Source organism: Diadema antillarum, unplaced genomic scaffold (genome assembly GCF_040938485.1).
Source record: "Diadema antillarum isolate AM-2024a unplaced genomic scaffold, OU_Dant_1.0 seq00000248_RagTag, whole genome shotgun sequence".
In the NCBI taxonomy this organism is placed as follows: Eukaryota; Metazoa; Echinodermata; class Echinoidea; order Diadematoida; family Diadematidae; genus Diadema; species Diadema antillarum.
Window position 1 is genome coordinate 806,864 of NW_027271292.1, and position 72,089 is coordinate 878,952.

Below are 72,089 nucleotides of genomic sequence, written 5' to 3' on the forward strand. Positions count from 1 at the left end.
ATACATTTGCAAGCAAATTGAAGAACATTGTGAACATTGTTCCTGTGGAGAAGATTGAAAAAGCCAACTCCTAGGTATGGTGAGCAGCACTTAAAATCTCCTTCTGTGAGACAGATTACTGGCCACAAACACTAACACAGTATTCCATCATCTTTTCACAGGCTTTGACCACTTAAGTGAAACCAATAACATGAATTCTACATATGGCAACCTCAGTCACATGCTGCAGTAAAAATCATCTTTTGCTGAATGGGACAAATGTAGCAAATCAATGTTGATAGGTGAACCTTCACTCTTTTTTTTCCTGTCTTTGTTTTGCTCCTGAAGCACATATCTTTCCCGATTATTGAAGGAAAGGTCAAAACCTAGTCTGAGCTTATGGAGACTGTCCCTGATAAACGAGTTGTAATGGTAAGTTAACCTGTTGAGGACGAGTACCGAGTATAATCCGGCAAGCATCTGTGGGAAATGTGTGTTGTAGCAAAATCAAAACGTTTGCAATGGGATAAAATATATGTTTTCTCATCTTACATTTGTCTTTCTTGATCTTTCAGCTTGCAAGTTTGAGCAGCTATCCTTTATCAAAGAAGATACTAGCAATCCTTTAATCCTTTACAAAAAGCACTAAATCCCCAACAGCACAAAACACAATAAACACACAACCTATTAGAAACTCAATAAAAAGAAAAAAAAGCTCAGTAAGAAAAAGCTGTTTGGCAAAGAAATCAAAAGTGAGAGTGGTTTGGCAAAATTAAGTCCCTCGATAAACAACTTGGCACCATACGCATCCTGGCAGTTATTAACCTGTTGAGGACCGGCTGATTTTGCTTAACACATATTTCCCATAGATACCTGCCCAAGTATACTTGGGACTCGTCCTCAACAGGTTAATCATAGTTATTATAATTAAAGGCAAAAAAACAACAACAACAACAAATGCAGTATATGACTACACTGTATAAATCATTACAACCACTTTTTAGGTGTTACCTCATTGGTGTATTTAGTGTGTCAAAGATCAAGAATGCAGCAATATCTATGAGCACTCTGCAGAGGATTTTCACCTCAAGTGTTTGGCAGTAAGCCAGCTCCCATATCATGCTGTTCTAATCTGTGAAGAAATTGTAAAGAAACCTAGAACCAACTGTACAAGCCAAATGACAATAACACAGTTGTATAAGAAAGGTTCATTCTAAACAGTACATCATGTATTGGGTGGACAATAAGCAGCAACATACTCAGAGATTGAACATAGCTGTCTGCCAACTCAATTCAGAGGAACACTTTCAGAAAATCTTGAATATTAACAAATTTTCTTCTAGGTTTGAGGTGACATGATACATCCACATACTGTAAAACCAGAAATTTCTGCAAATTTTGTGAGGATCCAAGATTCGCACACAAAAAAAAAAATTAACAATAATAATAATAAATAAAAATAAAATGCATGTGAAAGTTCTTGTCTACATTATATGCACTGAATGCCAGTGGCAATTCATGAAAATTTCATGCCACAAATATTTTTGGTTTTACAGTAGTAATCATATTCCATTCAAGCTTTACTACGCTCACATGATGGTAGCTACTATTACTGAGAAAGAGGGCAGTTCAAGACTACATGATAGTCTCATTAACCCGTTGAGGACGAGTCCCGAGTATACTCGGGCAAGCCTCTATGGGAAATGTGTGTTGTAGCAAAATCAAATCGTCCTCAACAGGTTAAGAGACAAATTACAGACTGTTCAAGAGGACCAACCTACATGAAGTGTAGAGGGAAAAATCTGTGTTACTCTGGGGATGTACACCACTATGATGTATGTGCCAACATCTTCATAGTGAAAGTGGGCAATTTGACTAGCTGTGTTTAGTAACAATGAATCAGAATGGATGGAACAAGGAAGGAAGGATGTATAAACCAGAGTCATCTTAACTCTGCATCAGATGGGTGCAACTGCTACTTGACATAAGGAGATGGTTTTTGGAAAACAGCTTTCACTTTTGAAAAGTTCAACAAGTTATGAACACAGAAGATTTCCATATATAGCCACTAAAATTATCTTCGCTAGCAGATATGACTTCTGGTTAATTTTCAAAATGCATGGATAGTACTTGTTCAAAGAAGAAGCACTGAGGAGGATAGGGTGATGGGATAATGAGTTTCTGATCAGCTTGCTATAGAGGTAAGAGAGCTGTTGGAATCACTGAAACTCACACCACGAGAGTGATCACCAGTTGTTGTGTACGAACACTTGTGTGACCTTTCACAGCTTGCAGTTAATCATGACAGCTATTATGACAAATGTTTAGTGTATCTATGTAATTTGTTCTTGTACTACATCAATTACTTTTGAAACTGCATGACCATGACATGAAGGTCTACATGACACAGATCAGCATTTCTTGGTCAAGCAATGACTGCATTTTAGTACAGCTTCTTCTTTCTTCTCGAAATCCTAGGTGTTGAATACACTTTGCAGAGTTTGGGCAGGGTCTTTGTCAACTTTGCTATCACTTTCAAAATGAAAACTATTCAGAGCATAAATCCATTTATAGTCTTTGCTTTCATTGCATTGTACTGTACAATGAAAACACATACACTGAGGTGTACTTTTTATTGCCATCAACGTAAACTTTTCATGGACTATGAGTATTGGTATAAGTATTTTCCTAGTAGCAGTATTTCATGCACATAGGATGGGGACAGCTTTGAAATCTGCCACTGCATCATCCGAGTCCCTCATCGTGGATTCCTATTCAGATGTAATTATCTTTTCTTCGTTATATTTGTGCATCTAGTATGCTTACAATATTACTCAACATAATCCATTAAGCAGATAAATAAAGGGCACAGTGCTGTATGCTTTCATTTCATTGTGATTTTGTTACTTCAGCTTTATAGACTAATTCATCATTATCAGTCTCAAATGACTGCTTGCTTTTCCAAACTATCACATTCACACATTATTCTTGAAGCTGCAAACTTCTCCACTGCCCTACATGCATTGCCTAATGCTCCTATATCTCTCTTCTTGGAGAAAGGGAATCTGATATCCTCCTATATCATACCTCTACATGATTCAATACTTTAAACTGCAATCAAACAAAACAGGACGTCACAGAAGCTCTGTTGCTACTGACCATTGGGTGTCATTAGCAAGACTTAAAGGGGATGGCTAGTAACTGATCAGTGGGAATCAGTGGGAATGCTGGGGGATGATTGTTCCAATCCTTGGATTCATTTAAGAGTACATTATATATCTACTGTTGTGAGAAAATTATTTGCTTCAGAATGGTTTCATATTCAAGTAATGTGCAGTTAATCGTTAACGATCGCCCTGTCACTGTACAGGCATACTAACCTGGAAACATTAAACTACACATTACTTGAATACGAGACCATTCTGAAGCAAATAATTTTCACACAATAATAGATATATAATGTACTATCAAATGAATCCCACAAGGATTGGAACAATCATCCCCCAGCATTCCCACTGATTCCCACTGATCAGTTACTAGCCATCCCCTTTAATGTGAGATCTGTAAAATGGGCACTGTACACATCCCTTCCATGAGAAGTTTTTGGAAATCTAAAAAGAATCTTCCACCTGATTGCATTGATTATCAAACCCATTCTTATGGGAACCTGGCACACCAGGTTCCCAAAAATGTATAATGTAGACAAGACTGTCTGCATTCATGGCCTAAATTCATGGAAATTTGTGTTACGCTGCCGGAAAAATGGCTTTGATAGAAAGATTAAAGCTTCTTCTATCAACATCTGTTCTCTTTTTGTATGAAAACTGTGTGTATATTTGCCTAATTTTTCTTTTTTCCAACGAAGTGTGCACTTGTTTTACTAAAAACTTGTATGAAGATGTACATAGCGACAAAGGCTGAGCTCGGTAGATTTTGATTTTCGCTGTCCCCATTCAGGTGCCTCTCGAGTGTATAACAAAGGAGTTTAAGAGTCCATCAGCGCATGCTCTATTCATACCTCATGCCCGATTGATATTTTCATTGTTCGATGGCACATGTAGTTGACTGTGGAAAGGGGATACATGCAAGGCTTGACTGCTTTCGCACAGGTGGATTACCAACCTGTCCATTCTCTGACGACCTGCAAAAAGAATCTTGTTTTGGGACATTGAAGGCTCTCCAGGGATTGCAGAATGGGTTGAGGTCAATCATGATGGATGAATGGATGGATGTGTACCAATCCAAGCAGCACTTCACCTCCAGCTCAAGTTATATCAGTTTGGATGTTAGTCTAATTGGCTGACTTTCTTTCATGTTCATATTCATGAAAACATCACAAGGAGTCAATCGGATAAGAGAGCTTGTACAGCTTCCATAGGTTCCAACCCCCTCTGAACTCTACTTGACCGAAACCAGAGGTGTCACATAACACTCTCCATTCCCTTCCCTACCTTACTCGTCCCTTCCCATGCCCCCCCCCCCCCCCAAATCCTCTGGAACACATGTTATTGTTGCAACATATATCACACATTTGCACACTTGTCTTATCTTACACTCTCTCAGCATCATCTCTTCAAATAAGTCAAACTTCACAAGCAGACTCACTAATAATTTCCAATTCAGCTCCTAAGTTCACACATACTCAAGGTATTATTCTTGCTGCTACTCTGTGCAAAGGGTGATCTAAACATGGGATGCAGTGCCTCTATATAACTCCTCTTCCTAAATTCTCCCTTCTCTAACACTGTTGGCATGGCAACCAGCACATGACACATGAACTCTTCAACTTTCACCTGTCTCCATCCTTACATTTCAAATTTGACTGTATCAGGAGGTTGATCCTCACACCTCCAGTTCCTCATTTCCTCTTCCAAACATCTGATATCATAAGACGACAAATCCTATGACCTCCTACCAACATTCGTCATGAGTGTTACCACGGCAACCTTGCATCAGTAACTTTTCCATCCACTAGCTGTACCCGATGAAACTATTCACTGCGATTCGGTAGCAGTGTGAGATGCGGTGGCAGCCACACCGAGGTGCTTGTTGGTGAGGAAGTCACATGATTGCATGCTGGCTACTGATTGGTGGACATGGAGAGGCAAGATTTCATCAGGAAGCCTGTAGTGAAAAGTACAAACAAGAAAACAACAAGCACAGTGAAAAATATCCAATTCTGCTTTTAGTACAAATATTAGATAGAAGTACCTATGCATGTGTATATAAACACAGAATTTGGTGTCTTTATGAACATATGATGTAGCATGCTGTAACCTGGGGTACCATCCCACCCTGGGTTATGGCACTGTGTAGCGCCATCTTGTGTCCTTAAGATGTACAGTTGCACATTGCTATTATGGCAGCCAAATTTTAGCAATCAGCAATAATGACCCCAATACCAACTCAGTACTGTTATGGCAGGTTTAACATGTGAACAATAATATTTTTTTTTTATGAATAATAATTAAGGGATTAGGGAAACAGTTACATCAGCTCACCTGATTTGTGCAAGTAATGGTAGCTAATTTCTGATCCTTTCAAACAATATCATTAATTTTGATGGCAAAAAGAACTTGCTAAAGTTACAGAGTTTTGAGGGAATGAAAGGAAATACCGGTACATACATTTTAACTGCAGCATTACAGTATCAATTCAAAGGAACTGACACTTAGAATTCTATTTTTGATAATTAACAGAATTTTATTTCCTATTTATATTTGGAGACCCACGATCCATAATTACAAAGGAATCCACAGAGTTTTTTGTATATCAGGGCTACAAAATCTTCCTACATAAAGCAGCATAAATTGCTTTCACCCATTTTGGGGGTAAACAAGGGTACAGAGATAAAAAAAAGAGATAATCATAATCATAATTCAACAAAATGAAGATTTCTATTTGGTATCTCTGGGTACCAAAAATCTCATCACATCATGAAATGATTAACAATTCTCAAGTTACCTAATATAGTAAAGTATTAAAACTCATGAGTTTGATTAAAAATTACTCGGTGATATTTGAGACATATTTACTGTAGGGTGAACAATACAACACTACTATGAAACACACAGAGTTCTTTCAGAGAGTGATGTAGAGGGATTTTGTATGACGGATGAAACTGAAACTATCCATAAGAGGTATTCTAGTTGACATTCAACTCCACAGGTTTCAAGCTCAAGCCTTTTAGCAACTTTAAGTGAAGGCTTCATGCAAATTAAATCTCAAGTGAGCAGCAATTAGTGTCATGCAAAATGCAATTTGTCATCACGCCTTTACACATAAAAAGGCATATTGCATACATCAATGGATGTATCTACAGAGGGCCCAACCCAACAAATAGAACCAACATATTTCCTTGTCACAAGCAATATAGAGCAAATACATGGTCTTCATCTTGATGAATTAATAATCCAAGCTATGTGATGACAAATAATTATCCAGACACTGAATATGAATCATCTGTTCTTCTTTCACGTCTCCATGTGTGCCAAAAATTCAAAATATGAAATGAATGAAACTTGCTGTGTTTACACACTTAACTCAAACACACTTAACTCAAAAGTAGAGTTACGTGTGAAATAAAACCATTGTAAAGTCAGTGCATACAGGAAAAAAAAAACCTAAACAAAACTGAATAGCACATCTTCATTTAAATGTTTGAATAATTCCACTGCTGTCATCCCTACATCAGGACACAATGCTGATACTAAGTATTTAGATTCTTCACACTACCTGATCCCCTCCCCCCCAAAAAAATTATGAATACATGTATATCAAAATGAATGAATAAATAAAACTAGAGAAGCACTCTGATAGTGCAGACCTCCGCCAGGCATGCAGCTTATTTCCCCCACTGATCTTGTTCTTCCATAGAGATATCAGTGATTTCCATCCATACATACTGAAAGCATTGTGTGCTGAAAGTCGCCTGATTTCCCAATATAGAAGCCTTTGTTATGTCATAAACCCTCAGCTGCACGGTGCGCCTCGCCCTAGCAGAAACTAGAGCACGCACTTTAGTGCTTGCATGCAAACCTCAAATACGCACAGCCTGAACTCCCAAGTTCATTGACCCTACCTGCCACAATATAAAAAATCCTTCATAAATTCCCCCCAAATTCTTAGATCACTACCAAAATTTAATCATCTGTTACTTGTATCATTCTCAACCTTTCCTGTAAGTTTCATCCAAATCCGTTGACTACTTTTTGAGTTATTTTGCACACGGACAAACTAACTAACTAACAAACAAACGGTAACGAAAACATAACCTCCCCCCTTGGCGGAGGTAATAAAAAAAAAACAAAAAAACATATAAATACATATATCAATGTAAAGTGGGGACATATTGAATGTGCGAAGAGTGACTGCAATAATATGCATTCGATGAACAGCAGACCTGAATACAATGTCAACGAAGAACAGTACTAGCGTTTGTAAAGGGATTATGGACTGAACACCATGGACAGAAGTAATTAGTAAGAATGTGTGTGTACTCAGTAAGTACAGGACATCTACAAACAGCAGCCTCTCTAAGTGAGGGCAATTTTCACTCACTTATGATAGGCAGATAGATAGCTCAATTTTTTTTTCTCAAGCATTGTGTCCATGAAACATCAATTTTGACTGAAATATGTTTCCACCTAATTCATGTGTCCTGAGAATGGGACTGAACCTAGCACCAGGACTGAGCATAAATCCAGACCCAGTCAACATATCTGTCATATAGTGTATATAGTACTGCCATGGCAAGGTTTCTCTCTGCACTTCAGAGACCATGTGACAAGATAACAGGTAACTCTAACCTCCTTAGAGCTGTCAGCTCAAAATGTCATTAGCGATGGATAGAAGATAGATCAGCACTGGTTATGGGAGAGTTAGTCAAAGTAAGGATTCTTGAGTAGAGTTGTTTTTTATTGCAACTGATTGACAAATTGCCCTTAACTGAGATAAATGCTGATTATTCAGTGTTTATCTACATCAATAAAGTTTAAAGTCATTGTTTGTTTGTTTTGTTTTGTTTTGTTCTTTCTCTCTTCTGTTTTTAGTAAATATTCTTCATTTCTTGTATTTTGTTGAAATTTCTGAAGTGCTATGAGTCTATAAAGAAAAGGTGCTACGGTATATAAACATTAGTTATTATTATTATCAAACAACAATTTAGAGTTAATAGGAGCATTGATATATCATTTAGATCTGTTTAAAGATAGACTGAATTCATATAGATTAATTTTTACAGGGAATTCCAGACCAGTTAAAGGACAGTATGAACAAGCAGACTAAAATTACTTTTAAAGCCATCTTCACTTTGTCAAATCGCAATTTTACATTTCACACATTGCTGGTGGTGGTGCAAAAACAGCTGCATTGCAACTAAATTAAGACAGCGAAAGAAAAACCAGAGTCTATCCTCATGCAATCCATTGTTGGGGCCTTTAATGTAAACAGTTTCAGCAAGGCAAGCTTTCCACACTGGTTGGCAATGTTTACTTTCTATATTATGCACAATAGTGAACACTTCAGTCTGGCTGCAGAAGTGACACATGCCTCATCACAATAGCCAACACGTCTTCATTCTACGTCCACAGATAGTTTGGTTTCAAGGACAACATTTTACTTGAGTGAACTAGCTGCGGAAACAATCCTAATACAGCAACACAATATTTGGCAGGAGCAGCAGCAGCTCAAAGACACCAGCTTACACAAGACTGCTGACTAGATTATTCAACTGCAGATCACTAGATTACATGCAAGTCAGTATTGGGCAGCAATAGCTAACTCAGTTTTGAAGTGTGTGTTTCAATGTTGACATATGCCTTAATGACTGACAGTAGAAAAAGATTCAAACTGACAAACAAAACAGATTTGTGAGTGAGATAAAAACCTCATGTTGTAAAGCAGTCTCAAAATACTTTGTTAAGATTTGAAGCACATGCATAAGATGACATTTATTCTTTTAAAATGTCCAATCAGTAGTGAGTCAAATCATACACTGGGATTTAAATCTTGAGTAGGATGTAAAACCAGACACATTCTCGGCATGAAACTTCTGTGACTTGGAGCCAACAGCCCTTTTTGCAGTATGAAACTTTTGCAAATTTCCTACTATGGAGAAAAAAAAAATTATCATGAGTATACTGTATGTACTCCTATTACAGGGATTTGTTAGACTTTTGCACACATTTTATTTTCATAATTCTTGACTCCCCACGAAATAAATGAATGTTTCATGCATGTAAAAATTTCTAGTTTTATAGCTATTAATCTGGGATAGAAATGCATACCTGCAATCTTCACGACCCCCATAGCTTTTGGCCAAGGCACCTCTGACGACATCACTGAGAAACTGTCTGGTCGCCTGGGAGGAAAATAATGTGAGTCAAGACAATGACATCCTAGGAAATATCGAACTCATATCATGAACTTTGGTACTGTATGTGAAACAAGCATATTCTCTACATATTGAGTCCTTGAAAACACATAAGAGAAGAAAAAAGCCAATACAGGTTTCAAATTTTCTCTCACACTGGCTTCAGGCTACCTCAATAGTGGGTGACCTTTAGTGACCTTTATGAGGCATCATGGGAGGGATGAAAAGAGTGCACAATTACCTTAAATCTGTACAAGTGATCTGAAATCTGGATTGGTCTATGCTAAGTGGATGATGCAGACATGTGAAAAACATTACCTGAATGCCCCTAGACCTAACCACTTTCACAAAATATGGCTCAATACTAAAATAATTCTGTACAAAGTTCAGTTGGAAACGATATTCCATTCAGTATCAACAGGCTTCTAGAAAAGGTAATTATCCCTTTCAGCACAATGCAGCCTCCATTTTCTCATAGCACTGCTCTGTAATATTTCACTTTCTACCAATCACCTGACACCCATCTTACCTACATGTCGTCAGGTGAGAATGAGAAGGGTGTCAAGTTGCCACTAAACCAATAGTGTTCGAGACAACTTAACGCCTTTCTCATTCTCAACCAGCGATGTGCTCTCATTACAATGTATTCTTGCTACACTCCTGCCAATGCCATGCTGTTCAACCCCACTCCTGGGGATGTTTGGTTTCATAGGAGCTGGCAATCAAGAACCTAATAAAAACTTGTATTGTATGGACTGAAAGGATCTCCTCATTGTGATGTATAAGTAGCTCTTTTAACTCGTTGAGGACGGGCTGATTTTGCTACAACATGCATTTCCCATAAACACCTGCCTGAGTTATACTCAGGACTTGTCCTCAATGGGTTAATATCATCTCAAACAATTCCTTTGGAGAGTTGGAGATGCATTCAATGACCAGCTCCAGTCTTTAAAGACAGGCAGAGAGCCGCTTGAAATGCTGCCAACCCAAATGAAATAGTTTCATCATGCACTTGATTCCATGATTGTTGTAACAAGGAGATATCATATTAAGTACAAGAGAATGAAAGATGCTGAAAAGTGTCCACTTACTACAAATATCATCTCCTGTATGACAGGTGAAAAAGTGTCTTCACAAACTTGGACAGGATTCAAGTGTACACCAATCTGCAGAGAAGAGAAATAGTGTTCCAGTTCATATACAAAGTTATCATGAAATAAGTCACTAAACTTCTGCAATCTTATAGGTGGAGAGCCATGCGTCCATTTTCACTCGCTGCACGTTCGATATCAAGTCATCAGAGTGATCACTGGCGATACTACACTACAATCATGCTATCAAGCACTTATAACAAAAGAGTTTGGTCACTAAGCATGTGTTCGCACACATAGCAATGGCTAGTCATGCATCCAGTAGTCACATGTAGCAACAGTTTGTGCACTTAGCAAGAGATGGCTTGCCATCCATCCAGTAAATCTATTTTGCATCCAGTATCCCCATGTACAGTTCTATCTATGGCAAGCCCAAAGGAATTTCATGCAGTAAATTTGCCAAATGTTGGTAATTACTGTAAAAGTGGAAATTTTCGCGGTGTTGAAATTTTTCGCGCATTTCGCGCAACCAGAAACTAGCGCGAAAATAAAAGCACGCGAATATTACTGCTTGCCATATGCTCCTGTGCGTGATGTCTTGATTCCGCGGAATTAAAAACACGCGAAACTCTTCTTACCCGGCGAAGCGCAAAAAATTAGTAACGCGAAAATATCCACTTTTACAGTAGTGGACATATGATTAAAGGACAAGTCCACCTTCATATACATAAGTATTGAGAGAATGCAGCAATATTAGTAGAACACATCAGTAAAAGTTTGAGGAAAATTGAACAATCTGTTCAAAAGTTACAAATATTTTAAGTATCTGCGCAGTCACTGCGGGAAGAGAAGACTACTACAGTGTATGATGTCACATGCGTACAACTATATAAGAGAAATAAAAAGAGAATCTCACAAAACTTCACTTTTTGAATAAAGTGCACAGTTCTTCGACTTGCTACTGACGTATGTTAAGGGTAATATTATTCACCCTGCCTTCTGAAAGAGAGAAGTCGAGTGTTCTTTTGTTATGGGAGAAAAATGGAAATATGTTGAATTCTATTTATTCTTTCTTTATATCGTTGTACTCATGTGACATCACGAGCTATAGTAGTCTTTTCATCCAGCCGTGACTGAGCAGAAACTTTAAAAATTCATAACTTTTTAACGGATTGTCCGATTTTGCTCAAACTCTCACTGATGTGTTCTACTAATATTGCTGCATTCACTCAACCCACATGTCTATGAAGGTGAACTTGTCCTTTAAAACAATGGATTCTGGGAAAAACAAAAAACAAAAATGCCCACTGTTCTATAAAACAGGTAATGCATATGTGCATCAGCAGGAATAATGTGCATGCAGTGAGAACCAAGGAATCCAGTCCATAAACAATTCCATAGTTACCTTATGCATACAATTCCTACTGACCCACTCAGACCTGTGCACCATTTGTATGCAGATTAATTCCCCAAAGCTAAACATTTACGCGGAATATCAACCAGGCTTTTGTTGAGTTGCAGGATGTATAACACAGACACAATGGTTATGGATATAGCCAACACATCATCTCTAGGATGTATCACACTCAACAGACTTCACTGCATCTTACAGCTCCATGACAGTCAATATCTCACAGTCATATTGTGACAGATTGCAGAATTCGATGCTGAAAATCTGTTCAGAATAACTGTACTATACAGTACATGGAAATCAACCACAATGCCAAACAATGCAGTTCAAAATGAAATGATGAAATATCAATTAACAAATAATGAAAACCTCTTCTTTTTCATGACTTCATTTCCATACAATATCAGAGACACTGATAGCATGCAATACCACAGAGATAAGATACTTAAAAAAGAGAAGCATTAATCAAATGATTTTAAAGCTACCTACAACGTACATAGACATAAGAAAATTATGCAGGCTATAATGGTACTTTTTTGTTAATGTACGCGATCAAGATAAACTGGACTCAAAGCAATTTTCTTCCATCACTACACACAATACAATCACGGATGTAGTACGTCTTCCCTTATTATGCCATGAAATAAAAGAAATACTCAACTTATAAATTTTAACTTGTAAGACAATTTCATGGTCTGACAAATGGCTGCATTGATGAGACAAAGAAACAACAAGACACAAAGCACACTACGAACCTTTTGTGCAGCATCCTGGACATATCTGGCGCCCTCGCTTGGTGGCATGAAGCATTTCAGCTGGAGCTTTTCGTCTCCCTCTGTCTTGATCTTTAATCGTTTGGCAGGGTCCCCATAGCTGATGACATCGATTTCAATGTCACTGTCTGAGTCTTGACTTGAGCCGAGTTCACACTGACTCTCATACACACGCTGACTCAAATCTTCTGCAGTACAGAAAGTGGTCTGCTTCAAAATACCTGGATTAATGGATGTCAGAAACATTGGCTTGTTTTAGCCTTGTGCACTTTTCTGATTTTTAATTATTTGTTTCAGCCAAAAATGTAACGAAAACTTGAATATGGCTTGAGCATCAGCACTCTAGACTCAAAGTATTGGCACAAACAATTCACAAAAGAGGGGCTATTCACTACTAGCAAAATAAAGTACTTCACCTGTACGTTCTGTAAGATATCAAACAAGACTTTGTTCCAAAGACATACACTGAATCTAGAAGGGAATTCCTCTATTTGAATGACGGTAGATTAAAGTTCCATGTATTACTATCTTTGACTATTCAATCATCACATGTGCAATAGGTAACTGCTTCTTCAGCCACTGACCAATCATAAACACTGCTCTGCCGCATGTCTAGATGTTGAGCATCGTCTAATTCCCCATGTTTAATTTTTTGGCTCGCTGAAGCACACTCAAAGACTGGTAACAAGCTGATTGATGGCGCTAATGCATTTTGATAGCATGTGGCCAAATGAGTATTCCCTCTGCTTGCTTGCCTCAGCCAAGGACAGATCTAAAACCAAGAGAGAACAAACCTGATGGACTCAGCCATTCCCTGAGACAACCTGTTGCTTGGTCTGATCTTCCCAATCCTGGATTCCTACAGCCTTTTTGTCCACACAGAGAACAGGACACATTCACTTCCTTTTCTTTAACTCCTGTAAAACAGTGATGAGTGAAAACAGTGAGGATGACCAAGCTTCAAATTGATGTAGTATCTCATTAAGTCATGAATGCTGTCTTGGTGATGACCGCCAATCTGACATCAATGTATTGTACAAGTATATTTATTCATTTCTAGAAAAGAACTAGAAATGTCGCTATGGCGACTGGTATGCCTCCGCCATAATGCATGGTTCTCCGAATAGGTCTATAGCACAATGTCTTGACAATGTGTGATAACAGCTTCACATAACTGGCAAAAAAATTACAATGACAGGTTTGTCACAAATGCATTGAGTGTTCACTATCCTTGAACAAGGTTTATTTGGATGAATGGCTATACTGTCTAAGAGTGCAGGTATTTGAGGATTTGAGGATTTTTGTACCCAACTTTTGACCCTCTTATAAGTTTAAAGAAGAAGTGAGATTTAGCACTTTCACTTGACATTTGACATTTTGACATTTGACCTTTAGGCGAGAAACTTCCAAGAGAATCTGTATTGGGTAATATGCATACACTAAGTTTCAAGAAAAAATCCTGCAGGCATTGCATTTATAGATAAGAGAGAAATAATGACATTTTTATGAGTTGACCTTGACCTTTCACCCCCTGACCTTTTACCTTTCACCCCTTAATTTCCTACATGATCACTGCCAGTCAGTACATGCATAAATACTAAGTTCCATGAAGATACCTTGAAATATTTGTGAGATATGGAGAAAAACGTGAAATTTTAACATTTTCACTTGACCTTTGACCCTTGACCTTTGACCTCATGACCCAAAGCTCTCTCTGGGGAATCTTTATTTGGTAGTTCATGTATACACCAAGTTTCAAGAAAATACCTCCAGGCATTGCATAAATACAGGGGAAATAGTGAAATTTTGAGCATTTGACCTTGACCTTTTGACCTTTGACCTTGATCATGTGCGCCCAAAAGTTGATAGGCACAACTTCGCCCACTCATACATTTACATGCCAAGTTTCATTAGGATACCTCTAACAGTTTTTTAGATATGCTGTCCACAAAATAACATTACGGACGGAAGGACGGACGGAAGGACGGACGGACGGAAGGACGGACGGACGGACGGAAGGACGGACGGACGGACGGACAACCCGAAAACATAATGCCTCCGGCGACACTTCGTGGCGGAGGCATAAAAAAACAATTGCTGAAATCTGCTTGTCCAGAAGTAGCAAGCCAGTGGAGTAAAAAGGGGTCTGAGGCTTCTGTCCTCACAAATTTTTTGACGAAGGCAAAATTACAAAGATTCTGCTTTCTGTTTCACAAACAATCCCTCCATGCGATACAAAAATGATGACAAAACTCACCAGGTTCTTGTGGAGTGAAGCCATGCCTCCGACACCAGATCATTATCTTCTTCTTGCTCCACATGGGAACGTCACTCAGGCGTGCTACTTTGGCCTTCAGTCGCGCTACTTTGCCATGCATGAAGACTGCCCTCTGCCACTCCATTGCCCGCCGCTTTGGAAGCGGCCATGAGTGGTAGTGATCCAGGGATGTCGCACAGAAAGGAAGCTCATTTTGTACTGCAAGGACAAATTGTGTACTCATTAGCAACAGACATCCATATCGTGGGTATGATTTAATGAAGATGATATCTCAGGGACCCTTCAGGGTAGTAGAGGCATAAGAAATGGTTGAAACATTTCTGCAAACCACAAGCTTGAATTCCAGCATTGTGGGCAAATAATAACTCATACACAACCTACACAGAGGAAATTATACAACTTTGTATACGACTTGTCTTTAACAAATGTTTGTATGATTATGACATGTGTTTTGAAAAAGACTCAACAAGGGCAGGGCAATAATATCAACAATGCCCTCAAAAGCAGTCCAAATCATTCTGTATACTATTTGTTCGGCCACAGTGAGAGGGGGGTGGTCTCTTTTATGAGGCATGATAATTGTCTGATGATTGCCAAAAGGTATGAATGTAGCACATGGAAGGCTTGAAAGTACAGCCTACGTTATGTCAGGTAAGGTGAATGAAGATGAAGGTAAATGTCATCTTTACTGTTTAACCCGTTGCGGACGGGCTGATTTTGCTTTTCCCATAAACACTTACCCGAGTATACTTGCGCCTAGTCCTCAATGGGTTAAGTGATGAATACCAAGTCTATTTGACTATGTGTGAATGGAGGAATTTTTATATCTATGCCAAATAGAAATATCTATCCAGCAAATAAGAAAAAAATACCACAGCAAATAAAAAAAATTCGAACACTTACTTAGTATCAAGCTAAACATATTAAAATCTAATCATAAGCACATGATTAAATGCCAAAACTAATTCCCTCAATATCACTATGAAGCAAATTAATGTGGTTGCTTGGCAACACTTAACTAACCAGGGTGACCAGGGCTTCGGCCTGTCATAGCTACATGTATGTCAAAAATGTGTGAATCATCAAATGCAGGACATCAGTATGATAAGTGTGCAACATTCTACATATCATGCCATGAATTGATGTACCGTAAAACGGGGTGAAAAGGGACGGCGAGGTGAATAGGGACAAAACCGAGAAAAGTTTTTTGAATGTGCATGTTTCAAATTTGCAGCTCATTTTGTTGGGCTGTTGAAATTTTTGTTAAAGATTGATTTAACAATGGAATAGATTGCTCTTAAATGTTTGTATATCATTTTTAAACTCTGTAGTTGTTCTCTTAATCCAATTCATTGGATGGATTGAAAAAAAATGCCTCCAAACAGCTTTTTTTTGATCAAAATTAGTGTTGTCCCTGTTGACCCCAAATTTGGGGTCAAAAGGGACAGCATCATTTTATCAAAAAACATACTTTTCCCCAAAATATTTATTTTCTTTCACAATACCAAATTAAAGGTATTTTAGGTGGACATAAAATCCCCACATAAGATTGAGTCTCTGGGCTGCATGAAAAAAATACAATCATTAGAACTTTAAATTTGTCCCTATTCACCCCGTTTTACGGTAATGATAGAGGAAGAAACAACTAAATGTGTCCACAAACTCGCAACAAATCAGGCTAATATTTTGGTGCACAGATTACAACCAATTCACTGTAGTCATGTGTTGAAAAAGTAAGGCTAAGGTGGCAAATGATAGCATCTACAATCCTGCAGCATTACAGACCATAGCTGTCAAGTTTTTGGGACCATGATGTGAACAAATTCATGCACAATTACAGGATGTTTTTTCTTCGCAATGTGCTGACATTTTAAGTTGTGGATCAACTCAAATATCAACAATACTACGTAAACTGTGATGGTCTAGCTTAAATGGATCACTTTCACAGGAAGTCTTCTCACCTCTTGTGGAGTCAATCAGAGGAGCCTGCTCAGCTACATATTTCATCAACTGCTCAATGGATGTGACACCATAGAGATTGGTCTCCTCTTCAAAGTGCTCACCAAGGACCTTCATCCAGTCTTTGAGCTCCCGGCTCTCCCAACCATCCTGAGCTGGTCCTGCCTCAACCCTTCGTCCTCCAGTGGCCTCCAGGCCATCCTTCATCTCCTGGCTGGGAGACAGGATGGGTGCTGTTGCCAAGGCAGCGAGGATGGGCTCCGTGCCCGGCTCCTGCTTGATGCGAATCACCCGCACTCTGCGTTGGCTGGGCTGGGATGCATCCTGACACCCTGTGGATCCTTTGAGCTTGGCGTTGACAACTTTTATCACACACTTGTTAGACACGGCTGCTTTAGGTTTCATGGACAACTCGCTAACTGTGACATTCCCATCCTCAGTCCTGCTAGTCTTATTTCTCCTGTCAGCGACATTTGCTGTGACTACAGACTTGGGTATTACACAATGACCATTTACACTGCTTCCATTTTGAATCAACCCATCATCTACTTCCATGGATTCTGCCACAGGAATCTCCTCCTCCAATTCTTTCTTGATTTCTACATCACAATGGCTTGACACATCCTTCAAGGTTTTCAAACCCTTAAGAGCTGAGGTACTATCCTCCACCACTTGATGCACAGTGTCACTATCATCCATGGCCTCCTCATTGCTACATACTGCTCCTGTGCTGGCTTGCATAGATTCAACATTTTGCACATCCTCTTGGCATGATAACGATTTACTTGAGGTACATTCCTTCTTCTCAGTGCTCTCTTTCAGGAGCCCATTATCATTGCTAACTTGCTTGACATGATTCGGTTTATTCTCAGTGCCCGGTTCCTCATCTTTACCGACACTGGGTTTGGTCCTTTCTGTTACAGCCTCACTTAACAGGTCCAATTCTCCTGCATCTTTTACTTTGTCCTCTTTCACATTTTTTGCAGCACATGACTTCATTTTCTCACAAGTCTTTTCCAAGTCATTCATGGGAGGCACAATTTTAGTCACTGTTTTCACAGCAGGCTGCTCCCTTCTGACTTGGATTGTCTTCATTGAATTTGTAGAAGGAGAAGGTGCTGTAGGCTGGAGAACAACAGTTCTTGATGAGGACAGTTTTGTGGCTTGTGGCAAGAGAACAGAGTTTCCACCTTTAAGTGGCAAGGAGACTTTTTGCTGTGCTGGAATGATGTTAGACCCAGTTATCTGATTGATGGCAATTTTCTGTGCAACGGGGACTGTCTGAGTGGCAACAACGCTGGGAAGTCCAGAGAGAGTCTGTACAGTGTTGCTCTTTGAGTTGGCTGAGGAGCGCTGAACGAGGACCACTCCCCCGGCTGGAGTCCTAGCAAGTTGTCCCTTCATCTCTGGTATCAGCGAAACGCTTGATGATGGCGAAGATGTGGCTTGCTGGGTGGGCGCTCCTAGTGCAGGAACAAGCTTGGCCAGTGTTTGCCCTGCTGACCGTTGGATTTGAATGACCCCTCCTCCTGAGGCCAGCCGTTGAGTGGCAGGCTTGGGCGTAATGATTGTGGACGCCCCTGACTTCTGAGTGAGGGCAATGCGAGTCATCTGCTGAGCAGACCCGCTGCTCTGAGAGGACGAACGAGTTGGGGTGGGGACAGGTTGAATTTGGACGATGCTTCCCGGGGGCAAGGGAGGAACAATAGAGCCCTGAGGAAGGATTAGTACATTGCTTGGTGACAGGAAGGATCCCGAACCTGTGGAAATGAGAGAGATATACTCTAATCATGTGAATATGAAACTTGGCTTATACATATATGTCAATACTTACTTGTTAAAGTATATGGAAGAGCAACAACAGTTTTACAAGCTTTAGAAAGACATCATTGTGTATGGTTTTTTGAACTAGTCTTTGTTGAATACTTTCCCAAATTGCAATGTCATATATAGCTGAATGTATGTGAGAATCACTAAGACTTATTTTCAAATAAAGGTAAAACTTTCTTAAAAGAAGAATTTCAACAAATAATCACTGATCACAGACCTTGACTGGCCACTGCAGTTTCACATTGGTTCCTGAGACCAGGGTAAGTATGGATCTATAACTCATAACTATCAACAATCATAATGTAACAAAAGAAAGAAACAAGACATCCAATATTAGCTATCTATGGTGATTGCTATTGTCATGTCCCCTAGGAAACAGGCTCATTTTGCAAAGAAAAGATCTGTTTCTTGCTCATTATTTGAGGCAGTGAGGGTGCTCACTCACTGAAAATGATTACACCACGCACGACTGATTGAAGACAAGATGCAGAATTAAGCATCAATACCTTTTTATTGTAATACCTTGTGACCTGGTCATCAGCCCAGTGTTGCTGAGCAATGCGTCTCCCACTGATTTTTTTTTTTGTTTTTTTTGTTTGTTTTTTTGTTTGTTTGTTTTTTTGTTTTTTTTGTTTTTTTGTCAGCAGCACATACACAATAGCATAAAAAATATGGCATAAAATTGGGCTGGTTTGAGAAAAACCACAATCCTCTTGTAACCTAATTCAAATGTGACAAAAATCACCAGACACCACACGTACATTATTTTTATGTTCTCTGTCTTCATGATGTACCTTGAAAGCATACGTCAAAGATGCATGTCATAGGAGGAATAGTGTCCACTCCAAAAAGACCTGAAAATGCATGGTTTTAGCAGCATACTTCAAACTTTATGGTTTTCATATTTGCTTTCTTCCATTTCAGCAGTAAAAATGTAATATGACACATCATGTCAGCTAGGTGACAAATATGCCAGACAAGGGCTGAGCAGCTTAAATCATTGTTGTTTTGTTTTTGTTTTTGCTCTGGAAATGGACTGGTCAATCATTCTAATATCCAGACAATAAATTGTTTATTTGGCTAAGCATAAAAAGATCATGAGTACCCCTACTGCCTGTACATAGCAACACAAGGATACATCTCAGGTGTGGACGATACAGAGAAAATGTCAAATAGTTCCATGCACTAAAACAACTTATTACAAGGAAAATTAGTAAGTTGTCTGTATCAACAAATGAAGATTCTCCCAAGACTACAGGAACACTCTCACCTTGCTTGCTTGTGTTTGATGTCTTCCCTGCTCCTCGTCCACTCTTCCCACTTTGACCAGAGTTCTGTGAGAAGACCTGCTGAGGAATCAGGATCACTTTCCCCTGCAGGTTCTTGTCTGTTGACTTGGCTGTGACGTAGTATTGAGTGCCTGGTGGAGGGTTTGGAATCACTGGCATGACGTTTGCCTGCTGGCCAACCCTGGAGGCTGAGACACCAACAGCAGTCTGCTGTACCAGGGTGACCCCCGAAGGGCTCTTGCGCACCACAGGTGATGCCACCAAGGGTTGTTTGCTCAGCTGGGATATACTGACAGTGCTTGGCATCGCTGGAGTAGATGTACCGACCATCGCCTGAGGATGACTTGATGCGCTTGGTACAGAGATCTTCTGCAGTGAGATTGAAGGTGTGTTTGTGCCAGGAGGGGACGATGCTTGTGATGCCTTGATGATGGACTTTGAACCCGACATCACTTGATTAAGGGTTACCACCGTCTTCATTTCTGCCTTAGCGTGAGTTGGGGAGACGGCATCTGAGGGTAGCTCCTGGACGATCTGTCCGTCTTGTATCCGGATAAGGTTTCCTCCCTGTGATGAGATTGCAATGTCACCCACATTGATGGCACCAGTCTGTGTTGGTGACACAGTTTGCCCATCTGAGAGAAGAGTTCCTAGACTTGAGCTGCCTGAATTGACCAGAAGGGAAGGTGAGAAGCTGACGCTGTCCAGCCCTGTTGGACTGACCTGTGTTGTGGGTGGGTCCAGAGAGGGAGTCTTACTGTTGATGGGTGTAGAGATGGGCCCCAGTGGTGGCATGGTGCGAACAGGTTTCCCTTGGTTGAGCAAGGCAGGACCCGACTGAGCCTTCACTTTCAGGGACAGCTTGCCAAGGGACACTGCAGCTGATGGACCAAGATCTGGTTGTGTCAGACAAAGGAAAAACATGGACTTGACTATCTCTTGCAGCACATTACTTGAGATCTTAAAATACTTCAGTGCAGCATCAACTTGTATATTCAACAGGATGAATACCTAATACTGCCATGTCTGTGGAATACTTCATAAGAGTCAGCACTTCTCTGGTAAGTCACTGTACTCAGATTTCACTTCAAGACAAGCCAGCAAATGCCTAGAGGTGTTTTATCACATCTATTCACAAGAACAATCCATGTGATAGCTTGCACATATTAAGAAACATCAAATATAGGACTTCAACGAAGTAAATGTGGACAGGCTATGCTTCAGAGAAAAATTAGCAAACTGCCACCCTTCTATGGCATTAGTTTGTTCATTTAGAAAAAAAAAAAGATATACATATATATATGATTCCTACAAACAGATTTTATTGGGAAATTTTCAAACTGGACAGGACTTACCTCCTGCCTCTTCCTTGAAACTATCAAGACATCCATCCAGGGTAATGGACATTGGAGTGGCTCCACTGCTGCCTGGTAACGACTTCAGCAGCGGACTGGATGCTGCTGAACCCTGGGAAGGAGTTCGCGACCTTTCAGGAGTGCTGTCTGGGGTTTTCCCAAATGACTCAAGCAGCTGAGGACTAGGGCTTGTGATGCTCTGTCTGCGACTGTCATCATTCAGAGAGATGGTGTTACGGATGGGAGTTGGCACGCGAGATAGAGCTGGTCTCAGACCCTCCTTGTAGTTGACCTTGGTGACCGTTGGTGTTGAAGGTCGGGAAAGTGGATCACCCGTTTCACTGTAGAGGTAGCGATCTAGTTCTACATCCACAATCTGATAACAGACAAAAATCAGTATAAATTAGCAGACTAACTTGCCATCTTAATTAAAAGTCAGCTCTGTCTCTCTCACTTGTCTCAACACATCACTTTGGTAATCTTTCGGTGGATCAAAAGACGAATGAACTAACTATAATACAAACATAAGACTGAAAACTTGAAATACTACTCTGTCAATATATCAGATTTAGATATTGATTCATCCAGGTGATATGATAACAAGTAATTAAATCCATTCAACTGGACTTACCAGCGAAAATCATGGAGAAGACAATTTTAGGATTCGTTCTAGGCACTTCTTCTGTTCTGTCTGGCTGGTGAGCATTCTTTGATAATGAATGAATGGGCAATGCAACTGCCATCATTCATGGGTGAATGCTTGTCAGCCAGTCAGAGCTGAAGTGACTCAGACAAGTCACAACACTCTCAGTGATTTTCACAGGTTAGTCCAGTTGAACAGAGTGAATTCCATGTTATTATTCCTCTGTTGACTTACTGTTTCAGCTCCAAGAGTCTGCAATCCAGTGTAGGTTCTATCAAGCTGTAAACAAGAGAATAAAGGTAAGAATAATAATAGCTGTGAGCATCTGAACAATTAAGTAATTTACTAATAATTTCTCTGATATGTATGACTCTACACAAGAGCTGCTTGAAATGATCATACTCATTGAATCATTTAAAAATGATCCATAAAACACTTTAATTTGTCAAACTAATACGGTAACATCTGCATTTGTTGTTTATTGTGTACAATTCAAATCCACATCATCAGCATGAAAAATGTACACCCACATCTACAAAGGTCTGCAGACAACAAAAACAAAAACAAAAAAATAAAAACAAAACTGATGCTCAAGAAAAAAATCAAATTCATAATGCAAACTAGAGCAATCTTTTGCAATTACTATACCATAGAAAGCCCTTCATTTACACTTTGGTAAAGTCCATTGCCAACTAATCAAAGATTGACCTTCAACCCTTTCTCCACAGGGGAAATATTTTCCAATTCATTTCAATCCATTGCACCACGTAACCCTATTACTGGCCTTCCCTAGCTGACTGAATGGAATATATGGCAGGGAAATGACACTTTAGATTTATTTCAGTAATCTTTAACTCTGAATTTTGACCGTTATTTGAGGGAAGTGATTATTTGTTGATTTATTAATTGAATTTAATCCTTTTGCAATAGAGAGAAGCTTCTAATGAACGGAGCAAATAATGTAAGGAGTTAGCACATTTCAGTGGGATCAATGATAGAAATGAGGTAAAGTCAACAACTAGGCACAAATCAAAAGTTACCTTCAAGTGATGAATGATGTCAACCTTTTTATTGCGGATGTCCTTGAAGTGCAGTTGAATCCGGATGGGGAATTCCCCCCATCCTCTACGTGTCAGATGAAATGGTGGCTCTCTGCATAAGGTTTTAATCATAGTAAGAAGTCATGAATGACAAAACTGTCAATCTTACCTGAATCATTTCTAGATGAAACAAATATGTGGCCCAAACATACTAAAACAAATTTGCAAAGAGTTGAACACAGATTCACATGGTGGCTGGGAGAGTAGAACATTACACAACTTTTCCTTCTAAAAAACATCCTTACAATGAAAGTCATATAGTGGCTATCACACACAAAAAAACAAAAACTTCTTCAAAAAAAATCCCAACTCACTTGACTTCCAGCAGGTCATTGGGTCTGTAGCTTGGGTGGAGGAAGAACCAGACCTTCTCCACAAAGTGGTCAATCCTAGGTTCATCAGGAGGTCCTCGGACATACACCATCCACTTATGGGTGGATGGGTCACTATCCTCCCTGTGCCCTGGGGGAATATATCTGATGAACGTAGATGATAACATCAGCATACCTTGAACTGCCTTGTCAGCAGACATAAAAGATGTCAACACTAGATTACCCTTCACAAGTACAGTATATAACTGTAACCTTTGAAGACCTTCTTATTTTCATACAACACATATCTTAATAAAGCCTAGTAGGGCATGCTTGGTACAAGTCCCAAATAGCACAAGCAATCACTCACATAACAATTGTGGTGCCTCTTGCTTTTATACTCGCATAAAAGCACAAGACTTCAAGCAATAATTGCATAACCTTCATGAATTGTTGAGACAATGTTGTCTTATATGGCAGGGGTTATGGGAAAGATATCTGTAACAGCAGTTTGACTCATCAACTCACAATTCCACAAAAATATGTTGAGAAATGTGATAACTTCACACAGTTTGAAGGCAATGGACAATTTTGCACTTATGATTTTATATGAAAGGGTTTCTCTTGAAAACAAGACATTCAAAATTTACGGATCCAACGCCTTGCTTGAATCTTCTTCAGAGGTGATACACAGTTGTATTTACATATCGTCGCTGGGGCGACAAGACCTCGTATCTACATAATGTCAAATGTTCAGGAGAGCAAAACAACATGGCAGCCAAAGCACTGCATCAAATGGGAGAGCCTTTCCTGTGACATGCCATGATGGCTGCATTTTTAAGGTAAAACAGCTAGGATTTTGACAGGACATCACTTATCTGATTAACTGACCTTTAATCCACAAAAGTAATTTTCACCAAAATTTCAGATACAAGGTCTTTATTCCATTCCAGCAATAATAAACCATAGCACACACTATTGTCTTCTGATAAGGGTCATGCCTCAAATATTTTGTTGGCTGGGTTTGTCTTCAAATTTGACTCACTTCGAGACATTTCCAACAATGATTCGTTTCTTGACGTGAAATCGTGATCCTTCTGATGCTTCCATGAGTGCAGTGTGATGCTTGATGTGGTCTAGAGGAGGGCCAACTCCAAATGTATCCTAGCACGGGTGAAAAGAACAAACAATTTTAGAATCTGCAACATCAAATAATTCTCTGAAAGAACTGACATTTTGATAACTTCATCTGCTAAGTCAATCACAGATTTACTGTTTCTGGCTGCCAGATAGATCAACATAATGCAATTCACAAGAAACTGAGGTACAGCTTTCATTAAGTGTACAACTGAATATCTCCAAGCAAAAGAAAACAAAAATGGAGGGCAGTTTACACATCAAACAAGACAGATGAACACGGGCAAAATTATGACATCATTCATACATCATTCCTCATGAACAAATGAAAACTACACAGGAAAAGAATGGTAGGCATGGTGCTACCAGGAAGACAAGATGTTCTCACCATCTGATTCTTTCCCTGGCTTACCTGTCCTAGATTGCGGGGTCCCTTTGGTCCTGGGGAGAACCCATTCCCATCCAGGTCTGAAAAAGCATCGCTCCGTCCAAGCAGCTCTGCGATAGGAGTTGACCTACCACTCTCCTCCAGCGATGCCCCGCCCACCTGGCTTGGAGGACGAGACAAGTTGGTCTCCTCATCTTGTAGTGGAGGTGGAGAGGAAGAAGCCTTGGAAGGATGACCCAAGGCTCGCTGAATGGCAGGATGACTTAGGTCAAGTTTTTGCCTGCTCTTCTGTACCAGGAAGATAACAAGGAACCGTATGAGAGGGGGAGCGGGGCAGGGGAGCATGGAAATGTCATTTGCATGATTTTTCACACAGACAGCTTATTTTCTTGTCTTATAATTTGAGAGGCTAGATGTGTGTTAGCATTTACAATGTCAGAATGTCAGTTACCATGACTAAAGTCAACATTTTCATTTAACAATGCAAACTACTTCAGTTCACATATCTCTTTGAGACTGGTACTTAGATGCATCATTATTTCACTCATTCATTGGTATGGCATGATGAGACTAGAAGAAACCATTTGCTATAACCTGAACTATTTGATCAGAAATTAACACACTCTGAGCCAACTTGCCATCATTTGATGAACAGATGTAGTTACACTTACATTACACATTTACTAGAATATATTTCATAACTTCTCATTATTGGATTACACTACCTCCTTTTTTAGAGATTTTTGACACAGTTTCATGAGCAGAACAAGATTCTTACCTCTCCTGATGTCGAAGAGAGGCCAGCCTTCCCATAATACCTTGCAACAATGCATGCCCGCAGCCTGTCCAGCTGCACACGTGCCTTTTGCAATCTCTGTGTGAAGAATACATTATAAAAGGGTTACAAATGTGATACTACATCCAATATTTGCTATGCCAACTATCCCAGTATAGAGCATAAAATGAACACTGTATGTCTTGTGTGAGCTTACAATGAAAGAGAACACCAGTATTTTGGTAAAATGTAGTTGATCATAGGAATCATTTATCAGATACAGATTAGTCTGAAGACCTGAAAGAACATTTCCTCAAAGTCCTAACTTGAGTAAGGAAGAGAGGTTGCAAACAAATGATACATAACTTGAACAATTTCCCTAGATCCTCCTTGCAGCATGGCTTGTGCAGCTGTTTGTTTCCTTGTATCAAACAGGAGCATATCTTTTTCAATTATTCCACTTCATTTTGGTGAACAAGCACGGATATCTACTGTGATAATCAACACAAGGATGAATACTCACACACAGAATGACACTTCCATGCATTACCCTGCAAGTTGACATTAAAGGACAAGTTCACCTTCATAAACATAAGGATTGAGAAAATGCAACAATATTAGTAGAACACATCAGTGAAAGTTTGAGGAAAATTGCACAATCGATGCAAAAGTTATGAATTTTTTAAATCTTTGTTTTGGAACCGCTGGATGAGGAGACTACTACAGCTGGTGAGTCATATGCGTACAACAGTATAAAGAAAATGTAAAAGAAAATTCAACATATTTTCACTTTTTTGGCATAATAAAAGTGCACTTGACTTGCCTCTTTCTAAAGGCAGGGGGAATAATATTACCCATAACATTTGTCGGTAACGAGTCAGGGGAATGTGTACTTTTTTCAAAAGATGGAATTTTGTGAAATTCTCTTCATATTTTCCTTATATTGTTGTACGCATGTGACATCTAAGTTATTCATACACTGCAGTAGTCTTCTCATCCAGCGGGTACTGCACAAAAACTTCAAAAATTCATAACTTTTGAACGGATTGTCTGATTTTCCTCAAACTGTCAATGATGTGTTCTACTAATATTGCTACATTCTATGTTTATGAAGGTGAACTTGTCCTTTAATGAGTATCAAACTCATCTTTGTTAATCTTTCAAATATACTGTTTTTGTTTTGTTTTTTTGTTTTTTTTACATCGAACACACAAACAAGATAATGGTGATAACAGAAGTAGCTGGAGCAGTGACAGCAGTGGTAGCAGTAGTTGCAATAGTATTATGTATAAAATCACATAGGGATTTCCTCTCTTCAGTTCCAGATGATCTTCAATATTTATTGCTAACTTATATTTCTCTACATGGGCTGATAAAACGAGATTATGCATATCAACAATAGTGAGCAGATTTTCAACCACCCATGAGTGGAGATCAATCTTCTCACTGGAATAAAAACTTGCCAAGTAATGTGCAAGATGACACAACTAACCTCATCGACAAGTTCAATCTCCTTTTCCTTGTTCTGCAAAGCAATATTAAACTGCTTCTTGATGACCACTTGAATTCTCCTGATGGTCTGCTCTTTGGCTGTGAAAACAAAGAAATATCAATGTTTTTCTATACTATCAGATATCACATGGGGTATGAGCAACAGAAAATCCTGAAAATTTCTTACATATAAATAGTCTTTTTTTTTTTTTTTTTTTTTTTAAAGGAGGGTACCACTTTAAATTTCTTTCACCCTCCATCTGCCATCCTGTATACAGTAAGCTTTACACAGCACACATCTTTTCCACTAACAGATTACAGTACATTCATTTCTGGTCAGTTTCCCTTTGTTTGCATTTATTACATATTCAAGTAGAAATGTCGCTATGGTGACTGGTATGCCTCCGCCATAACGCATGGGTCTATATAGGTCTATAGGTCTATAGTAAAATATCTTGACAATGTATGATGACAGTTTCTCATAATTGGCAAAATATTAAAATGACAGGCTTGTCACAAACGTGTTGAATGTTCACTTTCCTTGAACAAGGTTTAATGGTATAAATGGCTACATTGTCTAAGAGTGCCGGTATTTGGGGATATTAGGATTTTTACTTGACTTTTGACCCTTTTATAAGATTATGTACAAGTAATTTTCAAGGTATGTGGAAAAAGTATAATTTCAGTATTAAGCAGAAAATTTTAGCATTTCAACCCGGTCTTTGACCCTTGACCTTTGACACTATGACCCTAAAATTCCACGAGAATCACTGTCAAGTAGAACATGCATAAATTCATGATGATACCATGAGCCACTTCTGAGATATTGAGGAAGAAGAGACATTTAGCACTTTCACTTGACCTTTGAACTTTGACCTTTAGGCAGGAAACTTTTTAGAGAATCTCTATTGGTTAATACATGTATATACTATGTTTCAAGAAAAATCCTGCAAGCATTGCATGAATTTGAGGGAAATAGTGAAATTTTGAGGAGTTGACATTTGACCTTTGACCCTGACCTTTGAACCATGACCCCAAATTCCCTAGACAATCACTACCAGTCAGTACATGTATATGTACTAAGTTCCATGAAGATATCTTGAACCATTTGTAAAATTTTAACATTTTCACTTTAACCTTTACCCTTTGACCTCATGACCCAAAACTCTCTCTGGAGAATTTTTAGTTGGTAGTGCTTGTATACACTACATTTCAAGAAAATACCTTCAGGCATTGTGAAGATATGGAGGGAAGTAGTGAAATTTTGAACATGACCTCGACCTTTTGACCTTTGACCGTGAGCATGTGCACCCAAAGACGGCCAGACGGACGGACGGACAACCCAAAAACATAATGCCTCTAGCGACACTTCTTAGGGGAGACATAAAAAGCTGCATCACTTCAATGATCCCTTGCATTTATCCCAAAGTTGATTTATCCTTCAGGTTTATGTCGGGTTTTAAGTGTGTGTGTGTGTGCGTGTCACACACAAGCATTCAGAATTAAGGGTTTCTTGGACAAACACTGTACTATGGCTTTGTATAGCTCAGTTGGTAGAGCACTGGGCTAGCAATCTGGAGGTCTCATATTCGAATCCAGATGGAATTATATTTTCTTTGCCCAATTTTCCATTTTTTAAGAAAGAATTACAATTTCTTTTCTGTCTTTATTTTTCTTTGGGGACATTCCTCTAGGCTTTAATGTCTTTTTGTTATTGTACAGGTGTTCCTGGTGCTTAAGTTAAATTACATTTGGAAAGACTACAATCTTACCTTCTTCTTCTTGCACTCTCTGCCTTTTAGCAGCTGTTGGTGTGGTGACCACCTCATAGTCAGGATCCTGGTCAGGATGTGACGGCGTCATCTCCAACCGTCTCTTGGTTGCCATGGCTACTAAGGCTGAAAAGATGGAAAGCAAAGAGACAAAAGGAATATCGCAAGAAAATCTGTAGTTCCGTGAATGAGGGTACAAACCTATGACATAAAAATACAATGAAGAGTAGAGGAAGTCTTCACTGTTTAGCTAAATCCTTTAAATTCTACACTATACAGTTATGGTTAGGTCTGCTTGTTTCTGGTTATAATGTATACATCAGAACCCCAACTCCCCCCCCCCCCCAAAAAAAAAAAGACAAACAAACAAACAAAACAAAACAAAACAAAAGATGAAAATCCCATCCAAATCTTTGATATCGCAAACGGTTTGTGATCGCCCTGTAGTCATGAGAAGTTAAGTTTATTATTTCGGTTTAAACTTGTCAATCTAGGGGTAGAACTGTTATTTAGACCTTTCCGAGGAGGGCGAGGTACCTCACCCAGCATATTCATAGGAACAGTGGTTAAGCATTCCCCCACAATGGTGTCTAGAGGCTTCCATCTATCTTGGGGGAGAACCATCAAAGTTATAAAAAAAAAAATCACGAAAAAAAAAATCACAGCACTCCTCCGAACAAATGGGTTTTTCTGTCTAGTCCGAATGTGGACTTTCATTCACTCAAGTAGCATAGCCTAGCCAGAGCCAAGACACCTTAGTAACATTTGTAATTATTAAATGATCATGTTAAACTAGGATTAGGAATGGGATCCTATTTAAATGCTAAGTTCTTCAGCAAAATCGTGAAATTGGCCCCACCGCTGTGCGTGTGCACTTGTGCGTTAGCAAGCAAAGATAGGTTAGCTTTAGGGTTATGGTTTAGGGCTAGGTAGGGTTAGTCGGACATTAGGGAGTCCTTCCGAGAATAAAAAGTTGAAGACTAAAGAAAAAACAGGAGAAAGGGAGGACGAAAGATGCTATGCTGTGGAAATCGGCCCCACAGCTGTATCAATCTCATGTAAATGCCGTTTAGTAGGGCCGCATTCACATGTATTATACTGTGGAAGAAAGCCCCACCACCGTACTTATCTACCGATGAACGCCACATGGTGGGGCTGAATTCACAAGCATTAACAGGCGAGCCGCCGTAGTTAGTACGGACTCGCAGTGGTGGGGCTCATTTCATGAGTATGCCAGTTCTTTAATATCCAGGCTAATCCCAATGAGGAAATCTTGTTGCTACACATACACTGTATATGGACCACTGCCTGTGATGGGCTGCATGGTGATATCTAGATCATGTACTGTAGATCTACTGCTACCGTCGTACCGTTTAGAACACATCAACTATCGCTTTTAATACACCTAGTAGTCACGATCTGCAGTGCCTAAGAATGGACGGCGTGCAAATCCGCTTGGCGTCTCTCGCGGTCGCATTTGTATTATAAAACTTGCGATATGATACGCATTAGTATGATGGCATAGACCACAGTTATTCATAGCATACCATCCATGGCATGGTATCACTCACAGCATGTGTCCGCAATCTGTGCTTCATTCCAAACTCGTAATAAGACGTATGATCATGCAAAACACTGTGTCTTCACAGTACACATACTTTGTTCTCAAACAAATATGCACACTTATTTATCACTGATAGTATACTTAACAGCAAAGACAGAATTGACAGCGCAAATCGAATAACCAAGATGGGACTAAAACAAATAACCAGCATGTTTCGCAACATGCGGGACTACACAATTCATACATGCATCGAACACATTGTTCAACGTACATAATGAATGACTACGAACAAGTTCGTATTCTGCCGGTCGAGACGGGCTAATTTCCTTTCTTCTGACAAATCAGAAGAGTTAATTTCCGTTCCAAATATATGACAGGCAGTGAAAATATGCATTACGTGTGACTGCAATGCCTACAATCCTCCAGCAAGTACTAACCTCTAGAAAACACTGAATATCCCTTTAAATTTCGGTGCAAGATTTTGTCGTGAGGGTCGCCATATCTTTGACCCCCATGATCAGATTAAACCTCAACGAGTATGTCTCCCTCTCTTGTCGGTACCATACAGGCGCGGACAAAAGTTAGCTAGCCGGAGAGGGCAATTACTAGTACTCCCCGCCTAAATACTGATTAGTGGTTTAGAGTTAAGATTAGGGTTAGGGTTTAGGAAATTGGGTTATAGTTAGGATTAGGATTAGGGCCAGGGGAAGGGTCTGGGGTAATTGCCCAGGGGGTAATTGCCCTAAACCCGTTGAAATAGTAATAAAATATATTCCATGTTACATGTAGCATTACAAAGAAACTATCAGTCTCTGTCGGTCCGTATATCGGTCACTCACAGATTTTCCTGCTTTAAAGCATCATAGAAAAAATTAGAAAAAATGTTGCGATATAAATAGTGTCTATGACTACCAATCTGAAAACTTTTTTTTTTTTTCATTCTGGCAATAATGTTGAAAAGTACCTTTTAGACAGGATGAAACAGTTGAAACAGTTAAATCTTGACTAGATCGCTTTTCTGACACTCAGTCACTCTTATGTCCAGTATGAGCACAATTCTACATCATGATTAGAAATGATTCCAGATATGGATTCGGGCACCAAACATGTAATATATTTCTCTCTTTACAAGACATTGTGTGATAAATTTCCTATATAGAGGGAAACACAGCTAATGACAAAAATAGTTGAAGTGGGTGTTTAAGAGGGCAAGACGAAGTCATCACACATCTATATGACACAAACTTGTCTCTTTTCCGGAAATGACTTGTTACATAAGCTCACCACAACAAGATTTCACGATACCCGCTAAATACTACATGACAGTTGCCCATTTACCTTTTTTTCCCCTTGTGCTTGGGTGAATGTGTGTATGCATGTTATGTTTCATGCAGTTAAAGCAATTGGCGAGAACTTTTTGCAGCACTTCTCAAACTCTGTTTGAAAGTCCTAGACGAATCATGTTATTAATGTCCGACAGAGAAAAGGTTTCTTCTCCCCCTGATTCGTGGAATCTTTGTCATTTTTGTTCTCTTACTCTGTGAAGTGTTTGTTTATTAGTTAGTTTGGTTGTTTGTTCTTACTTGTTTGTTAGTTTGTTTTGACCGGACATAATTATTGTAGTATTTTTATCAAGTGCATGAAACAGAAATGGCTTCTTAACTTTTGCGCAACTCGAACTAGTCTTTATCTTGACATCCGGCGACTTTATTGTAGATATTGTGATTTTCTCCCCACGTTTTGTTCCATTATTGCATATTTACATTGTATATTGGAATTATTACTTCTTCGTCTAGACGCACACACACACATCATATATATATATATATATATATATGTGTGTGTGTGTGTGTGTGTGTGTGTGTTTTATATACAAATTTAATGATTTGAAATGAAATTAAGCATCACTAGATTAGCATTTCACTATTATGACACATTATAATATGTTGTATTAATATATCTGGGAGGTGACCATAATTGATGCGCTTTGAGTTAGACTGTCCTTACATGCTATAGAATGCTTATTTCCCTGCAGTATCCCTATTTGCGTTATATTATTGAAAAAGTCTGAAGTTTTAGGATCATTTTCCTATCACAGCACTTGTTCGAAATCCTATTATCATAAATCGTGAGAAGATCTAAAAAATGATTGAGGAGGCATGACTTACTCGCTTGTGGTATCACTGTATAAAGCTAATAATTATGTAGTCACTGGAGTAATTATTGTGTCAGAGAGAAGTTTCATGTCACGTGATCGGTGAGAGGTGTGTCCGTATTTGAAGGAAGTTATGAAGTGGTCAGTGCGACAACGTGTTTCAGACTGGTTAAAGGTGACGCCTGCAGCGTGTATAGACACTTCCACAAGGCCGCGGCATTGCAAGGTAAGCCTGAATGGAGTGAACTTTTCACGAGTAGTCCTAAATAATTATTATGGACTATGATCCTCTTCATTTACTATGTTTGGATAAAAGCTTGCTTAATTGTTTCTGTGGATTGGGGGTATGATAGCAGGGGGAAATGATGTTATAGGCGCTGGTTTGTTTGTTTGTTTTTGTGGGGGGGTCCCCTTGTAAGTCGTTTTTCCCCTTTCTTAAGCGCTGTTTGGATAGGCAATCATGTTCTTGTGTTCAGAGAGACCAAATGAATAACCAGTGGTCTTGACAAGTATAAAATATATGTTTAATGATAAGACTTCCAATAAGAGTACATACAATTCCGAAATTTGTAAGGCAGGTGTTGACTGGGATCACTTTGCAATTTCTACCTCCATTCTTAATATCCTCTATGTTATAGGCTTGTTTACTAGCGAGGAACACCTTCGGTTCTCAATGCTTCAAACAGGAAAGGCTCAAGTCTCTGTGTTACTTATACCCCATAGAACGATCCTAAGGATGAGATGTTATGTGTTGACCACCATGCATGCTGTGTCTTTTTCCGGCCTGCGGTGCAGTGAGAGTAAGCCTGAAAGATCCGTTCTTCCGTTGTCAGCATGGTGCTATCAATCATAATATCAACACAGATACCATAAAATGAGGAGAAAGGGATAAGGTGACCAAACTTGGGACAATTGTTCACTTAAACAAGTGGCAATCAGAAAAGGGCAAGTGTAAATGTAATCTGTTTTGTAAACAATACATGTTTACTAGTGAACGACTACAAAATATTTATTGACGATATTTTCGTACAACGTGTGAATAATACAAAAAAATTAAAATAATAGGTGAGAAATCCATCGTTCTATTTACAACCTACCGACTAGTTTGTCGTGTGCGTAGATTATTACTGCAATATGTAACGCAAGTACATTTAAGGTTGATTTGAAATATGGTAAATGCTATACGGTAACAATCAGTAGGCGACATTGATCTCTCGGCAGTGGTAAGCTACTTGTGTCCCAATTCAACAATTAGAAAACTAAATCTAACTCTTCTGCGATGAAAGTCCAGTCTTGATTAACTTTGATTGACTCTTGTGATGTCACAATGGGTTGTTTACTTTGTTAACCGAACCAAGTGTTATGATCTATTCTTGATGACCCTTAAAAGTGGAACAAAGTCCTACGGACTTTTGGAATACAAACAGGTCAGAATGGCACTACATATGAGGCCTACATCATGTAGGACATTGTTGCCAGATGTACATGGTTAGACTCTAATCTGTCATTGTGCTCAGAGTCGTAACATTAGTGCGTGACTGAAGTTGATACAGAGAATAATCGCATGTAAGTGAATTTTGAGCTTCTCAGTATAGGCCTACTCATCAAAGCTGCACAAAACGGATTGCATGTGTCTGTGATGCAGGTGTTCTGTTTACACATTCACTTCTACAAACATTTCTCTACCTGTTTATGACGATTTATGCTGGGATTGTTCCAGTTTAAGGCCATAACGTCGTAGGTGTCAACTGTGTTTCTTCAACATGTGCCGTGCTTCCACGAACGTTCTTCATTTTCTCTTGCCAAGTTACGGATGGAATTACATCCATTGGCACAGTATCGATGTTGTATAATCCCGGCTTGACTTTCCGTCATGTCCGTAGAGCTTCATTTCCGAAACTTCGATACATCGTGTCGAGATCGGTGTTAGGTACATTGCTGGGAAGTTGCTCTTAAAACGGGAAGTCATGGCTCAGTTCTTATCAGTTATGTGATTAACTGATGGTTATGATCCTATAAAAAATCGATCTGTCTAAATGTATCTCTAAATGTAAAGGATTTAGCTTTTGAAACAGGAGGCTTATCATGAACGTTATTTGACTTAACTCACTCAGTATAATATCCAATCGTGATTATCACTCGGATACCCTGTGCATAGGCCATCCTATAGACAAACAGTGAAGAATGGTGTTGTAGTGCTAGAAATATGTCCGATAGAAATTTAATAGATAAAAAACGATAGAAATTTGTCCACTTGCAGGTAGAAGAGATGATATCATATAGCTCTCATTCTTAGATTGCAGTGATTGCAGTGATATTAAATTCTAAATGAAGTTTTAATTTCTTGATTGTTGATATTCCACAAAGTAGGTCAGGGTATTTGTCAGTATCCTATCTCTATTACTCGTTTTGTAAAGAAGACGTAAGGGCGAAATGTTAATTGGTTATTATAATAAACCTAAATATGAAGTGAAGAGAACCATGAGACTGAATTGCTCTTTGTGGACCAGTGATCATTGCATAATGATGATACGATATGAAAATGTCCCAGTGTCCAAAAGTTAGGTGTAAGCATGGAGGTAGACGTGAGGTATAGGTTGCACGATAGAGAAAACGATAACAGCACACTGAAATGATCGAATGCTGAACAACTGCATGTTACATTACAGACTATTACAAATACTTGTTTAAAACGGCAATATCGTAATGTTGATATAATCGCGTGACTTTTGGCTATAGTCAATCAGAGTGTAGTTTTTCATTTCTGGGAATAGAATGCGTAGGTTCCGTAACCAATGCACAATCAACAGTGCCTCATTTCCTACAGCAGATAAACTGCCCCCCCCCCCCTCCACCCACACACACCGACGCACACATTCTTATGGCCTCAACATCCCAACGATCAAGGTCGTGGCCACTTGGCTAGTCTTCCATTATTAATTTTGGGGAGCTTATATCTCATGCCTCTCGTGCCCTGGTTTTGACCCATCAGCTTCCTCTTCCCTCTCCCTTTTCTTTGTCCATTGTGTCATTCATTTTATGCTTACGTACCTTTCCTCTTTCCTTCATTACAAGGGAGCTGTCTCGTGTGTGTACTTCGTCTCTGTCTGTCTTGCTTCTTTGCCTCGTTTAATCAGTTTTGTAAGTACGCTTTTTTATGATGGGTCTGCAGACTACAAGCTCTGCTTTTTAGCAGTTCCCTCCATTTCCACCATTTTTCTGTACTTGTCTTGAAATGTACAAAGTTGTATCATTGTTCATAGTTTGTTCGTCATTGCATTGTTGTATCATCAGTATATAATGTTGTAATCATAATGTGCTGGAAATGAAATATGACGAAGCGAAAAAATCGGTTGCATTTTCTATGAACGCTATGTAATCTGCTAAATTCATCTGTAGGTCTATCATTGGGTCGGTCAGTATAGGTCTGAATCTCGCCCTAAAACAAAGCGTACAGAAGAAGAGCAGATCAGGATGTGCCAATACAATTCATGGTGACTGGTCATACTTGTCAAAATCACTGTAGAATGATTGAAATTCCAATTTGGGTCATTATCACCGTGACAGATTACTTCCAGACCAAAGGACCACGATGGCTGGACAATCACCTTTGTTGCTGCTCCTAGCAGCGATCACCGTTTCGTTCATCGCTGTCGATGCGGGAAGATCTTCCAGGTCGACTCGAGGGCTTTCTACCTTCAAGGCCATAGACTGTGGAGGTGAGTGCACATTTGATTCGATTCTATGTTTGCATTTAGTCATTTTTTTTTTCAAATGGTATATAAAACCTAATATAATTGACCAATTCCAATGACAAAGATATGAGACATGTAGTCTGAACTTCAAGGCGAAATAAAAAAAACTCTGTTTGTTCACACACACACACACACACACACAATAAATTTTCATCTCAAATGCTTTTTTTTTTCTTCCTTACGGGTTGAAATATATCATAGCAACGTTGAAAGAAAAACACTACGGAATAACCTCAGTAGGCAAAATCAAAATCATCTTCTGGTTGTGATTATAACACACAAACTCCAGCTCCCCTTATTAAGATTATAATCTTGTTATTCATAATGTGCTAGGGTTAGTTGGCAATACAATGTGCTTTCATAGCAACGCAGAAAAAAACACAAAGAAAAGGAATTAAGAGCACCTGGGTTGTTCCTCCGAACTTGTTATTTTCTTGTAAGCCTAATACCAAAGATCATTACTAAGAAACTCCACCCCTGCAAATGGGGGCTCGTCACCCCCACTTTACTTCATCATTACATCTTAAAATGGCAGTTGGTATTAATTGTGGTATGCATGTATTAAGTCTAAACCCCAAACCTAAATGTCTACACTGAAATCATCATGTGCAGGATTGGTATAACACACCATTAACAATACTAAGCATGAAGTTTGACCAATAAAGCCTTATGTAAAGTGATACAGATGATTATGAATGACAATGAATTACTAATAATACTGATGCCCGTGCTGATAATCTAGTGAAAAATATAGGTTTTCCCGCCCAATTTCATCAGATTTGCATTCCAATTAATAAAAGGGCGTTCAAATTCAAGCGATTTTGGTCACTGCTGTACTCTCAAGGTTCATTTTAATTCTTTGAGTATTCAATTTCATTCCTTGCATTCCTTTTATGCAGAGCTTGACGGCAGGCACCAAATGGCTTAATAGTTGTACATGTTACTTTTTGTGTCTTACTGATCATATCCTGGTGAAAGTTTTAATGCAACAATAGTTTATAGTATATATACCAAAGTAGGCTGTATAATAATGATGGCTCGGTCACAGTATATATAACTTCATATTAATGTATAGTTTGTTTGTTTTTCTTCTTCTTCTTTTTCTTCTTCGTTTTTATTACATAAAATTTGGCAACCTTACATCATCATTCTGGTCTTATCTTCTATCCGTTCTCCGTTTCTTTTTCACAAACACTGATTACTCGGGGCTTACAGCCAAACAAGCTTGCTTTCATGTAGGTCCCGTCATACTTCTCTTTGATCAACCCCATTTCGATTTCGATTTTGACCAGTTATCATTACATGTAATTACTGTGTTATCACCATGTATATTGTTTGTTTTCTGCACATTGTTCACAAGGTAAAAGAACTTGTCTGGTTTCTGTTGTAATGTTCATAAATGAGAAGTATGAAAATAAATGAATTGAATTGAATTGAATTTTATTTCATTCAATTTAGAGAGAAATTCATTCAATTTAACGACTCAAAATTGACATTCGCCACCTGGATAGACGTTCAAATTCATGCCAAATACCAGTTTCAATTTCATTTATGAGAACACAACTCCGCACTTTGAACGTTCTAATTCAATCAACATACACACCTTTTACGGGCCTTTTTTCACTGTCATACGATTGGATGATACAATTTCATTGTCATTTCAAAGTCTCATTTAATTATCTTAATTGTATTGGATGTATATCTTTCCTGTCAACCTTTCTGTCACTTTCAATACATCCCTAACAGCATGGATGTAACATTTAGGACATAGCGATATCCCAGAATATATTCACGATGATCTGAGGGGTCCTATACGTCCACAGCAAAGTTGATCCATTTTGATTCCATTGCTTAGTTCCCCTTGTCCATATCATAAATCGCCGCAGTCGGCTGTAGATAGACCTATTTCACCAAAAGGCTATATCGCCAGTTTTGCTGGTTGTCAGGTTCATGCTTCATCCACTAATTCTTTCCGTATTCGAGATGTTCATGACTGCATACTCTGTCATGTAGCAGCGGCTAAAATCGTGTATGAATAAAGTGTTAATGTACGTGTTTGAAATTGGGTTATGTACGAGTTATTAGCTATAGTATGAGTCCAAAATCACACTTCAAGGTATATCAAGTTTGCATATTCAAACAGCTGAGTAACTACAAAGAATAAAAGCAACAACGAAAAAGGTTGCCCATACTTTATTTGTTTGCCTTATCGTGAATTTGAATTCCTTAATGCTCTCCACGGCGGTACTGATGCGAATTTGAATGCCTTGCACTTGCATTTTTAATTTGAATGCCCTTTTTACACCTCTGTGTGAGAAACTCATGAAATCGCATGCTGATGAAATTAAATTGTATGAACCAGCTACCTTTATGAATGTCGATCTCGGTGATCATTCAAATTCGCTCGAACTCGAATGACAGCATCGTTAAATCGAATGTAAATCTGATGAAATTGGGCGGGAAAACCCATGCCATTACTGTCAGAATTTTCTGAAGGTTAGCGCTCTTTAGTGGTCAACAAAACAGGATTTCTCGTATCCTTTGACTCATTTATAAGAATTGTTAGCAATGTATTATCAATGATGATATTCTATTGCTTTGTATTTATTTCAGTTTTCATGACTTTCGATATTGCTTACCTGCACTACCATCATCAATTACTGTGCCCACGTACCTTCCATGAGATGGTATTCCTACTTTCAAGGATTTTTCTCAATATATCAGTTTTTTAATTATCATTTTATATCAATTGTGGCGGAGATAGACAATTTCGATTCTAAACCACCAAGGACAATATTAGTGCCGAAATGAAATTGTTTGTTGTCACGGAAAATGATTGTCACTTTATCGTCCTTGAGAGTTTCCTTGTCGTTTGTGTTTTTGTGTACGATTTGTGGTTAAAAAAACAGAATAGCTGTTCCAGATAATTAGTTGTTTATTAAAAGCAGTTTCCAGTGATTCATCAAAGATGAGTTTAATTTTCCCTTCTGATATGTAAATATCTTTCTCAAAAGATGTACCCATTGCAATGAGGTCTTTGATATGTGAGAGATATTTCACTATCGATTCACTGAATAATAATGATCATTATTTCGGAACAGGTTGAGGAAGACACTGAGATAATGGAAAAAAATTAAATGTTTTTGAGTGATGCTGCCTCTTGGCTAAAAGTCAACAATCTATCTATTTCTTGTATCGAGAAGACTTAACACACACATCTCAACCTACTTTCCGTACACTCCCAAGGAGCCAATGCAGCCATTCGATTCAACAGAATTTCGCTGACTCCACGTCCGATCATCCTCCCTGGGATTATGAACATCGACTTCAGCGTCAATGTCAGGCGCAATATTTCCCAAACAATTACCGCTGACATCGAGCTATCCCGCAGGATGGACTTTGGTTGGCTGGGACACATTTGGATTGACTTGATATCCGCTTGCACAGCGGGACAGGATTGGTGAGTTGGAAGAACCGTTGAACCACATTTTTTTTTTTTTTTTTTTTTGGTGAGAGTTTTCATCGTGCTTGCATGGTGTGACGAAGTGCTTGAAAAGATGATTGCAAGCCCCTTCGAAGGGAATTCTCAATTTCATTGCTGATTTATTGATTTGATTAAGGCAAACAGTTTGTTGAGATGATGTGATGGTGAGAGGTGGAGAAATTAGAGAGAGACAGAGAAGAGAGTGTTAGGACATAAAAAACGGTTACACCTCGTTATTCCGAAGGTTCTTTAGTCCGAAGATTCGTTATTCCGAAGGTTCGTTATTCCGAAAATGAAATAGGGTTTGTTATTCCGAAGGTTCATTAATCCAAAAATGAACTAAGGTTCGTTATTCCGAAGGTTCGTTAATCCGAAAATGAAACAAAGCTCGTTGTTCCGAAGATTCGTTACGGACCCTATATCACTTCGGATCAACGAACCTTCGGAATAACGAACCGTAATTCATTTTCGGATTAATGAACCTTCGGAATAACGAACCCCATTTCATTTTCGGATAAACGAGCCTTCAGTATAGCGAACCCTATTTCATTTTCGGATGAATGAACCTTCGGAATAATGAACCTTTGGAATAAAGCCACAAAATTGATGTTCGGATTAACGAACCCTTTTTCATTTTCGGATTTACGAACCTCTAGGTATAGGAAATTTGTGTGTTTCTGATTATCGAACCTTCGGATTAACGAACCTTCGAAATAACCAACCTTCGGAATAACGAGCAGCACAAAAAACAACAACAACAACAACAACTATCGGTGGAACTATAAAAAGCAATGAGAAAGAGACAAGCATAACAGGGGCATACAGAGGAGATTATTAATAGTAGCAATGTTAACACTGTTACTTTTTTGTCCTTCTACACCAGCAGCAGTCGAAAAGACTTGTGTGAAGAAATGAACCGTTACGTAGCCGCGCGGGGATGTCCACCGGAAGCCACAGGTAACGGCATCAACTGTACATGTCCGCTACAGGTAGGCTCGTACTCCACTCGCAGCGATCTGCCCTTGCGATACGAATTTCTGGAGAGCAGACTGCCTCACGATCTCCTTCTGGGTCTCATGACGGTAAGAGAAATACTATCTATTGCAACCATGCATGACATTTACTAACTTGATGCTTCATTTATCCCCATGCCAACGTCCGGGGGGGGGGGGGCACTCATTCCTCTGTGTTGGGAGGGTTAGCTACTCGACGACGAAGTTGATTATGAATAGAGTAAAACCAATGAGCGCCTCGGTAGAACGAACTAAACAGAACAAAGAAAATCTCATAAAAATCGGACCAAAATAAGAAAGTTATAATAAAATATCCGCATGCTTTGGACATGTTTTCACATGGTTAATTTTATTAAACACGATCACATCATTGTACAGGTTAAATGATTAGATATTAGTGAGCCTTAGATCTGCGATGCTGATCCAACCACGCGGTTATTAGGCAAACTTTTAAAAAGAAACATTATGCTCATATTTTGTAACATGTTCCCCAAGCGCGTCATAAACAGGGCATAAACCTCAGCGTCGATCTAAAGCTCGCTACTGTCTTACCTCATTGCATGCTTCTTTGCTTAACAAAATTTTAGAATAATAAATTATATTTGATCAATTCAAAGAAGAACAAAAATATATATATGTAGGCCTACAGTATACGTTCTAAGTCTTTAACGGAGCAAGGATGATCCATTTTCTGCAAACTGTGACTGTGTTGTTTATTTGACTGTATATATACACTGTACGTCGTGTAGGCCGAGCTTCCATCATAATGGCTAAGTATATACGAAAGGTTTTCCATCATGTCCACAATAATTGTTGTCACAAAACTCTCTAGAGTAGGCATGTAACGCCAACACATGCCAGGAACCATTAAGCTCTGGTAAGGGATGGTTAGGAGTTGTTACTGTTACGTAATTTAACTTACTTGGTATCCTCTAATCAAGACAGCAAACATTTCGGGAACTGCAGTCTGAGACTTTTAACTAAAGCATTGTGTCTAAAAAAAAAAAATCTGCTTTTCCGAAGAGGATGGGTATGAGATGAAGAAAAGAAGAAAAACAAGAAGAATAAAAAGAAAATGGTGTCAATTTGATTTCTTCACTTTTATTGTATATTGCGACATTTGTATTGTGTGTTCATAATACAGTCATTATCAGCAAAAGCACGATCCGAAAGGCTCGAGTTATATTTGTGATGAGTACAAATATGGCTTGGCTTATGGTAAGACCACAATTCAATTCTTTCACTGGTTGATATTACAGGGCAGGTACCGAATGCATACTTCCCTCTACGACGGAAACGGAGAGAAACTTGGGTGCCTCAAGCTTTATTTCGGCGTCGAACATCGCAATTAGCCACCAAGCGTGCTTGCCAATGTCCAGCCATATTCGGACTCCTATCACAGAGCGACAGTTACTTCATTATTAGAGAGGCCTCTCAGTGACTAGATCAAGTAGAATAAAAATATCTATAAATGTTTGTTCCTGCTGTGAATAAGAATTACTCGAAGAATAATACAATGTACTACTTTATCTAATGTGCCTGAAGATGAAAAACAAAATGCAATGAAATACATCACAGGCTCATTACATACCCAAAGTCTAAGTGTAAAACACATACTTGTGAAAGTTTAAAGTACTCATAAAAAGGCAATTCATGATATAAAATTGGAACGGCTATACGTATGCGTAGAAAGAAATGGATACATAGAGAATGAGGGAAAGAAATAAAGAAAGAGACAGGGAGATTGGGTGTATCACTTTTTGTGAAAGAGGTTGATTAATTACAACTGCTCGATGATGCTTTTGTTTCATCAAATGTGGAAAATTGGTGGTAAAGTAAGCAATTGCTGCTCTCTGTCTCTCTTCTATATAAATTGCCTATTTTCATGGGATCATCGTAAATGGAGGACCAAAATAATATTCTAATTCCGATTATTTTACATTTTCGTTGTTACTGTTAAAAAAAAGAAAAGATTATTTTACGTGCATTATACTGTGAACTGGCAAATTTTTGGCATTTCAAAAATTAACTTTTACATTTCCCGAATTATTTTTTTCTCCACTTAAGTATTTTTTATAGTGAATGTTGTAAGATAGACGAACGGTATTGTTATTTAAATGTAATTGAAAGGTATATGGCTTAACGATGGGTTCTTTTTCATGGAAAATAGGAAATAATAAAGTGTTGTGCACTAGATACTGAATGTGTTTGTGACGAGTTTGTGACGGAAAATGCACAGAGTAGAATCATTGTGTGTGATTTGGTGCAAAGGTCAGGGGATCTAAATAATGATTATGCGAGTGTGAAAGTGTGTGTGTGTGTGTGTGTGTGTGTGTGTGTGTGTGTGTGTTTATGTCGATAGTAATGGGTTAGAATGTCAGCATCCATACAGTTTTATGTCGAAACGTGTAAAAACATGCAAAGGCTTACCTTTAAGGTGTCGGTGAGATGATAAAGCTTGATATAAGTGAGAATAATCTCATTTGCTGATTGTTACAGTCATATGAGTTTAGGATATTCTCTACCATTTCGATAGGCTACTGTTCGTGTCCTACATGCAGCTGCTGAGCATAGTGATAATAAAGTTCCAGACAATATCGGCTTGTCCTGCCAATAAATCATAGGCCTGTAATAACGCACATATTTCACACATAGACGTACCCATCATATATAAATAAGTAAATAAATAAATAAACATATATTATATGTATATATATATATATACATATATATATATATATATATATATATATATATATGAAGAGTTTGTTTGCTAAAACCGATAAGTCCATATTTGCCAAATGGAGATATTTGCGATTAAAGGTCAAGAAAAACAAAGAGAATAATAAGAAAATTTTTGCTAAAAAATTTACCTTTATGTAGTAACCAATATATCATTTACTAAAAGGTATTATTTTGCACTCTATGACAGAGACCGTACTTCAAAATCTTCAAAAATGGACTTATCGGTTTTTGCAAACAAACTCTTCATATATATATATATATATATATATATATATATATATATATATATGTGTGTGTGTTTGTGTGTGTGTGTGTGTATGTGTGTGTGCAGATGTCACCGAACAAGCCTTATGACAAAACTCTCATGATAAAGATGATCTTCAGACAGGAGACAGTAATGACCCGAGACGCATATTTTTGCTTAAAAATGAAATAAGAGATATTTATGCACAGTCAAAGCAGATGACTTCATTTCAGAATCTCATATTTGGACCCAGTTAGAAGCTACAGATCTGAGCACACACAGACACACACAGACACACACAGACACACACACACACATACACACAGACACAGACACAGACACACACACACACACACACACATATACACATATACACACATACACCCATACGCACCTACACATATGCCATCATGGACAAACTTATACCGGATTCCGCTTGCATATCATATCGTCACACGTGAAGTAATACTGATTGTAATATCTTGTATTCTACCAAAAGCAATGTCAAGGTTTTGAGTCTATGTTTGATCTGATCGAGTTAAAAGCCAGAAGTCACAGAAGCAGAAGTCAGGTAATGCAGCATATATTGAGCAATCTGCGAATAATTTACTTGGAGGGTAGTGAATGACCGTCAGCTGTGGAGATTAAGAGGTATATCAAAAATAAATTACAAGTTTAAAGATCATCTAACAATTTCTTCAATTTGCATGACTCTCCCCAGTCAAGGGCTGGTGTCGCTGCTCGTTTCTCGCATCATCTAGTAATCATTAAGTGGCACTTTCGCGTTTTTATACACATTGCATATTATAGATACACGGGTACACACACAAATAGATAGATAGATAGATAGATAGATAGATAGATAGATAGAGAGAGAGAGAGAGAGAGAGAGATAGGCCTATATACATATACTGTATATGATTAATACATAGATCAAATGGATTGGTTTATTGATATAGCCAGCCAGATAGATAGATAGACATAATAGACAGACAAACAGCATAATTTTATGTACTTAGAGAGAGAAAGAGAGAGAGAGGGGGAGAGAGAGAGGGAGAGGGAGCGACGGGATCAGATGTATGAATTATATATTTCACATTTTATCACAGCATTAAACGTCTTTCTTTCTTCTTTTCTACACATTTCATACATTGATCTCCTTGTTAAAAATAAACATAAGCGATTCAACAGCGTTTCGCCTCTATTTACGCAGGACAAACAAGGTTATTATTATTTGTTTAGTGTTATTGACTCTGCTTTCAACCTACTCCAATCGAAGCTGAATGGCGTATCGTTATACTGTACAGCGGAGCGGAGCTGCGGCAGCCAACAGCGTGTGTGTATACGTGGAACGCCATTCTCAACTTGGTGGTAATTTGAATATCACCTTCGTCATTGGGACGCGTACTTGGTATCCCAACAGGAGTGCATACTGGTATGTGCGCCACGAATAGCTTAGTGTAAGCCAGTGGAATACTTGGTAGACATGTATGCCACCAATACAAATGTACCAACCACACACGGAATTCGCATTACCACCACCACGTAAAACTTTAAACCCGAGAACACTGTGTGTGTGAATTGTGGTTTGCTGATTTTCTTCACCTGTTGTTCTCGTCTTCTCCAAAGAGCTCATTGCAAGGGTGCATTGAGGAAAGCTGAACAAGGTAATGATTTGCTTTGACTTCATATTTTAGCATTCCAATGTCGAAAATCTGATAAGTTCATGAGTTGCACATAAACAGCGTTGCAGTAATCGTTTTGGAAAATCAGCCCAATATAATTCACGTGTGGCATTGGCAGTGTGGTACGAGATTAGATTTTTTCTAAGTCTAAAGTTTACTAAAATTTTATGTCAGTATCATTATCGATGTAGGAATAAATACTAAAAAAAGGCATAACTGCGGTAATAATGTGAAAGGTTATATGATTTAGGGTAATGACTTATGACTGTGTGAGGTTGGTTTTTGGGGACAAGGCATCACAAATACTTGACCGAAAGATCGGTCTGTATCTGTCCGTCGGGGAATGTTCCGCGGAGACTACGTCTGGCTTCAATAAGGACAGCGTTAATGGCAAAATATAAAAAGAGTCCTCCGGACAGACGGATCTTTCTGTCTACACAAATACAGGCTGCCATTTATTACCAAAGTAATAATGAAGTAATATGTTTGCTCAACTTGAATTAATTTTTATCATGTGAAGCTATGGAAAAAGTTTAGGGTTACCCTTAGCCCCGGGGTGCTCCTTATCTACTTTATACTATGTTGGAGTTTCACGTTCGGGCTGGTCATAGTTAGGTTTAAATACCCTGTGATTTTTGTGTGGTCATCCCAAAACAAACCCTTTCCATGCCCACTTGAGTGTAACGAGGTGAGAGCCCCACACAAAAGCCATTCACATGATAAAGAATAGAGTGGATCACAGAGATTTTAATCCCTATTCATTCCATAGATAGGTTTAGGTTTAAATAGCTGTTCTGAATGTCTGAATGGCAAAGCAACCCTGTATGGATCTGCTGTATACTTTCTGAACAACGGAGGCAGCCCATCTATTTTCTGTGCTAAAAAGAGCTGGAATACTCATTGTACCTACCTCATCAATGCTGTGTGATTCATACATTGTACCTGAGCGTTGCTGTGCAATTCGTCTTTGATAATTAAGTTCTTTCTGCGGCACTTAAAAAGTCTGAGTGTCTCTCAGTCTTACAAGCTCTCCTGGTTAATTTTTAGTTGGACTAGATATAGCTGTGATAAAATCAGTTATATTAAGAAAAAAAGAATTGGTCATGACAGTAGCAAACTATGCATTAAAACTGTAAAGAATGAGTTGAGTGAAACAATAAAAGAAAATTACATGTATCAGAAGTGAATATAACAGAGTTAGAATAGACCCACTTTTTGTGATTGAGAGTAGATCTACATTGTACAGTGTATCTTGCATGCACGCATTCTTTATTATTGCAGGACGTGGATCAGCAAGATGGCTGACTGGCTGCCTGCTATGTTAGTTTGTTTCCTTCTGATGCTGGTCATACTGGTATCTGGTACCCCAGATGACCAATGCCGCTTTGTCTTCAAGGAAGATATGATATTGAACGTGTCCTTGTCGTCTGAGCGAGGAGCCATAGTGAAGTATGACTTTCATGCTCATGACAGATTTCAGTGTGCCGAGGAATGTTGCTCAGCGCCTGGTGGTAAGACTATCAAATATGGTACCCAAGTTTGTGTCATGTAGTCTGGCTCTGCCCTGGGATACTCAAAATATTATTAGATTAATTCAGATAAAATACTAATGACTCAAATCTAGTGATTGGTATACAGTGCACTCCCGTTATAATGAACACGATATAAAGAAATTCAAGTTACAATGAAATTAAGATTAAGGCTACAACATTATTGGCTCTATTTATTTTTATCGTTTATAGATATGTCCAGTTATGACCAAATTTCTTTACAGTATAAGAAAGAAAACTGCCTGTCCTAAGGACTTCATTTTAACAGAAGTCCACTGTACCAAAAATGAGTTGGTACATATGCAAGAAAAAGAGTTTTATTGTATTTTAGGCAAAATGTTATGTGAAAGTAGAATTCATCTTCATGTACAATATTTATGGGAGTGTATGGGACATCTTTTGATGGCTATATTTGTACATCTACTTCAGTCACCTAGTGGTCTTAGCATAGGTAATGAGTGATGTGTGTACATTTGCCATACTGGCAAATGGAAGTGTGACATGCAATAGTTTTGAAATAATATTGTATGAAATAACCAAAATACACAAAATATCTAATAGGTCTTTTGGGAGCTCTGTGTAGCAGAAAGAGATAGCCTTGAGTTTTTAGCATTTCCAATTTGAAACTGAACTGGAAGTTGGGGCACTATCTCCAGGATTTCAATTTGGATGTTTTACTTTGCACATTTCTGTACACCTTTATGAGTTGATTTCAGGAGCAAAGTTTCAGGATGCAGTTACCTGGTACTCAGGCCATTAAAAGGAGAATTGTTAGTAAAAAAATCAGACACGCCCCCAAAATACTCTCTAAAATCAGTACCTTACAGCATTGCCAATTTGCAAATGTTATTTCCCATGTTCTTCATTTTGATGTGATGTCCCCTCCCATTTCTCTTTGTGTCCCATTATAGATTGGTGCTCATTGGCTTTGTATACCATCAGTGACACAGATAAAGCCAACTGTTTCCTGATTCAGTGTGTTCCAGATTTTTCAACTGAAGATGTGTGTGTAAGAGTACACAGACATAATTCTGGCATGTTTGCAGTGGAAGTAGCACACCGTGAGTAGAGATGATTTCTTTCAGCTTTGTAATCCATCTGTTAGTATTGTGGGCCAATTCTGATCAGAGTAGATCAGAATTTGCCTTTTTCTTTACACATAATGGTACAGTATGAGCAAAGGGAAACATAAAAATAATAAAACTTTGAGACAGGTGAATGTTTTTTTTTTCTCAGAGCCCCTTCTGAGCCCAGTTGTATGACAGCCTTTGACTGCTTGAAACATTATTACACTTGTGACTACCACATACAGTTATAGTCACTAGAGTTGTAGGTTTTTTTTGTCGGTGCTATGCATGTGTATCAGGTTACAGCACTCACTGCAATGAGTATATCTGCAATAAATTGTTGTGAGTGTCTTTATAAGTAATCAAGACTAGTGAAATGCACTTTAACCAAAACAATTGATAGTCTCTTTCTTATGCATGTTTTAAAACACCTGAGCAATATCATCAACAATTTCAGAAACAAGATTCAGTGTTTTTTGGGATGTTTTAAGTACAACTTTCTGTATATCTATCCGAGGTAAATGCAATCTTAGGTAAATGATCTTTCTCAGGGAAACATGAGTTGATTTAGCAAATATTCTTTATTTTTAATTCATGTCAGGCCCAAGAGGCAATGCCTTTCTCTTATTTTTCATCTTTAGTTTAGTGTTTGAGATATAAACACATTTTTATTTTTGGCTATTACAACATAATTTTTGAAAGCACACATGCATATAATCAAAAAGTCATGACATTAATTTATGCATGGACATAATATGCTTGCTCAGTTATTATTTGTTGCTGTCATCCCAGGAGAGATATTATCTGATATTTGAAACTAACACAATGTACTTCATTCCCCTGCTTCTTCTTAATATGGTTCGCTTCTGCATGCTTGACCTTTTCCCTGTAGAAGAGTTGGCATATTTCTCCGCTGATAGTGAGGTCCAATCTATTGCAGACTTTCTTCGGCCTATTGTAGGACCTCAAGTCAAGTCCAATAGAGCCTTAGACTCCAAAATGTCACAACTTCTTTTTCGTAGAGTAAAGAGAAGTGGAGACTTACCCTCCTCCAAGCCTTCAACTCATTCACCTCGGTCAATGTCAGCTTTTGTGCCTTCAACAGCTCCTCAGTCTTCATCAACAACTTTCCCTACAACTATATCTACAACTCCACGGATGACACCAATGTCTCCATCACAATCTTCATCAATGCAAACAGTGCCATTGCCATCAAATGTGTCACCAACATCTCAATCACAACCCTCAACAACAGTAACAACACTCTTGGCAACATCTACATCATCACCACCACCACCATCATCATCATCACCATCATCATCATCACAAGATCAGTTATCTTCCTCCATCTCATCTCAGCCTTTGTCATCTTTACCTACTTCCTCGACGACCACCCAGTCTGCTGCATCAACCACTTCATCAACTACTCCTCCCAATTTGCACACCACTTCTGCTATCCCACTGTCATCATCTACTCTAAGCAAGTCTTCTTCCTCACCATATGGTACAACTACAAAGAATACTTTAGTAGATTTAGTCACTATGCTTTCTTCATCTGCCTCCCTAACTAGAGCTACTTCATCTTCTACAACATCTCCTAGTGATGCCACAACCTCTCCCCATTTCTCAAGAACCATATTTCCCTCCACTCCCTTGACAACACTACAATCTACTCCATGGGTATCCAAACTATCTGCCGCCTCTTCTTCCAATTTAGCCCCCAATTCTATGTCAACTCCGCCACACCCACATTCTTCTTTAGCAGCATCCCATGACATGTCAACAGCTCCCTCTAATGCCCCGTCATCTGGGGGCAGTGTCACTCGTACTGGTGGCAGCTTGACTGGAAATTCTGCCAATGAGGGCTCACTAACTTCTTCACTAACATCACCATCAACTCCAGTTGACCAACATTCAGGTATTAACCATAAGTCTTCATCCATTGAACAACATTGGGGTTCTTCATACAATCAGTATCAAATGCCCATTTGGGGATATGATCATCTGTGGAAATTTAGCTATGCCACAAAACAAGTGCTTGTCAATATCATATAACCTGAAACAGACTGTAAAATCTTACAGGTGATTTTGTAGCGTCCATTATTTCAAGAATACCTTTGCAGTACAGTTTTCTTGTTACCACATCATTGAATGTTTCTTTCAGTTTTACTAGTTCGCAATGATGGTCATCTTGCAAAGGAATTCCCCTTTCTTTGTTTTAATTGATCTTCATATAATATGTGAATTTACCTCAATAACTAATAAACACAAGAAGTACAAGTCTGTCTTGTCGATTTTGGTGCCCATAACAACTTTTTTGGTTGTAATATATCCACAGATATAAATCAGCACTCGACATCTGTGCCATGGCCATCCAATCCACTGTCTACCCAGCCTAAACTGGCTACCTCGGTACACAGTTCTACAGCTGCCAATAAAAAGGTTGATGTGACTCCAACAGAACCAAAAGAAGGAACTGAGAAACCTGTCACAATTCCTTCTTCCCTATCAACAAATGGAGGAGAACAAGAACCTACCCATAATGGGTCTTGGCCTCAGGAAAATACTGAAAATAACGGAACAGAGAGCTCTGGAGAGGTTGGTGTACTTTTCCAAGCTTTGATATTCTGCAAATAAAACATTCCAGATTAGCAATAGTGCTGTTTTCTTTTTGTGTTTAGGTCTGGACACGAAATGTTTCAATGTAAGATTTGAAAAAAAAAAAGCAGCAAAAGACTTTGAGTACCACACATTGGAAGTTTGAATTGATATGAATTATGAACTTGTGGGGTTATGGCAATATGTATTTTCTTTTCTTATTTTTTTTTGTGTGGACACTGATAAATTTCCTTTTCGTGTGTGTGTTTGTTTGTTTTTTGACACTGATGAATTTCCTGGAAGTTTTTGAATGTCCAATGAAGTATCACTTGTGTATGTGAAAGTGAAACCTACTCGTGTACATGTTGTACATTATGAGACAAAGTAAACCAGATACATGAGATTTTAGTTCTACACTGCAACTTGTGTGTCTTGTTGGCTTGCAGACGAGTCAGGAGGTTATACATTTTGTACATTAGTATACAGGTTCACAGTTTTTCCAACGTTGTCACCCTTATTTTTCAGTTTTATTTATAGCAAATTACTGGTTCAGCCTGAAATTTTCCCACAACTGGAAATTGACAGAAACAAATCACTTTCTTCTTTTTTTTTTCTATATCTGTCTATGTTTTTTATGTGTGTGTGTGTGTGTTACACAATTTGAAATATCACATTTTATACTATGAGTATGCAAACTGTGTTATTCTTACTGAGAAGTTTTGAATTGTTTTAAGCAATTTTGTAAGCAGATATCAGAGCTATTTATTGCTCTTAGTGATTCATTTTGTCACACCTACAACAATTGTAGAGATGCCATTGATTTTATTAGTCCAATGCCTTGTGATATCATTTGTTTTATCATTTTTGTCATTTGTTTTATCTCTTGCAATATCTATTGCAGTACACAGTGGCTGTGTCTATGTTGTGTAAAGTTTAGACATTTTGTAATTATCCTTCTACAGGTGAATGACAATTTGGGTCATGATGAAGATGTCATCTATGGGAGGGAGACAGTTTCACAGACAGGTACATTTCCAAATCTTTTCACACTTTCATTTTGGGGAAATCATTTTCATACACTATTCTTTTTTTTCTACATACAGTTTCAAGTTCAACTGTTCTTTGATAAAGCATCTCTTGGTTCATTACTTGATAATTGTTTTGTTCAGCAAATATTTTTGTGTGAGCCTACAGCTGTTTTCTGTTTTCTGAGGATAAAATGCTCAAGCAATTAAAAGAAAGGTCATGCCAAAGTATGTCAAAAATGACTGTGGGTCTGTGGGAAGAAGTTACATCTTGTTTATGACTGTCTTCCTTTTGTGACTTTTTTGTCACCTTTTTTAGTGTATCTTTCAGAATCTGACCTGTGGATAAAAGAAAAGACAGGGAAGATTTTACACATTGTATGTATTCATCATCATAGGCTGCTGTACACCAATGACTAACACTGAGTTTGCTGACACGGTGTAAAGTTAATAAGGTCAAGCCAAGAAGAAAGCAATTTGATTATCGGTTCACCTTTTGACGCTCTCATCGCTGTCAGTTACTGGATTTTACAATACCACTGATAGTATTAAGAGGTTTTTAGTAAACTGTTATATAAATTCTTATCAGCTGCAAAACTGTTTATACAATTAGCGTGCTTCCGTAAGAATTCTATGCAAGATATCGTTCAAACAATTACCTCAAGTCTGGTGGTGATGAATGCCACAATGAGAAATATTGTCCCAATGTCCAGAAAGTTGTCATTAGTGGCAGTGTTTAGAAATTGGTTAGCATCCATTTCACAAAAGACTAATATAATCATGCAATCGTATTAGTGGAAGTGGAAGTGATTAAAGACAAAATATATGTACCAAATCAATATATTTCATGTGCCAGACAATCTGTTTATGTTTCATTGTATTTTAGTTTGCTTGACTGCTAGATTTAACTGACTGACTATAAATGATTGTCCATTTCTTCCATAGGTATCTTGATTGTGACACTTTGCTTTGGGATCATCTTCTTCCTAACTGTAACCGTAGTTGTTACCAAGAGATGGATGGATGGATACCGAAGGCGAAAATACAGCAAAGTTGACTACCTCATCAATGGTATATACAGTTAGGCTCATCGTTGATAATATTGGACCTCCTGTCTTCCTCCCTGCTAAATATGGTCTCCTTGATTATATCCCAGTTACTCCATTAAAACATCAATGAAGACAGTCCTGCAATGATTAATATGTAAAATGGTTCCTTCATTACCTGGCTTTACAAATACATGAATGCAGGCATGATTTATTACACCTGTCTACATGTGAAAGTTGCATGTAGATTAAACGAGAGATCTATTTCATGCAGTTGCATGCAGAACTTGATTCAGGAGTGTCAAATAATATGTTTATTGTAGGGTTTGTTTGTTTATGTGTTTGTTTGTTTGTTTTTGCGTCTGTGACTCCAGTGTAGATTTATACGTATAATGCATTGAATAGAATATGGCTGTAATTGATGTTCTTGTTTTTGTTTCTTGTGCACTTAGAAATGGAATGCTTCTTTAGCTGAATTGGCTGTGTGCTACTGAATATTAGGTTTCAATTCAATACATGTGGTTAATAACAAGTTTGATGGTCTTTTCAGTACTATCACTGAAAGAAAGCAATTAAGGTCACAATATTGCCAATGAATCTCACAAACATATATATAAAAACAGATTTACAAATCAGCCTGAAATAATCCGCTTTATTTTAGCTATCAACTCAATTAAGGTCCGTGTTTTAGAAGGTATAGTCATGTACATTGGGTGCTTTTCAGGGTTGCAGGATTTTCTGGGTGATTGTCTTGCTTAGGATATAACATAACTCATGCCTGCGAGTCATTGTAGGCACCATTTAAACCTTCCAGTAGTCTGCTAGTGCACAATATCTATTTTATTCATCTGTCTCATTGTAGAACACTTGTAGACCATGTCAGCTATATGGAAATTGCTGCTTTTCAGCTTGCTGAAATCCAGTGTTACAAGAGAGAATCCTGATATTATTTTCACTATCTCCAGCCTGACCAATTAAAAAAAAAATCCTTCTGGGAACCTGGTATACCAGGTTCCCTAGCATCAACTCATAGATGGAAACTTGGTATACCAGGTTCCCAAAATGTACACAGGGGTGACTGTTTATTTGTATTATGCTGACCAGAAAAATGACTTTGATCAAGAAAGATAAAAGTTTCTGCTGTCAGTATCTGTTTGTCTGTACGTATCAAAACTGCACATATATTTGTCTAATTTATGTTTTCCAACACAGGTTGAATACTCTTGATTCATTTCACTGCAGCATACTCACCTGTCAGTGTGTAACGTTGCTATTTCCTACCCCACCCTAAATATTTAGGGTGGGGTAGGGAATAGCAGTGTTACACACTGACAGGTGAGTATGCTTTGTTCAATTTTAGTACGATACACTGCTGAGTACTCTTGTTTTGCTGTAAAATTGGTATGAAGATGTACACTACATAGCAATAGAGGCTGAGCTCACTAGATTGTGACTTTCACTTACCTCGTTTGGGTGCCCTTGTAATGTATAACAAAATATGTTCAAATTCATTGAATTCTTCCGTTGAGATGTTTTCATTGCAACTGATTGCCAAATTGCCCATTGTTGGGTGGCTCAAGTAGTTGACTGTGAAAAGGGGATATGTGTAGCTGTTTGCTTTCTCACAGGCAGATTACCAACCTGTCCATATTTGGTTAATGGGCAAAAAGGATATCATTTGGTTGGCATTGAAGGTTCTCAGAATTATGGAAGGAATGGGTTAACCAACATGTGTATATATGTTTTGATTGTGTTTTGTGCTGCAAATACTTGATATGATTATACTTAACTTAGGAGGTAAAAATAGAATTATGGCAAAAATTCAATGAGAAATACTTCATATGTATCCCTGCCAGTAAAATTAGCTTTTTTGAAATAAAGGTGTGAAAATCATAAAATCTAAAACTCCTTAAATGTGCAACTCTTCTCCACAGTATTGGTAAAAATGTCAAAATCAGAGAGCTCAAATAAGATTATACCTTGCCGTTATCCCTACATTTAGATAATACCATACTGCATGAAGAAATGTTTAGAGAAAATAACACTTCAACAAAGTCAAAGTGTCTTGAGCACCTCCAAGCACCAAGTAAAATAATGTGATACACTTGTAGTTGTATGTTTTTGTTTTAAGTTGATTTTATTTTTTTCCATTGAGCAGGAATATTTTCAAAGCACATCTCATTTTGAAATGTCATAAATGAAAATCTTGACTTGCTTCTGAAATGATTTGTAAAAGATCCTTATAATATGGAATGCATCTTTGGTTGCTTGTTTGTTGTTGGTTTTATTTTGTGGGCTAATGTATACTATTCTTTAGATACTTTATATGTATTGTGTGTACTGTTAATGTATTGCATTTTTATTTATGTATGGGAAGACACCATGAAATTTCTGTTCAGAGATGTTAATTTGAAAAATTACCAAAACTCTAATCATCAAGACACTTTCTAAGATTTGTGAATGTGATATTAGAGGTAATGTGTGAATACTGTGCTAGATTTGTAAATATATGTTGACTGTGCATTTATTTAAGAAATGCCTTTCCTTATAATGCTTTTCAGAATTCATGTAGTAGTTGTGATTATGTATGTGTATATTTTGTTAGTGTGCCAAAGGGTGTAGAGATATATCGTATATATTTGTGTCTTTATATGGCCAAAGGGACATCAGTCATAATAATGGTGAAGGTGTTCATTTTCATGTAGCATTCCACTTGCCAGTGCATAGTTTTATCTGTCTTCCATTAACCTGCATACAACTTGTCTGAATTCATATTAATTTTATTTATTGCCTTGCCAAGAAATTGATACCAGTGGTGTGCTTTATATCAAGTGTGACTTTCTTTATTCTGATTTCTCATGAATACAGAAAAAACTGAAGGTCACATGATGGTATGAAAGAAGCTGTGATATAGCTTTTGCATGGGTATAATTCTGAAAGTGCACTTATATGTATAAAGAACTATTGTTGTTTGTTTCATTTCCAGAGATTTTTTTCTTCATTCTTACTATTTATTCTTTGGCAATCCTCTAGTCTATACCAGGGTAGCTAAATGTCAACGTAGAGACTGTGACCTGTAGGCCTCCACAGCCAAGTGAATCAGCCAGTTTTTGTGTGTTTGACTACTTTACCAGGATTTATACCTACTATTGTGAGAGAAGTGAAGTCAGTTCTTTTATGTGCATGATCATTATAGGGTATGACTCTCCAATGCATGGGACCAGCATCTTTACATTTCCTCTAATTAGACTTGGTAATGAAGATAAAATGCCTCACTAGAAGATGCTGCTACCTTCCATTCACTGTCAGGAAAGTTATGTTCATTTAAAGAATGAAGCAAGCATATGCATTCAGTAATGCATGATAAGCTACAAAAGAAGTTCCAGTGAGCCCATAATGTTAGGCTCAAGTTTTCAAAGTGTGTAGAAGGTACCTAGAAGCTGATATCTTTTGGCTTGAGGATATTTCTTTCTGGATTTCCCCTCTATATACACATTTCAAGAAACTAGTTAGGTTTTACTATGTGTTCTGACTGCTTACAGAAATCCTGTCTAGTACACACTGTGAAAGAGGGAAAATGGTTCATTCAATTGTATAACATGGTCATGAATCCAATAACAGCATGATGCTATGTCTGCTAGTTAAATCCCATTGTTGTTATTTACAGGAATGTGCCTTGCCGCCATAACATAGTAATCATTGTAGTCAGTAGCAATGTTTTCTTAGTTTTAGTTTACATTTTGAGGGACATATTGTTGACCTTTGGACACAAACCTCTGTATCGGGCGGTGATGTTAGCAAAACCAATAATATGAGGGCATCCATTAAAAAAATGTTCTATCATGCCCCAAGGAGAGAGAGAGGGGGGGGGGGGGGGGGGGGGGGGGGAGGGAGAGACTGCCTAGTTCTTTGTCACTAATAATCATATTTTAACAATTTAAACTTACTACCTGTGTGTTGCTCTTTTCTTCTACTAGTACTTTGGTTGTATGATATGAGGTTTCATATACCTTTTTTTTCAAGGTGTTGGAAATGTTTCTAATAATATTTCATGACCAAGTTCAATATCTGTGAAATTGTAGCAGTGATGTGAAACCAAACTGATGTAAAATCTTTAGTTTGTGCTGGGTTTGTCCACACTCAATATCTTTCAATATCTATCTGATTTTGAAATACATTATCTCTGTGTGCAAGCCACTATTATTTCAGTGATGTTCTCATCCTGTTGGTGTAATGTTGGCTTGTCAGTGCAATTGTGCAGCAAATGTCATATATATAAGGAGAAAGTGTATTTTATGTTTCATCTTTGTAACAGCAAAGACATAGTTATCTCTGTGAAGATTGATAAGGAGGAATAAATATTAACTGCAATATGTTAAGGACAAAAATGTCATGAGCATGATATGTATAATTATGATGATGTCATTCAAAGTATACTGCACTCAAAGACTCTACACTTGTTTGCGACAGCACTGAATGCATATGCATGAATCTAGTTTGTTGATAGACATAAAGCCATTAGTAGCTCATATTTTTCTTCAAAGTACCAATTCAGTGGGCCAGTTAAAAACAATTTTCTTGTCATGAATAACATGACTTACACATTAACAAAATTGTATTTAAAGTTGTATAGATGGATTCCAATTGAATCCAGATGCACAAAATACTGTATGAATGATTTACTATATAATCATTATGTTGTCTTGTAACAGTTCTGATTATGAATTACTAGGCTTCTTTCTGGGTTTTTTTTTACTGCCACAGTGTTATTTCTTCAACCTCAGCCTTAACAACATCAGGATATATATATATATATATATATATATATATATATATATATATACATACATATATTTGTACAAACACATATGCATGTATAATTTTTATAGCAGTCAAATTTTCTGAGTTTCCAAATGCTGCATATATATTTTCAATGTGAATTCTTTGACAAGGAAAATAAAAGGAATTGAATACTGACTAGAAAGGCAGAAGAGGAAACATGAATGCCTTGAGCGAACATAATATGTACCCAATGATTTTACTGTATAATAAATGAAATATATTCTTTACACTTTATCATTCCCTGGAAATGGGAGAGAAAATATCTCTCTTCAAACCTCCAAGGGAAAGCACACATGGACACATAAAGAACTGATCGATAAGCTAACATTTTGCAGACGTATAGTTCAACTTTAGGTCATAAAGAGAGAAATCATTGCTCTAAATTCTAAATTCAAACATGCCCTTTGCTACAAGGAAGTATCAATATCATGTCTGAATTAAGATGAGCAAAAACAAACAAACAAAACACCCTCCCCAGTAACAAATATCAATGAATGGACCAAAAATGGTGAAGTTATGACCACTTGACTTAGTGGGCAATCAATTCTCCAGGTTTATAATGCATACACCGCATGTTTATGAGCCCCAAATGTTTCAGGTGTCTCTGCCATGTGACTTAACTATGTCTAGCTCGAACATGACGTCAAAAAGTAAAACTGCATCATTGAAAAATAATTTCACTCACCATGATTTTCATTTATGCATATACCGTCTCAATGAATAAAAAAAAAGAAAGAAAAGAAAGAAAGCCACTAGACTTCACATTTAATAACCATTATTAACTTTTATTGCACTTTACGTTTGATGTTTAATGCCATCAACAATTTATAAAAGAAATTTTACTCAAACATGTAGGTCCTACCTGGTAAAGCCCTACGTGATGGACATTTAATACCCTATGCAAAATGTTCGCGAAGAACTGAGACGAATACCGGAAAGGAAATAGGGAATATTCAGAGAGATATTTCTCCTCCCCTGGGCAAAGGCTCTTTTTGGAATACAGTGTATTCAACTTTTCAAGTCGCTCATGATAGGAACTCTTCAATATCTGTGACACATATTTCGAAGGTAACAGTCTTTAGTAATAGGACTGATCTTATTTGGATATTGAAGTTACGCGGATAATCATGTCTGTCCATCAGGGACTCATTGTGTGTGTTTTTTTTTTCTTTAAAAAATGGGGGAAAATGCGCCTTGAATAACGTCTCAATCTCGTGGGGTTCAACTTAAAGTTCACATAAGAAGCCGATCGCCAAAAACTGGACTGTTTGTGTTTTTGAAAGGCTTATTAACCATACTTTCCTATCTCACATCTTTCAAACCCCTAAAAAGGTTGGTTTTTGAGGAATATGCGTTCAAATTTCGTCAAAATATCGAAGCCTTATTCCCCGTTGAGTCAAGACCCCTAGATTATGATGTCACGTAAGGGTATTCCCTCTTATGTCCACGCAAATGCAGTGCTGTCAAAGCTTTAAAATTGCGTCATATCGCTCTCTTATGATGGATTTTATGTTCTAATTTGTTTAAGAATTATTAGAAAAAAATGTTCTAGTGAACGATTTTTTGATACATCACATAATATTCAGAAAATTTAGAATTTTGAGAGGACTTTTTTAGTTTTATTTTGGTTGGAAAAATAACGTCCCGCGTAAAAGATTAATCCGCGAGTGATGCGACTCTGTACGTGCCAGCGCGCGGTACGGTGCGGACGCCAGATGCTGCCAGCAAAGAGCTACCTCTGTGTGTGTGTGTCACTACGTGTGTGTGTGTATGTGTTGTGTATGATGTGCATATCGAGGCAGGAAACTGGGCTGGTGTCGCTTGCGATAGCTCCTATAGGCCTACAACACGCATCACAGCATAGCACGCACCCTGTACTGTACATATCGGATACAGTCACGCTCACAAATCACGTACGTCTTGCAAAACAACCAGACTAAATTTCTGTCTACTATTATTAGTTTACTTGTGGATTGGTTATGATCTTATCGTTGTTCATTTATATGGCATTTATATTTCGAAAGTGCACTCGCGATGCTCGAGTCACTGGCACTATAAAGCCGAGAAGTCGGTTGTGAATACAATCATGTCCGCTTAGCCAAAGTGCGAACGTAACCATGCTCGCCATGCCGGCTGCCCTGGCTTGCAATCGCGATGCTCTCTCGTCCGCTCGGCTCCCCGAATTTTACCGGCGGGGCTGCCTAGCTGCTGCTAGCTAGCTGCGCCTGCATACATACGCGGGGTTCGTACGTGTTGTAGGGCGCTCAATACGGTACATGTGAATCGAATGTAAACTGAATACCGAGCACGTACGTACGCACGCAGCGCACACAGGGTATGACAACACATAGGGGGAGTGGCTTCTGCGCTTGTTACGCGTATTTTCTAACCGCTGTACGCTCATTATCTGATCGCTGGAGATCCACACGCGAATGCAGCTTTTCGGCGTTGTTTGCAAACATGATTTGGGTCACATTTTCATGCGTGCTCGTAAAAAAATGGGGTGATATTGCTGTGATTTCAAAGTTAAATTTCTCAAGATAGAAACATCATTTCGCCATGAAATTTGAAATATGTCTTAATGAATATGTCTAAAATCGAGACGAGGAGCATCCCCGTCGTTTGCCATTCCATCTCCATCGAAAGGCAGCGGCTCATAGGGTTGCGGCACCCGTGGCCCTGCCGCTGCTTCCCCGGCTGGATTGACGTCGACAGCACCTTGCTCTCCCACTTCTCCATCGTCCTCTCCCCAGCTTACATCTTCCCAACTTCCATCGTCCTCGTCTATATTCTCGTCCCCTTCTCTGCTTTTGTCGCTTCATTCCTCTTCACTAACGTACTCCTCAAAGTCCATAAAAAGATCACTCTGATAACTCACTGTTCTCGGCCATTTTCGGAAGGAGTGAAAGCTCAAAATTGATCGACGCGAAATTTCGAAACGAACCGCTATGAAAAAGTTACGATGATACAAATGTGAACCGCACGTACGTACGTACAATGCATACGATACGAGCTGCGAGGTGATACGTCATACCGACCGACGGCCGACCGGATCTACTTTCGCACCAAAACTATGAGGAGAAAATTGTGATAATTGTGTGAAATTTGGGCTTGTTGCAGATCATAGTAATACAAAATAATTGTTTGAGAAGAAGCAGTTCATGATAATACTATTAAGTGTAGACAAACAGTAAAGAGTTGGTGTCAAAAGTATAAATAGCAGAGATTTCAGACTTTGAAAAAAAATTGACAGAAATTCTTTCCCGATGCCAAATGCTTTTCTACAGAGCATCCGGGGCCCGTGGCTCTAACTACCCTGGCGTGACGTCACAACTTTTGGAGTCCCGTACTGTGGCTGGTTTTCGAGGGGGAGGGAGGGGGATGTTTGGGACTTGCAAATAGCGGATATCTAGATGCTTGCGGGGATTTGAGCCAAACTTTTTGCATAATTGGTCAATTACCAACATATATTTCATCTACAAACGAATTTTACGAACATTTATTCCCTTCATATAGGATCTTTAAGGGTTCAATGTCAAATTTATGAGAATGTGCACGTGATACGATGGCAGTGATGTACACGTCGCGCGCGTCGGCCACTGTCGTACCCATTCCCATCCACCCTTCGTCCGGCGCGTGCGTGCATGCTCTACCTTTTGGACAAGATGGCAGCCTACTGTGGAACCACCACAAAATCATTACAGATGGGTCTATGGAAGGTCTTATTGTCCGTCATTATCATAGTCTTCCCATGCACAGCTGAGAGGACTCTTGAATTAGCTCAGGTGGTAAGTAGGTACAATTCCATAATTACGATGTGATTAATTACATCGTCTTTGTTTAATTCTCTCTATTTTGTCCGTGTTGATGCTGGAGTGGCTCCGAGTCCGGGCGGCGCCACCGGCTGCTTCTCCCTCGCTCGGGCGCTGGGATGGCGACGTGGGCGTCTGCGTTCTTTACACGTAATTTACAGTCGACGACTCCAGCTTCAGTCAGTGCAGTGCAGTCATGAATGAGCTGATGAGTGATGTAAATTTGATTAACTTAGACGGTTATTCTCTACCGTGAAGCAAGACGTACCAGTCTCAGCAGAACATTTTCCAAACAATATGTAGGCCAATCAATACACTAACGTAACGTTAACGTTTGAGATGTCTAAGATAAATTAGTTTAGGCCTACACACAGACTGATTTTTCGGTCAAAAAAAAATGTTTATTAAAATAACTGAAACTTGTACATAAATCTAATTCAGTTTTGATTTTTTTTTACTTTGTATTGGTGATATTGATTTGACTTTTACAACAAATTGATGAAATACAACTTGAAAAAAAAACCCCACAATGATTAATAAATGCTTTTTACGGGTATTTAGACCCACTGGGCACTGTTGCACTGAGGCCCAAGTCTAAGTGTATAGTGAGGGCACTGTCTGTAAATTTACTGTAGTTCACTTTCCTCCACTTGATTGAGGCAGCATAGTGTGGTAAGGTATCACCTATCGGCAGGGTACCTTGACATCGGCACCCTGCGTATTATGGCTGTTTGCGTATAGAACGAAAAGGTACGCGTGGGATTAAGTGCCACTACTATCACTACATTTACACTAGCTATGAAAACAATAAAAACGAAGAAACGAAAATCCAACTCATAAACTAACAAACCAAGCTAAATATGTGTCAATTACACATCCGCTCAGTAACGACGCATGACTGTGAAATTCACGTGTACTACCTATGGAGGGAAGGGGTGCCGATCGTGAGGTACCCTTTCAAGCCGCGCGAAGAAAATGCATTGCATGCACTAAAATTGTGTTATTTCACTACAGAGATACAGAATCAAGAGGATGGTCACATTCAAAACTGCAGTATTTATGGCATATTTGAGGTAAAAATTAGGCGAATTTGTTTCATAGTTCTGGAATAAACAAGCTGCAGATCCTTAGGATGACGATAGCTGGTACCCTCAATCATACAGTACTTAGTCACCTTGTACCTTGTACCTTGTAGTAGATATCCCCGAAGACCTCTGCTAGGAAGGGTAACTCAGGGCTGACGAGAGTGGTAGCACAAGTTTATTTTGCTTTATGAGAGCTTTGATTTTTTAGTTTGGTTTTGAAGACTTCTGTACTCTTGGATGATATTAATTTCTTTGGGAGGTCGTTCTCAGAGGGAAATTACATCTGGGAAGAATGAGTGTGCTAGCTGGCTTGTGGAGATGAAGGTCGATACGGGGTCATAATGCTTGTCGTGTGTCTGCCGTAGCCTGGTTACTTTCTTTGAGGCGTATTTGTGGAGATCTAGGTCAAGTTCACCATGGATGAGCTTGTAAAAGCTGATGAGGCGTAGATGTTGTCTTCTGTCCTCCAGGGGGATCCAGCCGAGTGTGGTCGTCATATTAGTGACACTAGACTCTCTGGAGTAGTTTCCTGTTATGAAACGGGCTGCACGCCTCAGTACCATTTCAAGTGATTTGCTTTTCTTGGCGGTGCCGGGGTGCCATGCTATGGATGCGTACTCGAGATGAGGTCTTACTAAGGTGTGATAAAGTCGTTCTTTAACTGCTTTGGAGCAGTGGTGGAAATTCCTTCTTATGAAGTTTAAGGCCCTTGTACCCTTATTGATGGAGTGTTGGGTCTGTTTATCCCATTTCAGGTTGTTTTCTATGTAGATCCCTAGGTACTGGTGATTGTCGACTTCTTGGAGGTGTTCACCAAGGAGAGTACTTGGCATGCCCTGGGTTGCGTTTTCTAGAGATTCTCATAATGGAGCATTTCGTTGCATTGAATTTCATTCCCCATGCGTTTGCCCATGTGACTAGGTTGTCGAGATCTTCTTGCAAAAATGTTTGGTCTGAGGGATTAGATATTGTACGATAGACTATGCAGTCGTCTGCGAACAACCTCACTGTGCTGTTGGCTGCTTCTGGGAGGTCGTTGATGTACAGTTGTATAAGATGAACAAATGGGGGCCGAGCACAGTGCCTTGTGGTATACCGCTCAGTACTGGCTTCCAGTCAGATGTTTTACCGTTGACGACTGTCCTTTGGTGACGGCATGTCAGGAAGAATTTCATCCAGGCAAGGTTCTTGTTGCGGATACCGTACATGTGAAGCTTCTGTATTAGTTTCTGATGTGGAACGACGTCAAAAGCTTTACTGAAGTCGAGGACGGCAATGTCACATGTATCTTTATTGTGTAGTTTGAGGCAAGATCATGGATAGTAGTTACCAGTTGGGTTTCACATGATCTACTCGTTCTGAAGGCATGCTGGTAATCAGTGATGACTGAGTTTGTGGAAAGGTGTTTCATCAGTTGGCTGTCCAGTATATGTTCCATCAGTTTACAACATACACTAGTTAAAGATATAGGACGGTAGTTAACTGGTTCGTTCTTGTCACCATTCTTGTAGATAGCAGCAATATTGGCTTTACGTCAGTCTTCGGGTAGTTGTCCTTGATCGTCACTGTGCACTTTCAAAGGTCACGCTGTTGCTTTCAAAGGTCACACTCCAGTAGCACGTACACAGAAACAATTGCTGTAGACAACAAGGTTTTAACCTTCACGCACACGCTGCACTTGATACAAAGGGCTTGCAGTCACACAAGTTTACAAATTGTATAATCTAATTTCTATATTGAATTTATGATAATAAATAATTCATATATTTATAAGAAGCATAATAATTATGAGTAATTCTCTATGCCCTTTGCATAAAGTAGATCTAGATCTATAAATTTATATCAGTGCTTTAGCAGGTAGGTTTTCAGCACCTTTTTGAAGGAATCAAGAGAAGATAATCTTATTGTAATGATCCATAATGAATTCTAGAGTGGGAGCTGGTTATGTTAAGGATTTAATAGTGTAGCCCAATTGTCAGGTTTTGCAGTCATGCAAACTTTACCCCATCAGCATTGCTCAATGGTTCTCTGTAGACTGTAATGCCAAATTTAAAATCCAAGCAATCATTTTCATGTGAGTAAAACAAGGGGGCCCAAACACCCTAAAATTAAGGAATCTTTAAAAATCTTCTTCTCTAGAACCAGAAGTGATAGGGCTTAGTTGATACTATGAGTATGTACATTGATGACTATAGTTTCAAGTTTGTTCATGGGGGAATCAGGGGTGCCCCCTTGAGACCCAGGTGGGGGGGGGGGGGGGGGTGGGGAGGGGTCCTAATGGGGCCTAAATTGTACATTTTCATCTTCAGTTTGAGATCGCCATGTCTGATTTTCACCAAACTTGGTAGGTACATCTTGTAGCATCTCTAGGGGGATAGGATCTCAATTTGTTCAAATGGGCGCCATGGCCCACCTGGGGGCCCCCAGGGGGCCCTAACCCCCTAAACTAAAGGAATCTTTAAAAATCTTTTCTAGAACCAGGAGCGATAGGGCTTAGATAATACTATGAGTTAGTACATTGATGACTGTAGTTTCAAGTTTGTTCATGGGGTTGGCGGAATCAGGGGTGCCCCCCCCCCCCCCCCCCCCCTTGGGACCCAGGAGAGGGGATGGGGAGAAGTCCTACAGTTGTAATGGAGCCTGAATTGTACAGTGTACATGTTCATCTTCTTGAAAACCTCATGATGAATTTTGATCAAACTTAGCAGGTAGCATCCCTAGGCGGATAGAATCTCAATTCCTTCAAATGGGCACCATGTCCCTCTTTGGGGGCCCCTAGGGGGCCCACCCCCCCCCCCAACACACACACAAACACACACACACACACACACACACACACATTAAGGAATATTTAAAATCGTCTACTCTGGAACCAGAAATGATAAAGCAAAGTTTAATACCATGAGTTTGTACATTGATGACTTAAGTTCCAAGTTTGTTCATTGCAGATCCAGGGCTGCCTGCCCCCACCCTGGAGTTGGGGGGGGGGGGGGGGGGTAATCCATATGCAGACCTAAGTTTTCAATGTTCTCAGGTAAGAGTGTGCAAGAATGCATGGAAGGTGAAATTGCGATACTCAGGTGAGCGCGTGACCCCCGGGTCTCTTGTTCTTGTTTGCTACTGCTGAACCCTGTAAATACTCGTATGCTTACATGCATACACCTGTGCACATACGTTCTGCTAAAATTAGCCAGCCACTGTGATGAATTGTCATGGTTTGGTAGCTTCTAATTTTGGGATAAATCGGACAGTTTTTCTTGCCTTGGATACAATGGGAGAATGAAAGTCTGATGTCCTCAAAAGCAAGCAAACCACGAAACAGTAGGCCTACATCTGGCAATACTGTATTAGTGAACTGCAAAGTCTGTATACATGATACCTGACAAAGTGTTGCACATTCTCAAGTACCTGTTTTAAGACTCTTCTTGATTCAACCCTTTAACAGGTATTCCGCCATGGAGCCCGGTCACCTGGCATGTCATTTCCAACAGACAATTACACAGAAGCTTCCTGGCCACAAGGTTTTGGTCAGCTTACTGAGGTAAGGAGTATTATATTTCATATAATTTAGATTATAGCAAGTGCTATATCCTGTCAAATCACATTTGATTTGAGAGGAATAAAAAAAGAAGAGGGTATGTTCAATTGTATGTCAGCTGAAAGATTTGTTTACCTCATTTCTGTAATCTCAGCTTTAGCTGCTGTTACAACACTGAATTGCAATGACTTCTATCAATAGATCTCTGTCTTAGTGCAGCGAGTTGTGTGCAGTGAGTTACGCATTATTCAGAATGTTAATTTTTCCTCAATCAAAGCTGAATGTATTGCTTGAGATATACTCTACAATTTAAGCATAATAACGTTTTACAGTGAACAAGATGCTGTTGCTAAAATCTTATTTCTGTGTTCACTCTCAATTAACAATGCAAGCAATAATCTTGCAAAAGTATAGATTTAAGATAATGTATATCAAAATTGGCCCGTATACATAATCAACTTGTGTGATTGTCAGGATGAAAATAATAGAGAATCCTAGTAATGTTTAGAGCTTCACTGAATAGAGCGAAACAGGCAAATGTCTGTCGTTAATAAAAGTAAATTCAAACTAGAAAAGCACTCTGAGAGTGAGAGAGTGCAGACCTCCGTTCCACCACTGCTCATGTTCTTCCATAAAGATCAGTGATTTCCACCCATATGTGTGCGTGCTGAAAGTTGCCCCATTTCCCCAATATAGAAGTCTTTTGTTACATCAACTTCCAGCTGTGCAGTGCACCTCGCCTTAGCAGAAACTAGAGCACGCACTTTAGTGCACGAATAAAAACCTCAAATATGTGCAGCTTGAACTCTCAAGTTCATTGACCCTACCTGCCAAAATATCGAAAATCCTTCATAAAATCTGTAAAAATTCCCAGATCACAACCAAAATTTAATCATCTGAACCTCGTGTCATTCTCAAACTTTCCTGTAAGTTTCATTCAAATCCATTCACAACTTTTTGAGTTATTTTGCACACGGACAAAACAAGCAAACAAACAAACCAACGCCGAAGAAAATGTAACCCCCTTCCTTGGCGGAGGTAACAAGCAAATGTTTACTATTCATTAATACCTTGGTATCTTACAGCAAGGGATGAAAGAGCAGTATGAGCTGGGTAAATGGCTACGGGATCGGTACGTCAGGAAACTCAAACTTCTTGATGGATCTTATCACCAAAAGGAGGTGATGGTAAGAAGCAGTCCTCGGAAACGCACTGTCATGTCAGCCCTCTGCAACCTCCAGGGCTTGTTTCCCACGGAGCCTGGGGGTCTGTTTGAAGGGACGCCACCATGGCAACCTGTACCGGTCTTTGCTGGACAATTGGATTCGGATTATGTGAGTCTTTCTATTGATCACATTGTAGGCATCAAGTGTATACTATTATCTTAACTATTCAGTTTGCTGTATTTGAGGGCAAATTGTATTAATTTTTCGAAAGATATATAGTTATCCTATTTGAAATGTTATTTTAAATTCACTTATTTGTGATATATGATAAAGTTTTCACCATGTCAATAATTGTAGTTTCTGTGGAGGAATCACAGTATGTGTTATGACAGTTACTTTGTTGGCTAGCTTCTCCTCAGGATTTTGTGATAACAGTGCTAAAAGCACTGTACATTGTATATCATGTCACAATGCCAGGTCTATGGGTTTTCTTCTTTGGATTCTTTTTTCCTTTGTACTGTAGAATACAGCAGCTTTTCTGTTTCTCTGAGATGTATTTAACAAATTGTTACAAAGATTTTAATCCTCAAAGGGTGCTGTGGTTCATAATTGCCAACAAGAAATGACCAATTGCAAAACTTGGTAATAAATTTTCTCAACAAACTAACTTCAATGTACAAATATCAGAATGTTTTGCAAGAAAAGTAAAATATTTCAATTTGTTTCTTCAATTCATGCCAGGTAATGTGCAGTACACTGATAGTGCCTCATAGATAGCAAATTGATAGTAGATGGATTACCTTGTCAGCCCAAGTAGACATGTAAAGATGTACTTAGGGCAAAGAGTCCTAATAAAGGAAGATTTGAACAAGCCATTCACATTTTCTCTGTTGCATTCTCCATACTCCAGGCTTTCAAAGCTGTTTGATGGTAGTGAAGGTAACACAAAATTTACTCCAGTGACAATTGCTCTGGTCTTATTTTCTCCAAGGACTTAGGTTTAGGGTTGTGATAGGTTTTAGGCTTATATTGATGTGAAGATTAGGATAATGTTTAGGATTATGTTTGCAATAAGAATTTGTTTGTCTTTATATCTGCAGATATTTAATAGGATCAATTGTTGCAGGACCAGTGTCAGGGAACCAGTAGTGACAAGTTGTACTAAAGAAAGAGCTTGATGCGGTTCTTACTTTTCAATAATTTCTTTAATTGAGATGTTATACCAATCTGTTTCAAGATACATTTCATTAGTGACCTTCCCTGTCATGATCTCTCTTATCAGATGCTTCACATAAAGTCCACTGACTGTGATGCCTTCAATGATCTGCCTCAGACTGATGAGAAGAGTGCAGATAAAGTTCAGTACGTCACATCCCATCAGGTAAAAATGGGGCAGAGTAGCAAGTTTCATAAACTTTTTATAATAAATCATGATATTGACACGTATATGTTTTACCATTTAGTCCTTCCCTTTTCCCCTCCTGGGTCCCATGTCATAAAACTTGTTATAAGTGATAACTGCTGCATTTCTGTGACAAATTTGCTCTCAGCCAATCAGATGCAAGGATTTCTGTAGCTTATAACAACTATGACAACTTGTCACTGATAACAAATTTATGTGAGCTTCTATATACACAGTAATTGATTTACAATTTGATTGTAATGCACTTCATAAATAAATCTACTCTTCCTTGATTCTGAGATGTACTAATGTTTGCATTTGATGTACGACTTCATCAGATGATTTTCATTTATTAGAATGATTAGAATTAGATATCGAACCATATTCATTAGATGTGTAACATAAGATTGTTGTACAACCAGTAAAGAGTGTTAGTTATGAGAAAGAAAAGGAAAATGTCTGTCTTCACATTCTTTTCACACATGTTTAAAATTTAACACAGCTCTCAATCCTTCTAATAATGCAGTCACAAACTTCACTACAAGTTATTCCTTTTCAAAGATGTTTCTGCTGTCTTATTTGTCATGAAAAATCTTTCTCGTGATGTTTTTTGTATTTCAGGATTTCTTTGATGAAGTGAAGAAAAATGCAGGATTTACAGAAGATCTTGTATTTCACAACTATACTCGCCTGGCAGATACACTGATCAGAGAGGTAAGCACAACACCATCCATCCCCCATCTTTAACGTATTTTGGGATCATATCAGGGAAAAAATATCAAAATGGAATACTTTTTATGTTGGATATTTATGACTAGCAGTTGTGTTTAAATTGTGGTGTACAAGGCACTATGAACCACTGATTTGAAAGTAAAGTCAGATGGATACCTTTGTACATTTTTGAATTCTTGTCAGCTGGTTGTTTGTTAGAAATTTCCACTCAATACATTTCCTTAGCAAAATAGTAATAGGAAAGTCATGTGCACCGTACCAAACATTGTATTTGAGGTTTTCCATCAACCCGTTGAGGTCGGACTGATTTTGCTTCTATACGCATTTTCCATAGATCCCTGCACGATTATACTAGGGTCTTGTCTTCAACCGGTTAATATCATAGGCCTGTATTCAGGAAAGTGGTTTTAATCAGTCCATGGTTTGTGCAAATTCTTATGTATAAATGTGTGTGTCAGATTGCATTTGCCAACAGACATCCCGCAATAACCACACATTGATACTTGCATGTATGAATACACCTATTTCTCGCTTACTTTAGTCCAAAGTGTAGGTGACTGAATTTAGACTGTGGTTTTGACTTTAACTACCTTTATGATAACAGGTCAAAATGTGTTTTTAGCCAGTAGTGTATTGAATTTGAAACTTGCTTACATACAGTACAGTAATTGGATAGGTTATCATAAGATGTTTTGTAGTTGGTTTCCATTACAACTGTTTCCACAGAGATCAATGCGTTTTCTTAATTTTGATGCCCTCTCCTTGGTTACTGCAGAAAGTTGAAGGCAGACAGCTTCCCAACTGGGTTGATGAAGACACATTTAACAAACTGAAGGATACTCTCAACTTTGCATTTGAAACCAAGTTTTCCAACATGTCACTAGAGGCAAAACGACTTTTCTCAGGTATGGAAGTATAAAGTTAAAGCATTACTCACAATCACACAGCTATCATACTCAGTAGATATCTTTCATCAGAGTCATGCATCCAGCTTTTCATCATTTATCCTTGTTTACTTTTTGAAGTCATTTGAAATATGCATATTATGTACACATCTTCTGCACAATCCATATTATTCCTCGTTGATATTATGAATGCATTTCATTGGGTGAGAATGAGAAGGGCGTTTAAGTCGCCACTAAACCCATTGTATTTGAGACAACTTAAATGCCCTTGTAATTCTCAGCTGACAATTGCTTTATGTTATGATGTGATTTTAAAATTATGTACAAAAACGACAGATGTTAAAAAGAAGATGAGAGAGCATGTTGTTCAATCTGGGAATGGGGTTTCAGTCAGTCAGCACAAAAGAGCCAGAATTTGTGCTATTACTGGATCATAGATATGGACAGATAATGTCTGTAGTGATTTTCTCTTGAGCGTGTTGATGGTTAGAATGACCTACTATGCTACTGCTTTCATCTGTCACGAGGATACAGAATATTCTCATGAAATGCTTTTGATAACTGATATAATTCACCACTCTTTCCCCAGGTGTACTCCTGAAAGATCTGGTTACCAATATAAATGACCACATAGACCAGAGGAACAATGACAGCAAACTCTTCATGTATTCTGGCGTGAGTGGAGTCTGTTTCTTTCTATGTATCAAATTATAACATTCGATGTGTAACATGGAGTTTCTCCTGTGTTTTAGTATTATGTCTGATCATCCTCTATATCAATTTGACATTTTATTGATATCATGTAAGATATAATTTGCTTGATTTGCTATTGACTATCAAAGTAGGAATGTATTACTGTGTGACCACACCATTGCCAGCTGATGTTATCACCACAAAATAGATTTAGCACTGAAAGATACCTCTAGCAGCTATGGAATCTCCATGAGTTCCTACTTTGGAGCACGTCATCAAAGAAATTCTCACCGTCAAATAGCTCATAAAAATGCAAACGAAAATTCATCACTTCTTTGTGCATAATTTGTTTCACAGACTTTTCCATGCTCTGTTAATGTTGCAATGTTTACTCTGAAACTTGTCAAAATTTGTTCATATTAAGTCATATGATCAGACAAGATCTGCCTGGTACTGTATTTGTAGTTTTAGTTCATGGTTATGAATTAGGAGATTTTTGGGTGGTAGAGGGCTTCACGGTGCACCACGTATTCTTTCTGGAGTATGTGAGTGGCCCTGAAAGGAGATTTTTAACCCTAATATTAGCCAAAGTGTTATCTTAATACTAGGCTCTGAGTTGCAAAAGGACATTATTTTGTAGACTAATTGCATTGTTATATGATATTTTCTTGCAGCATGACACAGTTGTAGCACCGCTGTTGGGAGTCTTCAATGTCTTCAACAATGTAATCCCACCTACTGCTTCCTGTGTACTGTTGGAGCTTTATAGAGAGGACAGTGGGTGAGTATCAATAGCCTGGGCTAGGACCAGATAAGAAGTGCCTTAAAAAGATCATTTTACATTAAAGAGGACAGGTTAGATGCTGTCGTCAAATTCCAAAGTAGGCCAATTTTGAAGACACAATAGATTTGTTCACATTGCTGATTCTCATGTCAAGTTTTTATGGGATTTGTTTTTGCAACTTATAGACAAATATGCCAGGTGCAATATATACTCTGTATAATACTATGTGAATATACTCATCGGT

The 72,089-nt window shown here is 38.5% G+C and overlaps 3 protein-coding genes across 3 annotated transcripts in view; 2 read left to right on the plus strand and 1 right to left on the minus strand.

Annotated features, from left to right (window-relative positions):
• Nucleotides 1-4,476: 4,476 nt before the first annotated feature.
• LOC139729642 (YEATS domain-containing protein 2-like) lies at nucleotides 4,477-31,022 on the minus strand. The gene is made up of 18 exons (XM_071640569.1): nucleotides 30,957-31,022; nucleotides 28,956-29,081; nucleotides 27,185-27,282; nucleotides 25,696-25,791; nucleotides 24,942-25,205; nucleotides 24,438-24,556; nucleotides 23,396-23,557; nucleotides 23,022-23,133; nucleotides 22,216-22,260; nucleotides 21,339-21,714; nucleotides 19,965-20,879; nucleotides 16,867-18,624; nucleotides 14,885-15,103; nucleotides 13,422-13,544; nucleotides 12,610-12,848; nucleotides 10,444-10,518; nucleotides 9,267-9,340; nucleotides 4,477-5,103 (listed from the first exon to the last, which is right to left on the minus strand). The coding sequence occupies exons 2-18, from the start codon at nucleotides 29,068-29,070 to the stop codon at nucleotides 4,974-4,976; spliced, it is 4,920 nt and encodes a 1,639-aa protein (XP_071496670.1). The 5' UTR covers nucleotides 29,071-29,081; nucleotides 30,957-31,022; the 3' UTR covers nucleotides 4,477-4,973.
• A 14,416-nt stretch (nucleotides 31,023-45,438) lies between these two features.
• LOC139729643 (uncharacterized) lies at nucleotides 45,439-53,207 on the plus strand. Its single transcript, XM_071640570.1, has 8 exons — nucleotides 45,439-45,582; nucleotides 46,882-47,111; nucleotides 48,062-48,211; nucleotides 49,110-49,721; nucleotides 49,935-50,135; nucleotides 50,556-50,815; nucleotides 51,778-51,841; nucleotides 52,786-53,207. The coding sequence occupies exons 2-8, from the start codon at nucleotides 46,898-46,900 to the stop codon at nucleotides 52,923-52,925; spliced, it is 1,641 nt and encodes a 546-aa protein (XP_071496671.1). The 5' UTR covers nucleotides 45,439-45,582; nucleotides 46,882-46,897; the 3' UTR covers nucleotides 52,926-53,207.
• An 8,193-nt stretch (nucleotides 53,208-61,400) lies between these two features.
• LOC139729602 (prostatic acid phosphatase-like) overlaps nucleotides 61,401-72,089 on the plus strand; it is a 12,934-nt gene continuing 2,245 nt past the window's right edge. Inside the window, exons 1-8 of the mRNA XM_071640530.1 lie at nucleotides 61,401-61,516; nucleotides 66,071-66,166; nucleotides 67,249-67,497; nucleotides 68,612-68,710; nucleotides 69,353-69,445; nucleotides 70,239-70,368; nucleotides 70,958-71,043; nucleotides 71,736-71,842. Coding sequence (XP_071496631.1) covers nucleotides 61,433-61,516; nucleotides 66,071-66,166; nucleotides 67,249-67,497; nucleotides 68,612-68,710; nucleotides 69,353-69,445; nucleotides 70,239-70,368; nucleotides 70,958-71,043; nucleotides 71,736-71,842 — 944 coding nt within the window. The 5' untranslated portion in view covers nucleotides 61,401-61,432. The remainder of the gene's footprint in view (nucleotides 61,517-66,070; nucleotides 66,167-67,248; nucleotides 67,498-68,611; nucleotides 68,711-69,352; nucleotides 69,446-70,238; nucleotides 70,369-70,957; nucleotides 71,044-71,735; nucleotides 71,843-72,089) is intronic.

Excerpts from the sequence above, each read along its gene's own strand:
- LOC139729642 (XM_071640569.1), bottom strand. The coding sequence starts at position 29,070 with ATGGCAACCAAGAGACGGTTGGAGATGACGCCGTCACATCCTGACCAG. Across the intron at positions 23,134-23,395 it reads AATGACCTGCTGGAAGTCAA|AGAGCCACCATTTCATCTGA; the intron begins GTGAGTTGGGAT and ends AACCTTATGCAG. Across the intron at positions 15,104-16,866 it reads TCTGATTGACTCCACAAGAG|TACAAAATGAGCTTCCTTTC; the intron begins GTGAGAAGACTT and ends TTGTCCTTGCAG.
- LOC139729643 (XM_071640570.1), top strand. The coding sequence starts at position 46,898 with ATGGCTGACTGGCTGCCTGCTATGTTAGTTTGTTTCCTTCTGATGCTG. Across the intron at positions 49,722-49,934 it reads GTCTTCTTCCTCACCATATG|CCCCCAATTCTATGTCAACT; the intron begins GTACAACTACAA and ends CTTCCAATTTAG. Across the intron at positions 50,136-50,555 it reads TCCAGTTGACCAACATTCAG|ATATAAATCAGCACTCGACA; the intron begins GTATTAACCATA and ends ATATATCCACAG.